General features: G+C 47.1%; 4 protein-coding genes across 9 annotated transcripts in view; 2 read left to right on the plus strand and 2 right to left on the minus strand.

The window, feature by feature from the left end:
* Positions 1–23,693: 23,693 nt before the first annotated feature.
* Positions 23,694–29,161, plus strand: LOC100026196 (retinol dehydrogenase 8-like). Of its 4 annotated transcripts, none has more exons than XM_007489036.3 (7): positions 23,694–23,895; positions 24,919–25,110; positions 25,520–25,681; positions 27,065–27,244; positions 27,341–27,434; positions 28,102–28,285; positions 28,451–29,161. In XM_007489036.3, exons 2-7 carry the CDS (start codon positions 25,014–25,016, stop codon positions 28,691–28,693), a joined length of 960 nt encoding a protein of 319 aa, XP_007489098.1. In that variant the 5' UTR covers positions 23,694–23,895; positions 24,919–25,013; the 3' UTR covers positions 28,694–29,161. The 4 variants fall into 4 exon arrangements, with proteins under 4 accessions (XP_007489098.1, XP_007489095.1, XP_007489097.1 ...); XM_007489033.3 differs by having other exon boundaries at positions 23,757–23,895; positions 24,867–25,110; XM_007489035.3 differs by having other exon boundaries at positions 23,801–24,602.
* A 104-nt stretch (positions 29,162–29,265) lies between these two features.
* On the minus strand, positions 29,266–36,936 carry GPR108 (G protein-coupled receptor 108). Its single transcript, XM_056822572.1, has 18 exons — positions 36,744–36,936; positions 35,059–35,190; positions 34,748–34,798; positions 34,270–34,352; positions 33,977–34,068; positions 33,792–33,847; positions 32,961–33,029; positions 32,617–32,721; positions 32,397–32,530; positions 32,162–32,237; positions 31,836–31,909; positions 31,434–31,551; positions 30,991–31,121; positions 30,412–30,455; positions 30,280–30,329; positions 29,971–30,054; positions 29,759–29,886; positions 29,266–29,638 (listed from the first exon to the last, which is right to left on the minus strand). Exons 1-18 carry the CDS (start codon positions 36,879–36,881, stop codon positions 29,566–29,568), a joined length of 1,638 nt encoding a protein of 545 aa, XP_056678550.1. The 5' UTR covers positions 36,882–36,936; the 3' UTR covers positions 29,266–29,565.
* A 14,752-nt stretch (positions 36,937–51,688) lies between these two features.
* On the plus strand, positions 51,689–63,181 carry TRIP10 (thyroid hormone receptor interactor 10). Of its 2 annotated transcripts, XM_007489039.3 has the most exons (15): positions 51,689–51,793; positions 56,018–56,133; positions 56,323–56,379; positions 56,481–56,628; positions 56,795–56,857; positions 57,209–57,313; positions 57,411–57,539; positions 57,694–57,840; positions 58,169–58,363; positions 60,287–60,451; positions 60,771–60,880; positions 61,292–61,424; positions 61,592–61,722; positions 61,910–62,031; positions 62,666–63,181. In XM_007489039.3, the coding sequence occupies exons 1-15, from the start codon at positions 51,770–51,772 to the stop codon at positions 62,812–62,814; spliced, it is 1,794 nt and encodes a 597-aa protein (XP_007489101.1). In that variant the 5' UTR covers positions 51,689–51,769; the 3' UTR covers positions 62,815–63,181. The 2 variants fall into 2 exon arrangements, with proteins under 2 accessions (XP_007489101.1, XP_001376917.1); XM_001376880.4 differs by lacking the exon at positions 60,287–60,451.
* A 151-nt stretch (positions 63,182–63,332) lies between these two features.
* SH2D3A (SH2 domain containing 3A) overlaps positions 63,333–68,312 on the minus strand; it is a 6,131-nt gene continuing 1,151 nt past the window's right edge. The window contains exons 2-10 of one of the 2 annotated variants that reach the window (XM_056822573.1): positions 68,083–68,182; positions 67,291–67,691; positions 66,445–66,527; positions 65,685–66,316; positions 65,467–65,582; positions 64,735–64,909; positions 64,552–64,663; positions 64,171–64,356; positions 63,333–64,075 (exon numbers count right to left, since the gene is read on the minus strand). In XM_056822573.1, the coding sequence (XP_056678551.1) occupies positions 63,915–64,075; positions 64,171–64,356; positions 64,552–64,663; positions 64,735–64,909; positions 65,467–65,582; positions 65,685–66,316; positions 66,445–66,527; positions 67,291–67,691; positions 68,083–68,163 (1,947 nt within the window). In that variant the 5' untranslated portion in view covers positions 68,164–68,182 and the 3' untranslated portion in view covers positions 63,333–63,914. Of the gene's footprint in view, positions 64,076–64,170; positions 64,357–64,551; positions 64,664–64,734; positions 64,910–65,466; positions 65,583–65,684; positions 66,317–66,444; positions 66,528–67,290; positions 67,692–68,082 lie in introns of both variants that reach the window. The other variant, XM_007489038.3, reaches the window with a different exon arrangement.

The following is a 68,312-nucleotide window of genomic DNA, read 5'->3' on the forward strand; positions in this document are numbered from 1 at the left end:
GGAAAATGAGCTGGAGAAGGAAATGATAAACTGCCTTGCCAAAAAAATCCCAAATGCGGTCATAACTGAACAATAACAAATTGTGAATATGTCCTTAATCAACTTGAAAGGTTTTTAAGGGTTATGAAAGATTGGATGAAAATGGATGAAACCACACAGGAAATATCTTGGAACTGACTTGGAACTGACTGAAAGAATCAAACATGCCTCTGGGTTAATGTACAACTTGTTACGTCAATTTGGAAGTAGCATCAGGTCAGCTGAGTGATGGTTAAGTCTATAAGTGAAGGTCTCCTAAGAGGGAATTCCCAAGTGGGAGGTGATAGATCATTTTCTAACTTTCTCTCCTTTGCCCTCCCCTCCCCACTGACCACATAATGATGGCTTGAACATGCTCTATGGTTCCAATAGCCTCTGGAACACTATCCACCAGAGCTGATAATGGTGTCTTTGGAAAAGCAGTGACTGACAACAGCGTTGATGTACCAGGAGCTGAGAAATAATCCTCAGACAAACTAGACACAGAAGAAAATCTATTTCAGGACCAATATCAATTGTTGGGGCTGTTGGAGAGGGACACCTAAAGTGAACTTCATAAGGATTCTACCAAAGAAGAGCTGAGTTATTACCTTTTTGTCTTGGGCTCTCTAAGCCTCACCCCAATACCCAGGACTCTGTGTGTGATAGGGGAGAATGCATCTCCAGTTTGGGGGGTTGTTTCCATAACAGCTGACTCTACCGTACTAGCTTAATAATTCCTTGGATGGGAGGGAAGGAGAAAATCTTAATCATTAGCTAATTGTCAAAAATTGTTTCCCTATGTAATTGAAAAAAAATAACTAATTCTTTTAAAAGATTAATTGGATTTTCTGGATGATTGTTAATGGGAAGCACATCAGTGTTAGCATAATCATATCCCAGAACCTGAGGTAGTTGCCCCATAGGAACTCAGCATGCAAACTTCTGAGTGCAGAGTTAGTTATAGCCTAGTCAAACTGATCCAGCTCTTTCATGTCGACATGACAGGGGAAGTCCTATCTGGTGGAGAGACTTCCAATCGCTTCAACATCTCCAATGGCGTGAAACAAGGCTGTGTCCTCGCTCCGGTACTATTCAACCTATTTTTCACCCAAGTATTACGACATGCTGTGATGGATCTTGACCTGGGCATCTACATCAAATACCGACTGGATGGCTCACTATTTGACTTTCGCGCCTGACTGCAAAAACAAAAACAACAGAGAGACTCATCCTGGAAGCTCTTTTTGCAGATGACTGTGCTCTCATGGCCCACCAAGAAAATCATCTTTAAACCATTGTGGACAGGTTTTCTACCACAACAAAACTGTTTGGCCTGACTATCAGCCTCAGCAAAACAGAGGTCCTGTTCCAACCTGCACCAGGGAGGCCAACTAACCAGCCGTGCATTACAATCGATGGCACACAGCTTTCTAACGTCAACACTTTCAAGTACCTGGGCAGCACCATCGCCAATGACGGGTCCCTAGACCACGAGATTAATTCCAGGATCCAAAAGGCCAGCCAGGCACTCAGGTGGCTGCGCTCCAAAGTCCTCCAACACAGAGGTGTAAGCACTGCAATGAAGCTCAAAGTGTTTAACTCAGTGGTCCTCAGCTCGTTCCTGTATGGTTACGAGACATGGACACTGTACTGGAAGCACATGAAACAGCTGGAGCAATTCTACCAATGCTCTCTCCAGTCAATCATGAGGATCCAATGGCAGGACTGTATCACCAACCAGGAAGTCCTCGACAGAGCCAACTCCACCAGCATCGAAGTCATGGTCCTCAAAACCCAGCTACGATGGTCTGGACACATCATCCACATGGATCCACAGCGAATATCAAGACAGGTATTCTATGGTGAACTGTAAGCTGGACTCAGGAAACAAGGCCAACCAAAGAAAAGATTCAAGGATCAGCTAAAGTCAAACTTGAAGTGGGCTGGCATGACACCAAAGCAACTAGAACTTGCTGCCTCTGTCAGAAGCAGCTGGTGAACCCACATTAACTATGCCGCCGCCACCTTTGAAGATGAACAACGTCGACGTCTTGCTGCTGCGCGTGAACACCAACACCAGGTCACAACCGTACCTCCTGTAACAACTAGAGTCCCATGCCCCATATGCTACAAACTTTGCACCTCAGTCTTTGGACTTCAAAGCCACATGAGGGTACATCAATAGATGATAATGCACAAAGACAATTGTCATTCTCGGTCACCGAGAGACTACCACTACTAGAGGTGATGCTACACTCTACAACTGGCAAAGTACTTTAAGTGCTTCACTATGACCCTGGCAGGTAGGTTCTATAGGTATTTTTTATCATCCCCATTTTAAAATCTGATGAGAAAATGGAGGGTCAGAGAGGGTGAGTGATATATCCATACCTATCAGCAGGGTTTGATGTAGGTGGGCCAAAATTAAGAAACCAAAGTGAAAGTAATTTTTTAAATTTAAAAACAAGTTAAAATTTTATTAGCATGTTATAGATTTGTGGGGTAGAGACATGGTTTTTATAATCTTTAAGATCTGCTTACAATACACAGCCAATCAGCTTTCTTTGAATTCTTTAAATATTTAAAATCCTGCTTTCCTGGGAGAGAGGGAAATAAGGGAGGTGGTGGGAAGAGGAGTAATATAAGGGAGAGGGAAATGGGGCGACTGACTAAAAGCAAAACACTGTAGGAAAGGGTAAGAGTGAAAGGGGAAAAGTCAGGATTAAAGGAGGAAGTCAAAATGGAGGGGAATACACAGATGGTAATTATAACGGTGAATATAAATGGGATAAACTCACCCATAAAATGGAAGCAGATAGTAGAATGGATTAAAAAGCAGAATCCCACTATATGTTATTTACAAGAAACACACTTGAGGCAGGTAGACACAAAGGGCAAAGGTAAGAAACTGGAGCAGAATCTATTGGGCTTCAAATGAGACAAAAAGGCAGGAGTAGGAATCATGATCTCAGACAAAACTAAAGTAAAAATAGATTTGATTAAAAGAGATAAGGAAGGTAATTACGTTTTGATAAAAGGCAGTATAGATCATGAAGAAATATTAGAACTCAACGTATATGCACCAAATGGCATAACATCCAGATTTTTAAAGGAGAAACTAAAGGAGTTTAAAGAGGAAATAAACAATAAAACTATATTAGTTGGGGACCTTAACCTTCTCCTATTGGAACTAGATACATCTAAGCAAAAAATAAATAACAAAGAAGTAAAGGAAGTGAATGAAATTTTAGAAAAGTTAGATTTAATAGGTATTTGGAGAAAAATGAATAGGGATAAAAAGGAATATACTTTCTTTTCAGCAGCACATGGTACATATACAAAGACTGGACATGTACTAGGGCATAAAAACTTCACAACCAAATGCAGAAAAGTAGAAATAATAAATGAAAGTTTTTCAGATCACAATGTGATATAAATAATAATTTAAAAGGGTTCATAGAGAAGTGAATTAAAAATTAGTTGGAAATGAAATAATTTTTCAGAACTGGTGGGTCAAAGAATAAATCATAGAAACAATTTCTGATTTCATTGAAGAGAATGACAATGAGGAGACAACATATTTATGGGATACAGCCAAAGCAGTACTCAGGGGAAATTTTATATTCCTGGGTGCCTATATCAACAAAATAGAGAAAAAGGAGATCAATGAATTGGGCATACAACTAAAAAAGCTAAGAAAAAAAAATTTAAACCCCCAGATAAAAACTCAATTGGAAATCCTAAAAAACCAAAGGAGAAATTAATAAAATTGAAAATAAAACCATGATTGAACTAATGAATAAGACTAGGAGCTGGTTCTTTGAAAAAATAAATAGGGGGCAGCTGGGTATCTCAGTGGATTGAGTCCACTTATTTTTATTATTGCTTTTCTTTTCTTTTGATTAGAATATTTGATTCCCCCACTTTTTTCTCATTTCTTGTACTAAAGGTACATACAATTAATATTATTCTTTTTCTCTGCAGTAATATAAGTTTAAATAATATATATGTATATACATATATATATACATATATATATACATATATATGTATATATATATACTTGCTACGATATCAATGCATACCTAAAAGCTTTAAACTGTGGGAACCTGCCATCTATTGATAAAATGTTATTGGACTATGATTAACGTTTGTGTCTGATTCTAGGAAATGGGATAAAAAACAAGGAGCACAGATTCATGCACTTCTAAGCCAATACAAAAGGACTTGAACCTAGTGTGAGACTCGAGGTTGCGATGCTTGACATATGTTAAGTCATAGGACTTCCTTGTTTCTACACTCTGTGAAATACTCAGACAATTACCGAAGTTAGGCTATCATCCTGGCTCCCCATATCCCTGAGAATGACAAAAAATCAGACAAGGGAATGACATTTTCCTATCAAAATAAAATTCTAGTTCTTTTTTTTCTTATAGTATGGCAACTTCCTGTAGTCTTAGCTACAAATGGGTAAGTGAAATATTACTGCATTTTGTCCTACAGACTTTTGGGATTAAAAATTATTTTAATTGGACCCTAATACAAGGGCCTGTTAGAAATTTATTAAACCCTATTATGAATTTATTCTTGGTTACTCAACATTTTATATACATAGATTTTGATATTTTGATTCTGATTTTGAATCTTTTTTCTTTCTACCAAAAGTTTAATTTTCTTCTATTTTTTTCTTTATAATTTTGTTGTTTTTTTCTCTTCTTTTGATAATTGACTCATACAACCCTATAACACAACTCTGCATCCTGAGCTGAACTGGATGTTTCTTAACACCCACTTCAGGAAGGGGGTTGTATTTCAATAAAAATCCAAGATTTTGAAATTTTGTTCGAGAAAAGATCCTCAAGGAAAGAAGCATGCTAACTCCTAAATCCAGAGAATGAACTATTACAGAAAGATGCCAGAAAACCTATACTACATCAAGAAGATCCAGAATGAACTTTGGATGTGGTTGATTGAACTGAAGTTTGATTGAACATTTATTTGAATGTATACTCTTATGCCAAAAGGAGACTGCCCCCTAATTGGTTTTTGTCAATGTGCCCAGCAAACATTGGTTTTGCTGTCTTTCTCTCTTCTATTTCCCTCTTCTATCTAACTATTGTAATTTCCTCTTAGAAGGTGAAATTTTGTATGCACCTGCAGTTAGAAGAATTTGGAGGTGCAGGATGATTATGTTTAGTGATCAATTGGGGAGACTAGTCTCCCAATCATCATCAGGGGGGATTGTGAATTTTAGATTTACTCCACCCTGCTCAGTCTAAAAAAAACAGGAATGTCTACACCCCTACTTAAGGATTAGGTACTGAGAAGGATGTCCTGTGATAGACATGTGCTAGCAAATGACAAATGAGAAACAACTGACAGACCCCTGGGCTGTCCTAAGTCAAGCTTAGGCTACCATTGGTACATGTGAGACACAGGAAAGTGATGTAAAAATGGTCTATATATTTGGCATCACTTCCTCTCTCCAGCCTCTTTTTGCGGAGAGGTGGCTCTGGTGGCAGCATACTGAGCATCTTGGCATCTTGGTGTGGTGGAAGCTATTGTCCAAGTTTGGCAGTGAGTGTCCATGATACACTATTGGGGGAAGCTTAGTAACCTAGTTCAGGTGAGATGTCTTCTCTGAGCTCTCTCAGAGTTTAGGCTGATTCCTTTCTCCTTTACCTTACAAAACACTATCCTCTTAGGAAAGCCGCTAATCTTCTGAAAAGACCTCGTGGCAGAGGTCTTTGAACTCCCCCTGGCATAGGCCAGGTGGGAGAAATCCTATACTCTTTCCCTCTCTCTTCTCCTTTAATTCCTTCCCTCTATATTAATTAAATCACCATAAAACTTCCAAACTGACTTGAATATTTTATTTGGGATTTTCCCTGGTGACCAATTAAATTTAGATTGTCACAACCCTAAAGTTTCCCCTTACAGTCAGTAATATGGTCTGAAACTAGGAATGTCCAGCAGTGGGAATAGAGAAAAGAAGATGGGTGGGCACAGCTGTTAATAATGCTACATATTAGTGAAGCAACTTGGAATAATAGCTAATTAGTGATATAGACTATACTTAGATTCAGAAAGACAGGTTAAATTTCAGTTTAAAATCTCATTCCACCCAAAAGTTCATCAAGAAATAGAGCCTGGATCTAGTACACATCCCAGTTCAGGCAAGAGAAATAAGTAAACATAAGATGATAAAGATTTATAACAGAACTAAAGATACCCAAAAATCCAACCTAGAAGGAGAAACTTCCCAACAAGTTTAAGGAGTGTTAAAAGAAGCCCTAAATTTTCCACAAGACCTACAGGATTATCTAGAAGAAATGAAGCAAGAGGTAGGAAAAATATTTAATTAAAAGCTCTGAGGGAAGTAATTAGAAGAAGAATAGTTTAGGCAAAAAATAATGAAATTTACTCAAGTAACAGACTCCCTGAATATTAAAATAGATAAATCAATAACATGATGACACAGCAATATTAAAGCAAAACCAAAAGACTGGAAAAAGAAAAAGGAGATGTAAAGTATCTGCTATCAAGTGATCTGGAAAACAGGTCAAGGAGAGATTATTTAAAATTCATTGTACTTCATAGGGAAGGAAAAAAAAACTCTGAAAACCACATTTCAAGAAATGAAAACTGAACAGGTTCCAATAAACCAAAGCACTAAGGGGGCAACAAGCTCTGGCTCTCAATACACTGAACCATATAGCTGGCTCCCAAATTTAATTTAAAATATTGCAAGTACAATCTGGCTCACTCTCTCCCAGAGCACTATGGTACACTGAAAGGTTTGAGGCTCTTCTCTAATGCCGATGGTTCAAGTCCCTGTAGCTGTGTTATCCCATCATTAACCACCAGTGACTTGCACCCTATTTCCATTTAACCACTTAATGTCAATTAGATTTTTATAAAAGGACATTTACTTTGAATGTATAAGAACAAATATATGAACATTTTATCTCAACACCCTGGTGACAGCAGTTCATTTCCTCCTTAGCATGTCCAGATGTGGCATGATTGCCAAGTAAATCCTGGTTTGGGCTACCACAGGGCTGAGTTCTGTACTGGCATGCTGGGAAATGTTTAAAAACCTGCTTTCTTGGGAGAAAGGGGAATATATGACTGACACACTTTAAAGTTAAACCTACATTATTGCCATTTTATCCATTACCTTCTTAGTCAACAAAATAATCAATCATATCCTAATGTATAGAATATGCTGATTTTCAATGTATAAAAGCTTACACTGAAAAATTAACAACCAGCTCAGCTAACTCCATCACCCCCTGAAGGTCATTTCTCATTAGCAGTGCCGAGTTAACTGGGGTTTGAAACTCATGAAGTCCAATCCTTTCACCTAGCACAGAAAATGACAAGCATAAAGTCCAGGGACTGGGGGCCATGGAACCTTGACAGGAAGAAGGCCCTAAGATTTTGCCTCTTTCGGCATTATTTCTCAATGGAAGAGAGTGAGGCAAGAAGTGTAGCTGGGGTTGACTAAGAACTTTGAATGCCTCCACACCTGGTAGTTAGTGAGTTAATTGAAGCCAGCTACAGAATGTTCCCATATGCTCTAATCTCTCCAAGACACTACCATCTTACTTCCTCATCACTGTTCCTCTGGAAGCAGGTAACTCCCCATGTGGAGACACCATCCAAAGAGGAAAAGAGAAGAGAAGAGAAGAGAAGAGAAGAGAAGAGAAGAGAAGAGAAGAGAAGAGAAGAGAAGAGAAGAGAAGAGAAGAGAAGAGAAGAGAAGAGAAGAGAAGAGAAGAGAAGAGAAGAGAAGAGAAGAGAAGAGAAGAGAAGAGAAGAGAAGAGAAGAGAAGAGAGAAAAAAGGGGGGGGGGGGGGAGCTGGTCTGTTTCTATCTGAAGACAGGGGGTGGGATAGTAGGGGGAACGGAGCTAGAAGTCTTCCGGGTCCAGCCTAGGTGGTTCAGGAGAGCCCCCACCTAGAAGAGTTCGAGTTGAGATTGCCACCTAGTGGCTCGTGCAGAGATTACACCCTGAGCAGCTCTGCCTGCCCACCCAGCTTGTCTCTTTCAGTGCCCATATAAGGCAGATGCTCCAGGGGAGAGAACAATTCTGGCACCTTACATGCGTGATAGAGATCTTTGCTTGGGTCTTATTGCCCTATTAGATCCTGAACGCCCTGAAGGCCCACTGGAGGGGAGGTAGCGGGGTGGGGGTGGACCAGATTAAATGCTGTCTCTCCCAACACTCGCCAGAAGGCTCCCTGCACAAAGTAGATATTTAATGGCTGTTTACTAAGTCCATCACTGGATGCATTTTTTGCCCTGCTACCAATCTTTTTTTTTTCCTTCTCCCCAATGTAATCTTAGAATGTAAAATGCTGGAAATGGAAGGGACCTTAGAGATCATCTTGGTGGATCTTATTTTATAAAAGAGGGAATTAAGGCTCAAGGATGGATGGGAACAGATTCAAAAACAGACCATGACTCACATTCGTGGGAGGGCTGGGACTTAAACACAGGTGCTTTGGTTTCCATTTTAGCATTCTTTCTGAGCTTTCCTTAATGACTTTGGAAAGTCATCCCTGCAAAGCAGAGCTCTGACAGCAAAACTGGCCACATTATTTTATAAAATAATTTTTTGAGGTACTTTTGTATTCTAAAATTTTTTTTCTGTCATTTCCTAGTGTCTTACCTTCTTCCTCCCAACTTCTCCTTCCCCCTCATCCCCTATAGAGCTCTCCTTTGTAATTAACAAGGTGGAGATGGAGAGATGAAAAGCATTTATTAAGCTCCTACTATATGTTAGGTCCTGTGCTAAGTACTTTATAAATATTTGATTTATTTGATCCTCACAACAACCTTGTGAGGTAGGTACTATTAATTCCCTCATTTTATAGTTGAACCCAAGGCAGACAGAAGTTAAGTGACTTGCTTAGGATCACATACATAATAAATATATGAAGAATAGATTTGAACCTAGGTCTCCCTGACTCTGAAAGACTCATCTTCGTGAGTACAAATCTGGCTTCAGACACTGCATTCTTCATAGTGTAAAAATTAAATTAGTCGGGAAAGTACCAAGGACTTCTGGAGATTGAAGTCTGGGGTTCAACTCTCCATTTTTACATTTCCCCTTTGATCATTATTTGGAAAAGTTTCCCCAAAAAGGATCATGAAAACATAATCAACTTAAAGAATACAATAATTTGAGGATAAGAGGAAAAAAGAACAAAACCACAAATTGCTAGACGTATTGACAAAAAACCAGTTAGGGGGCAGTCCCCTTTGGCGTGAAATTATACATACAAAAAAATGTTCAATCAACCACACCCAAAGTTGATCCTTGATCTTCTCATGCAGCTTGTGGTCTGGAGGCATCTTCATGGTGTTTTCTCCAAACAGTTCAGTTTCTGGATTCAGAGAGGTATCATGTTTCTTAACCTAAAATTCTTCTCAAAAGGAATTTAAACTTTGCAATTTAAATAATGATATTTTTTACATTCCCCCATTAAGAGGGTGATTGAAAATTACAGGATCACTTAGGGATGCATGGCTGAGGTATGAAGTATATGAATCAATTGGTAAGAGAAATTAACAAAAACATCAGAAAAATCAAAAAGAAAAGAAAAATTTCTGTATGAAAATATAGACTATCAAAGTCTTATGTGTAAAAATTCCAAGTAAAAGAAAAATAAATCAATAACAGGTCCTTGAATCAAGGCCCAATTAAAATGATATTAGCAAGTAAGCATTTACCCAATCAGTAAGTAGCCAAGACTACAGAAAGTTTGCCACACTATGAAAGACAGAAAAGGGACTAGACTATAGAAGCCAAGTAGGAGCTAAGTTAAGGATACTCACTTGTAAGTATTTTCAGAGTGTGGATACAAGGAAGGCCTACGTCTTAATATATGTTAAGCATCACAACCTTGAGTCTTCACACTAGGTTCAAGTCCTTTGTATTGGCTTAGAAGTGCATCAATCCTTCCTGGATTGGTTTCTTTGTTGACCTGTGTGCTCTTTTGGCACAATTCAGGTTTAGCTTTGTGCTTCTTTGGCCCTGTGAAATGGCTCTTTTTCTATTCTTTGTCTTGGAATCAGACAGAATCATTAAGCAAAGTCCCATAAATTTTGTTTTTTAAACAATTAGTGGCGTCATTTTTATAGTCTCAAGTGTTTGGGGCATGCATTGACATAATAGCAAATTTATTTTAAACATATTGCTAAATCAAAAAGTTAAAGAAAATCTTAATACTGGTGCCATGTGCTTCAAATATAAAAAGAAGAGAAAAAACTGAAATAGTATTTTGTACATGCAAGAAAAATACAATAGAAGTGTTTTAAAAATAAAAATAAAAATATAGCTTACAATCATTGACACACTGTGTCAGCTAAGAAAATATAGAATACAAGGCTTTCTCACCAAAAATGAAATCCATTTCCTCTTCATATCTGGCCATGATGCATTGTGAGTACAAGCAAATGAATTTTACAAAGTAACTGGTTTTGTGTTTTTTTAATAAAGAACAGTAGTACAAATATATAGGTATCAATATCCCCAAAATTCTCAATAGTCCAGTTAATTACAATAATAAACAAACCCACTATCATATTTCACATAAGTTGCTGTATGGCATTTTTAAAAGCCTATGAACTGATGAATATTTTTCACAATTTTTACAAACATAGCAAATCTTTCAACCTTGGTAAACATATTTAAACAAAGTAAAACTTATTTTGGGTCTAGAACATCATCAAGAAATCTGGATATCATTTAAAAAAATGTGGCAGAGGAGTCTAGGAAAAACCTAAACCTCTGTACTGTTGATGTTGGGTAAAGTGAGCTGAAGAGTTATAAATGAGAGATGCTCCTCTTTTGGGAGTACTCCAGGAGTACTATTTGTCGTGGGATTAACTTCCCAGATTCCATTCACATTTTTATAAATGTGGGAGATGGGGATTAAATTTGTGTTTCACTTCAGCTACTAAAATGGACCTTACATCCTGTTAGGGGCAGGCAAAATGACCAGAGTTGTTGTTGAAAAAAATTCTAAAAATCATGTCTAAATAACCCTTAAAATCAATTTGAGATATTTATTTCATTAAATTTTCCAAAGATTGTTATACAATTGTAGCAATGTTCTGATGGAGTCCATCTATCCTCTATGTGACAATTTACAAAGTCAAAAATAGAAAAGCTGTTTTTATATGGGCTTACTCAATAATATTTGTTCAGTATGGTTATAGGGGAAAAGGCAACAGAATATAACAGTAGTTAAAACCCAGTACATTAAAATGATTCAGTGTAACAGAATAGTATTGAATGCAGTAATATATGAACTTAAAACCACAAAATTAAATCTTAAACAAAAAACAATCAGCAAAATGCAATAGAATACAGAGATTTTTATAAAACATTGGAGTCTGAAATGCCTTAAAAATATGACCTCCAGTCTCTTTAAAGTTCCTTGGAGTGTAGTCGAGGCATTGCTGTAAAGGCAAAACCATAAGGGTTAAGCCTCCTCTTCTCTCTGTTTGGGCTGCATAGTCAGGGTCCTGGGTTGAACTGTGTACGACCTGCCCAGCTGTGTGCTCAAGGTTGGAGTAGCATCAGAGGGAGGACTGATAAGGTTTGTGAGAAAGAAACTTTAAGGTTGGAGTAGCCAGCAGAGGACTGATAAGGGTTGTGAGAAATTGTGAGAGTCTGTGGGAAAGTTGCTTCTCTGTCTTTGTTTGGAATCCTCTCGGTTCTTCCTTGTGCCTGGCAGGTAACGTCATGAATTCCTATGAATCTGTCCAATTATTGGTTCCTGCTGTTGCTGGGCGGTAACATCATATCTTCCTGTATGTCTTAACCTATATATTGCTTTGTTTGAACTCAATAAAGGGTCGTTATGCTTTTTCATATAGCGTCCATTCGTCACTCTGTATGTTTGTTACCCCAGGCAAGGTCACGAAAAGGTTGGTCACCTTTCTGATGAATCTTGTAGTTTGATGTCCAGGTCCAGGGACATAAATGCCATTCGTAACCCCAATTCCTTTGCTGGTCAAAGGATGATTCAGAGTGACGGGCTTTGTGGCAATATCTTGGATTGGGTAAGCAAAGCAAATTTGGAACAGAGCCAAGAGAGATCCTTCTTTACGGGCTTCCTCTGTTCTATAATCTTTTCTATCTCCTTTCTTTGTTTTGTAGGTTATTTCTCAGGAGGTATGGGAAACTCAGTTCCTGTCCTTTTACAGGACGGGGTGTGGCAAGTTGAGCACACAGCTGGGCAGGTCATACACAGTTCAACCCACGACCCTGACTATGCAGCCCAAACAGAGAGAAGAGGAGGCTTAACCCTTACGGTTCTGCCTTTACGGCAATGCCTCAACTACATTGGGTTTTTTTTTTTAATTATCCATTCAGATGCCTATTGTCAGAAGTCAGAAAATTGGTAAGGGGTAGACAATGGGGGTTAAATGACCTGCCCAGGGCCACACTGCCAGGAAGTGTCTGAGTCCAGATTAGAACCCAGGACCTCCCATCTGTAGGCCTGGCTCTTAATCCACTGAGCTGCTGAGCTGCCTCCCCATAGTGAGGGTGGGTTTTTGGAATCTCAAATTTTGCCAAAGAATTGCAGGGAGTTGAATTTTTCCCCAGAATCTCAGGTGAGATAAATAAAAGTATCAGTGCACTCAAAAGATATCCTCTTAAAGCAGTCATGCTTATAACTTCCTGTTTGGAAAAGTCTCTTCCTTCTCCTCTTTCCCCCCCCCACCCCCCATGTCCCCTGTCCCTTGCTATGTGGAGGCTAAGGAAAAATCACCCCCATTTTTACCAGCTAGTTTTTGATCCTTAATAAATTGGGTCTGCTATCAGCAGCTTGGGGTGGTCTTTGGTCTGGGTTGGAGGCCAGAGTGGATGTGGCTAGAGATCAGCTGGGCCAGGTGATCAAGAGAGAGGCCAGGAGCAGGAGCCAGAGTCAGAGTTGGGGTGGGCAGCCAGAGCAGGAGCAATCTGAATCAAACAGGTCCGGTTTGCAGGAGCCCAGAGGCAGACAAGCAGGCAACCAGGAGCTGAGCTGATCAAGAGGCTTTTCTGAAAGTCCTTGGAGGAACTTGGATTTAAAAAAATCTAGGCAGTAGCTATTAAAAGTGGAACTTAGTCACAGTAGAGAAAAGATTTAGGAAAGTTAAGAAGATTGAGGGTATTTTGTCACAACCGACGTGGTCAGCCAAATTGTAAAAATTAAATTAGTATCTCTATTAAAAGTATTATATTTTTTAGAGGTTTATTAAGGATTATTAGAAATCAAAGATACAAATCATTAAGCCACATTTCTAGAGCTGGCAAGCCCATACAATTTCACTTACTACATCTTGAGAGACGTGTGTGCTTAGACGCGGAAGCAGAGAGCCAAGTAGGCAGTACAGTCAGTTTAAATAAATTTTTGTTCTTGCCCTCAGATGAGGACTCAGGTGAGATTATAGGGTATTCTGGGAAGTGCCAAGGACTTCTGGGGATTGAAGTCTGGGGTTCGAATTTCCATTTTCACAAGAGTAATTACTTCTTACAGCACAATAATGTTCTATCATATGTGTATATCATGATTTTTTTCAACAATTTAAAAAAATAAACCTTTACTTTCTGTCTTAGAATCAATACTATGTATTGATTCAAGCAGAAATACTATACTATGTATAGGTGGAAGAGTGGTAAGGGCTAGACAATGGGGGTGAAGTGACTTTCCCAGGGTCACACAGCTAGGAAGTGTGAGAACAAATTTGAACTCAGGATCTCCCATCTCTAGGCCTGGCTCTCTCAGTCCACTGAGCCACCTAGCTGCCCCCTCAGCAATTCTTTAATTGATCAGTGACTACTTTGTTTCTAGTTATTTGCTACTTCAAAAAGTACTGCAACAAATATTTTGGTACTTATGGGATCTTTCCCCTGTCTTTTGTGAACTGTAGATTTACTCCACCCTGCTTAGTCTAACAAAACAGGAATGTCTACACCCCTACTTAAGGATTAGGTACTGAGAAGGATGGCCTATGATAGACATGTGCTACCAAATGACAAATGAGAAACAACTGACAGACCCCTGGGCTGTCCTAAGTCAAGTTTAAGCTACCATTGGTACATGTGAGACACAGGAAAGTGATGTAAAAATGGTCTACATATTTGGCATCACTTCCTCTCTCCAACCTCTTTTTGTGGAGAGGTGGCTCTGGTGACAGCTTACTGAGCATCTTGGCATCTTGGTGTGGCGGAAGCTATTGTCCAAGTTTGGCAGTGAGTGTCCATGATACACTACTGGGGGAAGCTTAGTAACCTAGTTCAGGTGAGATGTCTTCTCTGAGCTCTCTCAGAGTTTAGGCTGATTCCTTTCTCCTTTACCTTCCAAAACACTATCCTCTTAGAAAGCCTCTAATCTTCTGAAAAGACCTTGTGGTGGAGGTCTTTGAAACTCCCCCTGGCAAAGGCTAAACCAGAAAAATCCTATACCCTTTCCCTCTCTCTTCTTCTTAATTCCTTCTCTCTATATTAATTAAATCACCACAAAATTTCCAAACTGACTTGGGCATTTTATTTGGGATTTTCCCTGGTGGCCAATTAAATTTAGATTAAGTCACAACCCTAAAATTTCCCCTTACCGTCTGGCTAATTCATGAAAGGTGTGACCAAGACCCTCAAATTTCTGAGAAACCTCTTTCCTTTCTCTCTTTATTACTTCCTCATGTTTTTTTTTCTCTTCTTAATTTGAATTGAACACAGCTGTTTTTTAAAAACCTAAAAGCGGCAGGACTGGGGAAGCTGTTTACCTGCTAATCCCCTTTCCCTTAGGGACCAAACAACCCAATTAGGCAACCCTCACTCTCAATACTGCCTAGATTACTCTTAATTAGCAGTGAGAGAAACCTGGATGAAGTTTTGGCTTTGTCCTTCTCCCCACATGTCTCTAGTTTTAAATTAAGTGAGGAGTTAAACACACACACACACACACACACACACACACACACACACACACACACAAGCCTCTGAGGCCTGCTAGGAAAAGCACAGGCTTTACTCAAAGAGAGAAACTGTTTTACCCTGAAGGTAAAGTAGAGGAGGCTTGTGACCCCTCCCAAATCAAACAAAAACTCAGTCTTAGCCTCAGGCAAAAGGCATTGTTTTCTGTCTCCCTTTGGCCTAGGGGACTTGATTGGATTAAAAGGCTCTTTACAAAAAAGAGGCCACTACATCCAAATCTTTTGTTTTCACTCCCTGATTTTAACCCCTAGCCAGTAGCAACATCTATTGACTAAAATCAAAATTTTAAATAATTACTATATAAATGAATATTACATTCTCTGACATTTGTATGGCAGTTGAAGAACTAGGGACATTAAAGATTACAGAATACCTCCAGTTTCTTATGTTATTAGGTAATTTCATTTTTATACTCCTAGATACTGTGATGAGAATGCTAACTTGAAAAAATTTGAAACTAATGCCCAAAGGGCGATAAAAGACTGTCTGCCCTTTGATCCACCCATAGCACTGCTGGGTTTGTACCCCAAAGAAATAATAAGGAAAAAGACTTGTACAAGAATATTCATAGCTGCACTCTTTGTGGTGGCCAAAAATTGGAAAATGAGGGGATGCCCTTCAATTGGAGAATGGCTGAACAAATTGTGGTATATGTTGGTGATGGAATACTATTGTGCTAAAAGGAATAATAAAGTGGAGGAATTCCATGGAGACTGGAACACCCTCCAAGAAGTGATGCAGAGAGAAAGGAGCAGAACCAGGAAAACATTGTACACAGAGACTGACACACTGTGGTACAATCGAAGGTAATGGACTTCTCCATTGGTGTCAATGCAATGTCCCTGAACAATCTGCAGGGATCTAAAAAACACTATCCACAAGCAGAGGATAAACTGTGGGAGTAAAAACACAGATGAAAAGCAACTGCTTGACTGCAAGGGTGGAGGGGATATGACTGAGGAGAGACTCTAAATGAACACTCTAATGCAGATACCAACAATATGGAAATGGGTTCGAATCAAGAACACATGTGATACCCAGTGGAATCATGCATCGGCTATGGGAGAGGTGGTGGGAGAGAGGGGAGGGAAGAAAAGAAAATGATCTTTGTTTCCAATAAATAATGTTTGGAAATGACCAAATAAAACAATGTTTAAATCTCAAAAAATAAAAAATAAAGAGTTAATTAGCATAAAAAATTTGAAGCTAAAATACTGGAAAACATGCAAAACCAATTGGATAATTTAAAATGCTTCTTACAGGATCAATTGGCAAATATTGACCCTACCAAAAACATGTCTGAACCTGACAAACCTGTTTCTGAACCTCTAAATGAGGAAATTCCCTCCCCCAAATGGAGATGGAAAACACCTCTCCTATAGCTCAGCTAACAGATTGGTTCTCTCATGGTCTGCAAATCTTGGCTGAACTTAATCCCCAAGACCCTTCTCCTGAAACCCAAACTTCTGAAATCCCAGTTTCTCCTGTTCCTTCTCCTACCCAAAAACCAATTCCAGCCCCAAAGAAATCTTGTCCCTCTAAAGAAACTTGTTAAAGTCAAACTGACCCAAAGGTACCAAATTCAACCAGAGGCCTTTTTCCTCTAAGAGAAGTACCTGAAATAGGATGCAATGGGGAAGTAGTGACTCTAAGGCACAATATACTGTTTACTCCCCAAGAAATAAATGAATTGGGTTTTTCTTTTCTTTTCTTTTGATAATTAACTCATAAAGCCCCATAACTCAACCATGCATCCTGAGCTCAACTGGATGTTTCTTAACACCCACTTCAGGAAGGGGGTTGTATTTTAATAAAAATCCAAGATTTTGAAATTTTGTTCGAGAAAAGATCCTCAAGGAAAGAAGCTTGCTAACTCCTAAATCTAGAGAATGAACTATTGCAGAAAGATGCCAGAAAACCTATACTACATCAAGAAGATCCAGAATGAACTTTGGATGTGGTTGATTGAACTGAAGTTTGATTGAACATTTATTTGAATGTATACTCTTATGCCAAAAGGAGACTGCCCCCTAATTGGTTTTTGTCAATGCGCCCAGCAAACATTGGTTTTGCTGTCTTTCTCTCTTCTATTTCCCTCTTCTATCTAACTATTGTAATTTCCTCTTAGAAGGTGAAATTTTGTATGCACCTGCAGTTAGAAGACTTTGGAGGTGCAGGATGATTATGTTTAGTGATCAATTGGGGAGACTAGTCTCCCAATCATCATCAGGGGGGATTGTGAATTTTAGATTTACTCCACTCTGCTCAGTCTAAAAAAACAGGAATGTCTACACCCCTATTTAAGGAGTAAGTATTGAGAAGGATGTCCTGTGATAGACATGTGCTAGCAAATGACAAATGAGAAACAACTGACAGACCCCTGGGCTGTCCTAAGTCAAGCTTAGGCTACCATTGGTACATGTGAGACACAGGAAAGTGATGTAAAAATGGTCTATATATTTGGCATCACTTCCTCTCTCCAGCCTCTTTTCACAGAGAGGTGGCTCTGGTGGCAGCTTACTGAGCATCTTGGCATCTTGGTGTGGCGGAAGCTATTGTCCAAGTTTGGCAGTGAGTGTCCATGATACACTACTGGGGGAAGCTTAGTAACCTAGTTCAGGTGAGATGTCTTTTCTGAGCTCTCTCAGAGTTTAGGCTGATTCCTTTCTCCTTTACCTTCCAAAACACTATCCTCTTAGAAAGCCTCTAATCTTCTGAAAAGACCTTGTGGTGGAGGTCTTTGAAACTCCCCCTGGCAAAGGCTAAACCGGAAAAATCCTATACCCTTTCCCTCTCTCTTCTTCTTAATTCCTTCCCTCTATGTTAATTAAACCACCATAAAATTTCCAAATTGACGTGGGTATTTTATTTGGGATTATCCCTGGCTACCAATTAAATTTAGATTAAGTCATAACCCTAAAATTTCCCCTTACACTTTGACATCTTTGACATCCCCTTACATTTGATAGTCATATTATTGGATCAAAGGGCAGATATGGTTTCTTGGTTTTGTAGCTATCAGTTCAAAAGTATCTTCCATAATAGCTGTATCAGTTCACAACTCCACCAATAATGCATTAGTCTGCCATCTTATAGCCCAACATTTGCCATTTTCAGTTTTTATTATTTTTCCAAAGAACTGAATTTTCCTAATGTACTATTTTCAATAGCTCCTGATATTTACCTTTAAGGATATGGTAAGTGTTTCTTTTAGACTTTGCCTTTTTTCAGACCTTAAGGGGCATCATTTGCATACAGGGAGTCAAGAATTCACAGAGCAGGCATCAGAGACAAAATGTTGTCCCCTGTATAAATTAAAGCCTCTGAACCTCCCCCCCCTCCCAGACCATTTATTTATATAGACTAATGAGAGAAATTCATAACTAAAAACTGGAATAATCTAGGATGTCAAAAATAGCTTGTGATTATTAGTGAAACAGCTGTTGCTTGGCTTATAACCTGGCCTTCAAAGACATAAATTTAGAAAATGTATTTTTCAATCACCACAAGCTAGGATGAAGTCTCTGACCAAAGACAACTAGCCCCACAGCAAGAAAGAATTATGGGAAGGAAATAATGATTATTATGAAAGCTTGTTGGATAATTTTTGTTGTTGTTTCTAAAGGGATTAACCTCTAAGGCTAAGTCACCCTGGCCATTTGCTTTCCTTCTGTGAAAGCCTCTCTACTTGTGACTTCTATATAGTTTTCTCCTCCCTGATGATTTCTATGTTTATCATAGAGTGTATCCCAAGTTTATAAGGGATATGTTATGTTTCTTATCCTGCCACTTCAGTAAATACCTATTCTTTGAATTAATTGTGATCTGTGTTTTCTGTCTGTTGCTAAAGGGACACATATTAGTGGGGGATTGACAGCTTCAGTTTTAGAAGTCTAGACCACAGGACCTTGAACCTGGATTAATTTGTTCCCCTCAAAGGAACACTACTTGTGAGGTGAAAGGGAGAATGTCAAAGGGGGCATTAAGTATAGAATAAAATCCAAATTCCTTAGTTTAGTATTCAAAGCCCTTTACAATTTGGCTCTACCCTCTTCTTTAATATTGAGTAAGGTAGGGGGTAGATGGGTGGCTCATTGGATTGAAAGTCAGGCCTAGAGATGGGAGGTCCTAGGTTCAAATCTGGCCTCAGCCACTTCCTAGCTGTGTGACCCTGGGCAAGTCACTTGACCTCCATTGACTCCAAGATGGAAGATAAGGGTTTATCTAAAAAAAAAAAATATATATATATATATATATATGGCAAGATATAGTAGCCAAAATGGTGCAGAAAAGGACACTGTATTTGAAGTTGGAAGACATGAATTTGAATTCTACCTCTGACATGCTTGATCTCTGTGACCCTGAGCAAGTCATTTAACCTTTCTCAGACTCAGTTTCCTCAGCTGTAAAAATGAGGGAATTAGGCTTGATAATTTCCAGTTTAGATTTAGATCTATGATCTGGTCTTTGGGTCTCTTTTTTCATCTGTGAAATGGAGGGTTTGATCTAGGTGAGATCTCTTCTGTTTTTAAACCCTAGGACCTTAAGATTGTTCCCAGCCTTCTCCTCTCCAAATTTTAAGTGTATTTTTTTCATTCATTATCCTTCTTGACTTCTCAGTAACTTTTGACACTGTTGATCATCCTCTTCAGATACTTTCTTCTCTATAAGCTTTCAGGATACCCCTCTCTCCCAGTTTATTCCTTCTCTGTCTCCCTTGCTAGATATTCCTCCAGATCACTCCCTCTAACTGCAGGGGTCCCTCAGGGTCCTGTCCTGGTCCCTATTCTCTTCTCCCTCTCTACTTCACTTGATTTCATTAGTGCTCATGGATTTAATTACCATCCCAAGCTGGATGATTCTCATATCTATCTCTCCTGTTACAACCTCTCTGCTTCCAATCTCTCATCTCTAAATGCCTTTCAGACATCTTATACTCAATATGTCCAATCTGAACTAATTTTGTACCTCTAAACCCTCCTTCCTTCCTAATTTCCCTTTAAATATAGAAGGCAAAACTATCTTCCCAGTGTCTCAGGCTAGCTGCCTAGATTAAGTTCTCTATCCCTTATTATCTCTCAATCTCCATTTGCAATCTGTTACCAAGGCCTGCCCATTTCACCCTCTCAGCATCTCTGATACTGCTGCAGGACAAGCCCTCACCACCTCAAGCCTGGATTTTGGACAAGCTTGCTAGGGTGGCTCAAGTCTCTCCACTCCAACACAATCTTCCATTCATCCAATAATGTGATTTTCCTAAAGCACCCCTTTACTCAATTAACACCAGTGGCTCTTATCACCCCCAAGATCAAATATAAAACTTTCTGTTCAGAATCCTTTATCACATAGCCCTCTCCTATCTTTCCAGTCTTCTGACACCTTACTGCCTGCCTCTCCTGTATTCTGATCCAAGAATACTGGCTTCCTGGTTGGTTCCCAAACAAGACATTATTTCTCTACTTGAGGCATTTTCTCTGAGCCTGGAATGCTCTCCCTCTTCTTCTCTGCCTCCTGGCTTCCCTAGTTTCCTCTGAATCTCATCTAAAACCTCATCTTCTATAGTAAGCCTTTCCCAACCTCTTAATTCTAATGTCTTGCCTCTACTGATTATTTTTTATTCATCCTGTGTTTATCTTGCTTATGCCTATTTGGTTGCTTGTTATTCCTCTCAGACTGTGAGCTTCTTCAGGGCTATAATATTTATAGGGAAAGATGGGGGGGGGGTGAAAAAACAGGGGATCAGAAAGTTTGTAGCAGGGAATGGAGAAGTTGAAGGGTGAGAGGGAATATGGCTGCCGGTGAGGCAAAGGAGAGAGATGCCCCCTGCAGAGAGGCTATATTTGAGCAAAATGGAGTGTCCAAGAAATGAGTCACTTATGATAGCCTGCTGGGATGTCTTCTCGCTGGATTGCTGCCAAAGTTGCCCCAGAGCAGGTAAATAAGGACCCTCCTGAGGGACAAGCCTTTCCCCAGAATTTGGTCACCCAGCAGGGGTTCGATAAGGACTGTTTGTAGTTGGATGACTGAACTGAGGTTCAGCTCCCTGTATGCCCCAGAAAAGATAGTCCACTTATCTGACTGCAATATTAAAATAAGATAAATTTTAATAACCAGTTAGGATTGGAGAGGTATCAGGGAAAAGGAAAGAGGGATATCCCTAAATAAAGTTGGAGTCTTTCTCAGCTTTGAAGCTGAGGCCAGGCCTCACAGGCTGGTGAAAGGTTTCTCTTATTCCTGTCTACACTATATCTGTGCTAGTTTTCTTAATTTCAAAATCTTAGCAGTAGACAGCAAGCAATAAGAAAAGTTCTTACTTTAAGAGCTGGTTGGGTCTGTCTCTTCCGGTTGAAGAAAATAGAAGCACTTCAATCCAGAGACTCAGAAACCCCAACTCTTCCCACTTCCAACAGCAGAAAGCAAGTGCTCAAGTCACAAGACCAACTGCCACTCCCAGTTGCCCCTTCCCCCACCAACTATCAATCTTGTCACTTTCTTCTCCAATATTCCCACTGTTGCTTGTTCTAGCACAGTGGCAGAAAGTTCAGAACTTGTTCTAGTTTCCTTTCCACAGGGCAGAGACTTTCTTTTGCCCTTCCTCGTACACCCAGAACTTAGCACAGTACCTGATACATAGTAGGTACTTATTAAATGTTAATGGACTGACTAACTCTCTGTTCTCTCTCTCCCCACTCATTCCAGTCTTTTATTTTTGCTCTCCTTGTTCCCCCAACCCCTTTTAAGGACCCTACTCAGCTCTTCACCCTCAATTCAAAATCAAAAGTTCTCCTTGGCTGACTTCCCCAACTCCATAGCCGTCAGCTTCTTCCTCTCCCTTGAGCTCCAACAGCCTAAGAGTCTAAACCACACAGTTGTTTATTCTCCAACTTCTGGTTTTCTTTCTATAAGTCTCCCAGAAATGTGGAACTACCCAGGGCAAGCCCTAGAGGTCTCCTCAGATCTCCCCCAGGATACCAAGCTTTGAATCATTTCCTGTAAAATAAGAGAGGTTGAACTAAATGATTTTGAAGGGTCATCACAGCTTCAAACCCTCTCATTCTCTTGGAACTGCAAGTAGCAATATTTGTGCTTGGGGACAGCACAAACTATGCTAGCAGGAAAATTAATCTGCCAACAAACATTTATATCAAATATTAACAACAAACATAGCTCAGATTTGGGCAGAATCCTACCCCTTTGCCACAACTTCCCTGGGACTGGGCCTCAATAATGGCAGCAACTGGGTCTAGGTGAGTGAAAAACAAGGACTCTTTAGATTACTTTTTCTTCTGGCTCAGATTTATTTACATACTCTAGCAGAGAGGATCTTGAAGCCTAACTCTGTTGTTAGATAGCTATTTGTTCCAGGGCTGATATCTCCTCCTATAAAGGTTTAAAAAAAATGAAAAAAAAATTCAAATCACTTAATCTTGATAAGATGAGAGGATACCACTGCCACTCTGTCCTGGTTTTCTTAGCTGGGTATGTTGGCAATTACCACAGAGCCAACCAGCTCATACCTATGGGGGGAGGGGACCGTTGAGGAGGGGGAGAGAGAGAGAGATGTTATCTATTTCTAACCTGTTTATTTTATTGTTCAGTCATGTCTGACACTTCATGACCCCATTTGGAGTTTTCTTGGCAAAGATGCTGGAGTGGTTTACCATTTCCTTTTCTCACTCATTTTACAGATGAGAAAAATAAGACAAACAGGGCTAAGTGACTTGCCCAGGATCCTACAGCCCAATTTGAACTCAGAAACATGACTCTTCTTGACTCCAGGTCCAGCACTCTATCCACTGTGTTACCTAGCTGCTCTCCAGCCTAGTTGACTCAGTCCTCCCACAAAAGGTGTTTTATCTTTGTGGGAGAATAGTCCCTGAGGTTTATTATGGGTGGGTGGGGAGCCTTTCCTTACCACACTATTTTACTAAATGCCTTCGCTTTAAACTGTCTTCTTGACCTAATAAGAGATTTAGTAAACACCGGGTTAGGATTCAGACTCACTTGAGCCTTGGATGGGGGTGGATACGCCACGAAGGGTGTGTGTGTGCCCCAAGTGCTAACCCCTGTCCCTGGCGGAGCCTGTGAGATAGAGGATGTGTGGAGGGAGTCCCGTTGAGTTTGGATGCTGCAAGCATCGGTGGGGAGGAAGTTTGCTATTCCTTACACTGGAGTTCCTTATCTGAGGACCGGTCCTAGAGCCTGTGGTCACGTGGCTAGATAGCCCACCCTCCTAGGGGGATGGCTACAGCTGAGTGATTCAGATAGATTTCAGCCCTGGGGAACCTCAGACTATCAGTTCCTGGTCTTCTGACTCGCTCCGCAGAGGAAAACCCAAGCGGTCTCCCTAGCCCTCAGGATTCCAGGTTCCGCAACTAATTTAACATAAGACGTTGCGGAAGTTTCTTCTCTTAGCCTCAGTTTCCCCATTAGTAAAATGAGGGGATGGACTAGCCTTTACTGAAAACAAAACAAAACACTGGATTAGGACCGAGGAGGACTAGCTCTTCGAGGAATTAAGTTTAATCTAAAACAGCCCATTGCCTCTGGGCTTCGGTTTACTCGTCTGAAAAAAAAAAAAAGAAATATAGGTCCTTTCCATTTCTGAACTGGCATTCCAATCTCTGAATCCCAGGATTCCAGACATAGAATTTCTAGAATTCTGTGGCATTTCAGACTTGGAGGGCGTCCTGGAGGTGGTGCCGGTTCCGGACTACAAGCCCCAGCCTGCCTCGGGCCGGGAGGGGGCGGGGCTGGGAGCCAAGGGAATTGGAGACGAGCCTGGGCAGTCACCCGTGTGGTGCAGCAGGTACCCGGGCTGCGGCCATCACCATCGCAAGGCAGTGGGACGGACGGACTGGGAAGGCGCCGGGGTGAGCCAGTGCTAGAAGTCTCCGGGATCGCTGCCTGGCCCTTTAAATATCATTGGATTTGGGGAGTGGGGGGAGGCGGGGGCGGGAACTGCTCCCAGCCCCTCCCCCCTAGGCTGGGGACCGCCCCGAATCCCCCAGATCCCGTTGTCCTTCCCCCTTAGCCCTGGGGCTGGGGTCTTGGAAAGGGTTTTCCTTCCATAATCCATCCCTCCTTTCCCCATCCCCCCCCATCCCCAACCTGCCCCTATTAAACCCCTAAATCCAAATCCTAATCCTGCCCGGAATAGCCCTGCGGGAGTTGGCCGGTTCCCAGGCCCAGCGAGAGGCTGGACGGAGGGAAGAGGGGGGAGGCCTTACGGATGCTTCCGACCCACCCCTTCCTTCCTGAATGGACGGCTTGGGGAGAACGTAGCCTCCGCCCAAACCCAAAACCTGACGGACTCTCGTGTCCGGCTCCCGGCCTCTAATCCCGCGGACATCGCCTTCCGTTGCCACTGCTCTGGGAAAGCCGGCGGGGTGCCTCTTACCCGTCAGGCTTCCCAATACACACCTGTCTGACACTGCCCCTTCCCCCAGCGTCTCGGGGCCCCGCCCGGCGAGGGGGCGGGAGTGGTAGGAAGTAAATGCCTGGCGATGTCGGCGGAGCCCTCCGCCAAGGAGACGAGGCTGTGCGGCGTCTTTGGAAGGAAGAGGGGTGGATGGGGACGGTGAGAATAGTCGGAGTTCTGCAAGTGCCTTCCCCTGTCGGGGCCCCAACTTCCTTCCCCGTTTGTCAAATGAAATGCTCGGACTCCCTGTTTGCCCTATTGCAAATCTATTAAGCTCTTGGGGCCTCTGTTTCGTTAGCTGTAGAAGGAGGCTGTGTCCCCAAAGTCTTGGTGCTGGCTTACACTGCGTATCCAGGATCCTGGCTAGGGGTCTACTTGGTGGTGTGGGGATACTTTGTCACCTTTAGATCTCCTGCTTCCCAGCTCTGGCGTTCTGTGCTTTGATGTCCTGCTCCTGCGCTCTCCTCCCTCCCAGCTCCCATGTCCTGGCTTCTAAGGACCCCTCCCGCCGGGATGTTCTGAGTTCTAGGATTTAGCTGCGTGGCACTGCCAGTCTTACCCAAGACAGCGATGGCCTACAAGAATGTGCTGATCACTGGATGCTCTTCCGGCATTGGTCTGGCCCTCGCTGTTCGGCTGGCTAAGGATGAGCTGAAGAGGTTCAAGGGTGAATATGCACCCCACTTTTCCCATTCCTGCATGGGCTGTGGGGGCTGGAAAGACTCCTTTTGGGAGGAGGGCTTAGGAATCTTCCCAAGCCCTGGTCTTCTCAGTGCCACCCCTATCAGAAGCAGAAAGGTACTGGGGACTTTTGGGGGGCGCTAGGTCTGAGGGGAGACTAGTAGGAGATTGCCTCAGTTTCTCTCTCTGTAAAATGAGATGGACCTGCATGGCTTCCAAAGCTCCCCTTCCATTCTGACATTTTGTGTTATTTGAAGAACTTAGCTGTGGAAGGATTGGTTTGTAAGCGATTAGGAGAAACAAGGTTTGGGTTTTAATGTCAGCTATCATGAGCCTTGCAGGTGGCCCCCGATGTGGGCTTTGGTAGGGAATTTCTGTTCCCTTCCTACCCCCAGTGATTGCCACCATGCGGGACATGGCGAAGAAGGGGCCCCTGGAGGAGAAGGCCGGGGAGACGCTGGAGCAGACGCTTCAGATCCGGCCTTTGGATGTCACCTGTGAAGACTCCATTCGTCAGTGTGTGGCGGCCATACCGGACCAAAGGGTGGACGTTTTGGGTGAGTTGGGTCCAGTGGCTGCCCTGGGGCCTCCTAGAATGGGGAATGAGAGGCCAAGGAGGGCCACACTTGGAGCCTAAGCTTGTGTGTGCCGAGGCGGGGAATTGTGGGGTGGGGTGGCAGTTTGCATGCAAGAACCCTGCCTGCAGCTTTGGCTGGCCAGCAGGCGGTTCACCAGAAGGGATGCACTTAATGGGACGGAGCCCTGCTCCCAGCTTTGGCCGGGAGTCTCCAGGGGGAGAGTTGGCATGCAGGAGTCCTTCCTCCAGTTTGGGGTGGGAGTCGGGTCTCAAGGCGTGCAAGAGACATAGAAGACTAGCTTATGAATTCTCAGAGTCGAGAAGGGATTCAGCTATTCTCTTGCTAAGCTGTACCTGACCTAAAACCCCTTCTGCCACGTAGCAAACCAAGCCGGTCATCCAGTCTTTTCTTGCAGATTCCTGGTGAGGGCCAACCTTCCTAACTCCTAAGGCAGCCCCTTCCATTTGGGAATGCTAGGATCAATAGGAAAGAGTTCCAGAAAAGCCTGGTTGTAATGTCCCCCCACTGCTTCTAGTTCTGTCGTCTGGGGCCAAGTAGGATAAATCTAGGCCCTCTTTTCCATTTCCATCCTCCAAATACTTGAAGACAGATGTCAAGTCCCTCCTAAGCCATCTGTTCTCCAGGATCAACATTTCTCATTCCCTCAAGTAATCTTGGAATGACACGAGACAGGAGTTTTTAGCCTAGTCTAGGAACTTAAAAAGAAACAAACCAAAAAACCTTCTATTTCAATAAAATGGATTTCCTTTGTAGTCCTATGTGTTTCATTTTATCCACTTGGAAATCTTATTATTCCAAGAAGGGATCCTTATGCTTCATAAGACTGACTGCCCAAGGGGTTCACGGCTTGAATAAAGTTAAGAACCCCTCTAGGGCCTCTTTCCTATCTTGACCACCTTCTTCAGGATGTTTCCCTGCCTCTTAGTTAAAGGAATGAAACTATAATAACTGTCTTCAAGTATTTAAAGTATTAGAAATAATAAAATATATTAAAACTGTCACGGGGCAGAGGGGTCACACTTATTCTTTCTGGCTCCAGAGGGCTAACTAAGGACAATAGAGGTGTTTTGGGGTAGGGGGCAAGGGGGCAATTTGAGGAAGAAGCAGATTTCAACTGGACATAAAGAAAAAGCTTCCTAAAATACAGTTGGCCAGAAGAAAAATATGCTCCCTTGTGTGGAGGAGGGCCCCCTGCTTCATTGGATGACTTCTGGTCTGAGATGGCATCAATGAGGGGGATTCCTGCTTAGGTACAGCTTTGGACAAGACCTCTCTGTGGTCCTTTCCAGCCCTGAGCCCTCTCTTCCCTTCTTTTCCCTTCTCTTCTCTCCTCACTGGCAGTAAGCAATGCAGGGGTGGGTCTGATCGGCCCTCTGGAGTGTCACAGCATGGCGGCCATGCAGCGGGTACTAGACACCAACTTTTTGGGGCTGGTGCGACTGGTCCGGGAAGTGTTCCCCAGCATGAAGCGCCGCCGCCAGGGGCACATTGTGGTCATGAGCAGCATCCTGGGCCAGCAGGGTGAGCCCTGGGCCCTGAGAAGTGAGGGTGGGAGAGGCAGAGGCCTCAAGGGGGTCAGGTTGGAACCCCTAGCACTCATTGCCTTCTGCCCCCCAGGGCTCCTTTTCAATGATGTGTACTGTGCTTCTAAGTTTGCTGTGGAGGGGTTCTGTGAAAGCCTTGCCCTGCAGGCCCTCAAGTTTGGGATAAAGTGAGTGATGCAGTCTAGGGTATGTATGGGGAAGGTGGGGTACAAAGAGCAATTCAGCAAGCAGCAAGAAACCTGGGCTTAAAATGCCTTGATTTCACTTTCTCAAGTTTGCCAATGGCTTACTCTCACATCAACCCAATGAGGCATGGAGTACATGTATTAAGTACCTTTTTTACAGATGAGGAAACTGAGTCTCAAAGTATAATATTCATGGAAAAGTTGCCACCTCACCTTTATAGGTCACATTGCCTGGACCCCTTGGATAAGTCCAGCCTAAATTTGGGGTTAACACTGCCCACTCTGGATTTAAAGTCAGGATCTGGGTTCAATTCTTTTGCTATTGCATTGTGATTCCTCCAAGTTTCATAAGAAGAATGAGGACAGTAATGCATGCCGTTTCCCACAGTGGTACAAGAGGACAAGATAACCTAATGGGTGGGAAAGTGATTTGTAAACTCTGGTCTAAACTTAGATCACAAGGATATAGGGTCCAATATGCCTCTCACGCCATCCTAGGGTCACAAACATCCCTCCTCCCCTTTCGTGGATCTGTTCCCTAGAGGGTGGAGCTAGGAGTTGGGTGAGGGAACATGGAGTCCCCCCAGGTCCCCTAATTCTCAGCCAAGAGGCAACCAAAGCTTGTGTGGATATTTCTCTCAACTCCAAGCATTAGCCTCTTGGAGCCAGGTCCTGTGGTGACAGAATTTGAGAAGAAACTGTATGAAGAGGTAGCCTCGATGGACTTCTCCAAGGTGGATGATGAAACTCGGGACATCTTCCAGGGTTTCTACATGACCTACTCAAAAGATGTCTTCTCTGCCTTGGGCCAAACCCCTGAGGAGGTGGCAGAGGTAACCTTTCCCCATACACCTGGAGCCTGGCCAGCTCTGGGTAAAAACCCAGGCTCTCCCTCCATTTCTCCTCAGATCCTGGAATTTGTTCCTTGGGGTATGACCTAGGCATTATCTCTCCTCATGGAGAAGCAACCCTAAATGATGCTCTGCTCTCTCTCCCAGCATGCAGTGCAGGTGATCGGGGCATCCAGCCCTCCATTCCGCTGTCAGACCAACAGTGTGTACACACCCCTGACCACTCTGAAGCACGCAGATCCATCGGGCCAGCTGCCCCTCAGTGCTTTCCATCAGCTGGTCTTCCAGCATGACCGGCTTTTCCGGGCCAGCCTCAGCCTCCTTAAGATGCTGCAATGGAGGAAGCGCCGCGACCTGGGCCCTCTGCCTCGACCTCCAGCCCCACCCTGACTTCCAGCCCCTAGCTCTGACACCCCCATCCACCTTCTTTCATCAGCCCCGGGGACCCCGGGCTGGCATTGATTGTGGGGTGTGTGTGTGGTATGAAGAGGTCTTAAGGTCCTAAGACCTACCCACCTTTCACCTCTTTCTGGGTTGCTAGATGTTGTAGGGCCTTGGAAATTTTGAGTGTGCAGGGCAGGTTGGCTGGTCCTACCCCCAATTCCTACTCCAGATGATAGCACATTTTCTTAGTCTCTTTGCCTGTCCCTCCACCCCCAAGTTTCCCCCAAAGGGCCAGGAGCTTGCCTCTAGGCCTGGCCCAGATGGCCCTAGACACCCCGATGTTACCAGTGTGATGGCAAGGGCCTGCCCAGTACCAGCATAAGCACAAGCCTAGGGGTCCAGGGATCCTGGAGAGAGGTTGGCCCAGAAGGAAGTGAATCCTTTTCCCCTTCTAATAAATATGCATGTCTGAAATTGTCTCCTCAATTCTGATGTGCCTTCTAAATCTCTGGCCTGAATCCTATGCAGAAGGATGGAGGGATGGAGCAGTGCAAAGGAAGGAACACTTACACAAACCATTTAGCAAAAAAAAGACTGATTATTATACAGCAGGAGTGTGTGTGTGTGTGTGTGTGTGTGTGTGTGTGTGTGTGTGTGTGTGTGTGTGTGTGTGAGGGGGTGGGGGCTCATCCTAGGCTGCCCCCCACTCACCAGGGGCATGATAATGAGGCATTGCCCTTCAAACCAAGGGGAGGTCCCCCCATTCCTTCCCCCCATCGAGTCCTCCCTTCTCCTTGCTGGGGGCCTGGCCCTGGGAGAGTTGAGAGGCCAGGGAGTGTGGGCATCTGAGGCCCCCTAATACCAGGGGAGGCAGGGTCTCAGAGAGCCTCTCTGCTGGTGGCTGTTTTGTTGACCTTGGACAAGCCTTCCCGGAGCCCAGATTCTGTCATCCTGTTAAGGGAAGAAGATGTGGAGTTCAAGGGCTGAGAAACAGGCTGCTGGGCTGCAGCTGATACCCCCTGGGAGACGCTGGGCCAGGGCTATTCCCTCCCTCCCTCCCAGGCTGCTCACACTTGGTCCATCTGAACATCTTCTTCATCATCCTCCTGGGGCAGCTGCAAGTAAGGATTGTTAGATGCTGGGCGGAATTTGTAGCCGGTGAGGATAAAGAACACCAGGGTAGAGACCTCCACCAGCAGCTGGGATGGAGACAGAGAAAGTTAGTGATCAGCCTCCCAGACCCAGGGTGACCCAGGCTGCCTCTGGCCTCCAGCCCCACTCACCTCATTCAGCCACTGCCACTGAAAGGGGACGCTGACGCGGAGCAGGACGGCCACGATTCGACTGAAGTAGATGTAGCACACCGTCTAGAGGCAGGGACCCAGGGAGAAGGGCAGATAAGTGGCGGACGGGGTAGTTCCTGGGGCATGGACAAATGGGCAGCTGCCGGGGCATGGATGGCAGAGGAGAGGCAGGACCCATTCCCAAAGGGATGACTGAAGGAGATACTGGGCCAGCTCTAGGGAGGGGAGCCCAGGGGGCTCAGTCCCATTCCCCTGCCCCAGGCAGGCCTTGACCCTTTTTGCTCCTACCATGACGTAGTAATGCCGGAACAACTTGAGCTTTGCCAGATTCACTGCCACTGAGAGAGAGGAGAGAGAAAGTGTGTCAGGGCCTGGGAGGGGATGGGGAGAGGGGGTGTAGAGCGCACAGCCGGCACTCACCCTTCCCGTCAGTGCCTGATGCCTCTTGGAGATGTCGGATGGACCTGTCAGAGGGGGAAGGAAGAAGACACATGGTTAGTGCTGACTGTGGGTGGGGATGGGCAGTCCCTGGACCAAAGGGCTTCCAGCCACCCTCCTAGAATCTCAGGATCTCAGAGCAGCTAGTCAGTCCCTGTTGTGGGATGGAGGAAATCTAAAATCCAAAAAGTCACCTGAGTGAAAGCAGTGTCTACACTGTCTCCAGATCTGGCCTCTCCCCAGTCTGCTGTGCCAGTCCTAGCATGCATTCCCCAACACTCTCTCCAGAATGCCCCCTTCCTGACTTTTCTGATCATTCTCCCCTCTACCTGGGCACAGAGACCCAGAGCTGGAAGTGAAATCAGACATCATCCAACCCAACTCCCTCATTCAACAGGTGAGAAAATTGAATAGATGAGGCCTTAAGAGAGGAAGTGACTTGGCCAAAGCCTCGGGGTCATCGCACTAAGGACGCTCCATTTCCAGAGGCCTGATATGAGAGGCCTGGGCCTAGGAAGCTAGGAAGCTAGAAGAGGGAAGAGATGAAGGCCAGGTCCTCACCATACAACAGGGAAGAGGATGGCTCCGCAGCAGATGAGGTCAACCAGGAACAGAATCTCCTTCCACAGGGCATAATCACTGGTCCCTTCCTCAGTGGATTCAATAATGATGTAGGCTACATTGGCCAGGACCTGGGCAGAGTTGGGCAGTGGTGACCCCCTGACCTCCCCTTACTCTCTGGCGTCTCCCGCTACTCCCAGGGTATACCAGTAGAGGATCTGAGAGCAAAGGGGAAAGGTACCTGAGAGACCCCTAATTTTACAAACAGGGAAACTGTGGGAGGAACTTGCTCAGGGTCCTAGAGCTATTAAGTACTAGGGGCAGGCTTTGAACCTTCAGTCTCCAAAGATAAGCCCATGAACTCCTCCTCCTGGGGTAGAAGGGATCTATCCATTTGGGCAAGGCCCTGTCAAAGAGAGCCAGTGTCAGGGTAGGACAGGCACCTGCAAGGGGATGACAACCCCAAAAAGCTTCTTCTCCTTGTCGGACAGAACATATTTGACAAAGGCCCAGCCAGAGCCAATGAGGGCAATGGTGATGAAGAGGAGGGCGCCCTTCAGCCTGCAACAGAGAGAAAAGAGAGAGGAGAGGGCTAGTAGTTAGAGGAGAGAATAACTGGAATATGAGAGCTCCTATGCTCTGGCCCAGAGAATGGGGAAAAGCTCCCCATCTCTTCTCTCCCTTCCCCTTCTGTCTCTTCTCCTTGCTTCCCTTCCCTCCTCTCCTCTCTCTTTCCTTTACTCCCTCCCTGGAGTTTGTGAAAAACCATCTGGAATAGGGGCGATGGAGTAGAATGCCGCCTCCCTCCACCCTGGGACCAGAGAAGGGCTTAGGTCCTCACTCACAGGTGGGTGATGTAGTCAGTGACGGCAAGGCCCTCAATGGGTCGGCCCTGGCTATTGATGAAATAGTAGTTGATCTAGAGAAAGAGGCCCAGGCACGGGCAGACTGGGTCAGGGATGGGGAAGAGGCCAGGTGCCTGTGGCTATGGGGTGACAGTTTTGTGGAGGGTCAGGGTCTGAAGCTCCCAGGATGAACAATGCATGCTGTCACCCCAAAAGGGCCATGAACTCAGACTTCCAAGGGTCTCTGGGAAAGCCTGGAGCACCCCCTTCCAAGGCCTACGTATCCCCTTTGCCTCTTCCCCACCTCAACCCAGCTGGGAGCTCACACTGTGAAAGAGTAGGGATGCGCTCTTGGTGAAGGCCAGAGCCGCCATCAGCCAGTGAATCTTGAAGACGCTGTATCTGGGAGGAGGAGGGCATGCTCAGAAGAAGGGATGGCTGGGGAAACCCCCTGGGATTTGGGAGGAAGTCCCTGGGTCTGGGGAAGGGCCAGGGACTAGGGGCTTCCAGATCTGTGGAGGGGGCTGAGGGCTCCCAGGCTGGGGTAAGCAGGATTGTTACTTGTGTTTGCAGAGAACAGAGACCCATAAGGCTCCAGCTCCCAGGAAACAAGCTGACATGATCAAGTAGAGTTTGTAGAGGGGAATCTCAGTAGCAGACAGGAAGCCCTGGGGATTCTTCTCTTGAATCATTATCTGGATGAAGAAATCAGGGTAAGGACCAGGCCAGGCTTGAGGCCTATGCTTTTGATCCTGTACCATCCCAGGGGAAGGAGCCTCACCGTGATGTCAAAGGGTTTCTCATGCCCAGGGACGGCATTGTAGCAATTGTGAAAGTTGAGGTTGTAAATTCCTTCCTCGGCTGGGGAGCCGATCACCACGTGGAACTGAGAATTGGGAAGAGACAGCCTCTCAGTCCTTCCCCTGAGGGCTCCTGGGAGCCCTTTGGCCTGGGCCTCCCTCCGGCTTCCCCAGAGGCAGAGGGCTGGTTTTCTAGGCAAGCCTTGAGGATGTTGGGGAAATGAAAAGTTCAGGCAGATGGGGATGAAGATTAGATGTTGGTTGTGGCAGAAGAGGATGGGGTTTTGGAGAAGGGAAGGGGCCCTAGGAACAGGAGGGGACTTACACTGAAGCTGTAGGAATCATTGTTGTAACCCAAGCTCAGGACCAGCCCCTTCTCCTTTTGGCTGGACTCCTGTGGAAAAACAAGGCCAGCGTCAGAGCCTCCAACCTAATCATCTTGTAAGTCAAGGTCTTCCATCTATAATGCCACTTGAAGCAGCCCTTCTTGCCTTCACCTCCAGGATCCTTATTTCTACCCTATCTAGTCCAGTCTCTGTATTATCCCTTCTTTCCCAGGATGCCCCCATGCCACCTGTAATAAAAATTCCTTTCAAATAAGAATTGTTTTATTCTTTGCACTTGTTTCCTTGTGCCTGGTACATAGCTGCTTGGAACACCATAGAGTTTAATAAATGCTTGTTGTTCACTGGCTGATCAAGGCCCAGCTCAAATGCTTTTTTTCCAGAAAATCTTTCCTGGTCTCTTCCTGCACCTCAGCATTTTCTACCCTCTCTGAACTCCTATTGCCTGGCCTGTCTTGTGGTAAGAAAGTCCTGGGTTTGACTTTAAGAGCTCCAGTCCCAGCTTTGCCACTTGAGAGCTCTTTTCCCTTCTTAGTTTCAATTTCCCACTCTGTAAAATGGGGGTGATAAGCGTTGTGCTCTCATGCTCTCATGTGGTTGTAGGGAGGAATGAAGTTTATAAATGATAAACTGTGATAGATGGCATTGACCTTTTGGTTGAGCATTCTCCTACCTGATAGGATTCTCATCTCCCCCAACCAGCTTGGGAACTGCCTATAGGTAAGGCCCAGATCCAGTGCTCCAGTGGCATCCCTGTTGTGTGTGGCTCAGGGTGAGTAGTGGCTACCTGATGCTCCCAGAATCCTCCTTACCTGGCTCCCAGAAGACAGTGGTGGCGATGCCCCATCCTTCTTGGCTGCACTAGTCTCTGCAAAGCAAGTACAGGCCTGTCAACCAATGGTGTGCAGAGTGACAGAAGGGGGGGGGGGGGGAGGAAGGGTGTGTGATGGGGACAGATACATGGTGACTGAGAAACAAGGCTCCCACTGGAACTTACCATTGTCTGTACTGGGCAGAGATACACCTCCTTGGAGAAGCCCTGGAGAAATCTGGAGTTTCTTCTGCTCCCCAAACTGACATACATGAACTCTGCAATTAAGAGAGAGGAATTAAGAAACCTAGCTCTCCCCTTTATGCTAGATTATCTGGCTCTGGCATCTCCCCCGTTCTGGGCCCCACTTTCCCAATTTTTTAAGAAGGGCTGACCTAGATAATTTCCAAAGGTCTGTCTATACCTCACACCCCATATCCAGTCTCTCAACCTGTAGTCTCAAGTATGATAAAACTCACTGTTTTTCCTTGAAGTCAATGAGGAAGGTGGCCATCAGGTTGCTCCCATTGTGTTTGAGGGCACAAGTGTGGGGTTCTGGGGCCTGGCAGTGGAGGAGAAGGAAGTTAGGATGAGTAGGGAGCCCAGACTTATGCTTGGGCTCAGCCAGGGGTGCCTCCTCCAACCCATCTCATTCCCCATATAGGAGTGCGCTCTCTCAAACACACACACACACACACACACAAATGGACACAGACACACAGACATATACACGCAACCCTCCCCTTCCTACTTCCCATATCACTAGGAGAGGGCTTTAGGGAGGCAGAAGACATGACAGAGGCAGAAGAAGCAAAAACAAGTCGGTGGAAGAGAGAGAGAAACACTAGCAAAGAGTCCTTTCCCCCCATGATAATAATCAACTCATTTAGATGGCAGGCTCTATGTGAAATGTATGGAATACAGGCAAACAGTGGGATCCCTTGCGCTGGGACTCACCGAATAGGATCGAATGCTGCCAGTGCGAGCTCGGGATAGGCTAAAGCCCACCTAAGGTAAAAAGAAAAGAAAGTCATCTGGGGACCCTAGAGGGGGTTTTCCCCTCTTCCTTCATCTCAGATTTGGTTCTTTCCTTCAAACCCAGCCTCTTATAACAGCCTTTCATTCTGAGGGTTCCACCTCTGGGACCATGTCTTCAACCTCTCTGGGGTCCATATGAAAGAGTTCGATTAGATGATCTCTACAGAGTTCTTTCAACCTCAGGCTACCTTTTCCCCAGCTCCCTCCTGCCCAAATGTCTCTGTCCTCACCATTTGCCACTGTCCTTTCTGGGTTTTTTTCTGGCTCTCCAGATTGAGACGAAGGAGGCTGAGTTCCACTTCCAAAGAGCCATTGGTAAAGAAGCCGAAGCTGTTCAGCTGGATGTCAGCTCGTTTTTCCCCCTAAGAGGAAGACCAACCATCCGTCAAGTCACTAGAGGGAGGGTGAACGGGGCCAAGAGCACCCCAAAGCCTCAAAATATCCCTCTAATACAAACCTTCCTCTCATCTGATGGACCCAATCCCACCTCCACTCCTTAGACCAATACCTAGACCCAGAATCCAATGGGTTATCTTCTCAGGGGCAAAGAGGGGGAGAAGAGCAGATTGGGTAAGAGTACTGGATGTCTGGGTCTCAGACATAGACCAAAGAACCCAATGCAATCAACTCAACAGGAATAGTGAAACGCCCTTGGTCTAGCCTTCCTGGGTCCAAAGGAGAGGTCATCCTGGGGTGAGGATGACCAGAGCAGAAGCTAGATCTCTTTCTTCTTCCCATCCTTCCATCCCTGGGTTCTATCTTCCCTCAACTCAGAACCAACACGAAGAACATAAATGACCCAAGCTTCTCCATCAAGATAGCAGGCAAAGATATCCATCCAAGATAGTCCAGCACCGGAGGCAGGACTAGATCAAGGATTCTTAAACTTTATTGGAGTCACAGATCCCTTGGCCTCTGGATTCCTTCCTAAGATCATGACTTAAAATGAATAAAATAAAATATACAGGATTATAGAGGAAACCAATTTACTGAAATAGTTATCAAAATATTTAGGAAAACAAGTTCATGAACTTAAAAACCTGAGTGGATCAACTCAAGAGTATCAGATTTCTTTCCCATCCCCTTTGGGCCCAACTCCTTTGAGATAACCGCAAAGGAATACCTTTCAATGGTTTTGGTGCAGTGATTTTTCAGCAAAGACTTGGGTTTCAGTCTTGCCTCTTACAAGCACTAATCCGGAGACACGTGGAAAGGATAAAACCCTTTGGTTTACCCTAGGCAATTCTCTAAAATAAGTTTAGGAGGATAGCGGTTATCTGCATCTGTGAATGGAATTTCCTCCAGGGTTTCTTAGAATTAAGATGAAATCTTAAGGGAAAGTCCGGACTTTCCCTCCTCCTCCCTCCCCCAAAAGGCCACAAAGCTGCTTTCTTATTCATTCCGGTCCCGTAGGTCACAGTGCCCATTTTACAGATGAGGAAACCCCAGAGAGGGAAACTGGCTCAAAGTGCCACGCCCGACATGCAAGACTTCTTCACTTAGGGTTCTTGCACCCAAACCCATTAAGAGCTTTGGGGTTCTTGGGTGTTAAAAGTAATTCGCATTTAGATGCTGGGGGTAGGGGAAGGTGAGGATCGTTCACGCTAGGAGCGGAGAAGGGGAAACAACCTCACCCTGGGAAAACCAGGAAATTGGCGGGGAAGATGAGAAAGGGAGTGGAAGAGGAGGAGGACGGACGGTCCCATCTGGTCGAGAAAGGGGTCGACCGCGGAGGGGTTCTGGACAGACGAATCCATTAGGACAAGAGATGGGGAGGAATGTGTGTGGTGGTGGGGCTCTGGACCGCTCCATCGATAGAGAAGAAGGGGGGCTGGAAGAGTCCACCAGAGCCGGGGGAGGATCCAGCAAAACCTTTCCCCCCCACGACCGCGCCCTGCATCACCCGCGACCTCACCGTCAGCACTAGCTGGTGGATCCTACCCGAGCAGCCGTCCAGCAGCAGCAACCCCAACAGCAGCGGTAGCGGCAGCGGCGGCAGCACCCGCTTTGCTCGGGTCCCATCGCCGAGCCCCCTCCTCCGGTCCTCGGCCATCGCTGGAGCCGCCACCGCCTCCGACAACGCCCCCGGCACTCTAGGATCCGCCCCCAACTCAGCCAATCGCAGCGCGTGAGGGCAGACCCTGCCTACTTGGGGTGTCAAAGAGCCAATTCGCAGCCAGGAATTCGACAACTTGGCATCTGACGGACAGCAGCTAAAGCAAATAGAATTATTCAACACTCTCGTCCGACCCTTTAATTGTATCCAATAGGAGATGAGACTCCATCGGGTGTGCCTGACAGAAAAGCGGATGAGCCAATTGTAATGTGCCCGATTCGGTAGAGCAAGAAGAAATCCCCGATCTCCCCTAACTGACAGAAAAAACTAAGACTACAATTCCCAGAATGCAGCAGGCCAGTTGACAGCACCCGAGAAGGGCCTGGGAGGTGGTGAGACTACATTTCCCATAATGCTCAGGGATAACATACCAGGTGTGGTATGTAGCGATGTTTATGTCTTGCTCCTCTGGCAGGGATCCCAGGTCCTGGACCAGACACGCCCAGCCCCGTGGGCCTGAGCTGCCTTCGGCCCTCCCTTTCCCAAAATCCCTTTTCGTTCCCAGCCCTAACCGCCATCTAATCTATTCCGTCATTTTGCAGAGAGATTAAGTGTCGCAGAGGTTTCCAAGGTCTCACGGCATTTTTAAAAGCGCTTTAAAGTTTGCAACGGGCTTGAAAACATTATCTCCTAATATCTTGATGACTCTAAAAAGTTGGTACTATTATTATCCCCATATTACAGATGAGGAAACAGGTAGACAGAAATAAAGTGACTTGTTCAGGGTCACAGAGTAGTGTCTGAGGCAAATTAACCGATTAGCCTTGCACAGAGTAGGCAGTAAATGTTTATTGAACTGATTCCAGGTCCTTCGATATATTCACTATGTCACCTAGCTGCCTATTAATTAAGCAGAAACGGAATCTGAACTCAGGTCTAGCTGAAAACTAGGAGAAAGAGGATATGAATCCAGGCCATCTAATTTCTAAGTGGGCAGTGGATAGAATGCTGGGCCTAGATTCCGGAAGATTCATGTTTGTGAGTTCAAATCCAGGCTCAGATACATACTAGCTGTGTGATCTTAGGCAAGTCACTTAACCCTATCTGCCTCAGTTTCCTCATCTGTAAAATGAACTAGAGAAGGAAATGGCAGACAGCTGAGTTTCTCTACCAGGAAAACCTCAAATGGGGTCAAGAGAGAACCCCAGCATTAGTAAGAAACTTTTTACTGTTCCCAGATGATAGAACATATATTATTATGAAGCATGAAACATGTTTGATATATTAGAAGAAAAGTACTACAAATCTATGCCGCCTATTTAGAAAGTGTAAATATGATAAAACTGTTTTGAGTTTATCAAACACTGCAATTATTTGATTCCTCCTTTATATTGAACATTTAATTAGTTTGATCAATCTCTCAATTTTTTAACCAGTATCAAATTATTTTGTTGATTATTGCTTGAAGTATCTTTTGAGAAAAGGTGCCACTAGACCACTTTCTTACCTGCTATGTTTCTTTTTAAAAATGCTTTTGTTTATATTTTCTGTTTCATGGATCACCATAGTATCCTACATATTTTTCTCCAACCCCTTTCTCAAGAGGCAGATAATATATTTTAGAGAAAAAAAAAAAGTCACCACAACTGAACAATTGATATGTTGGAAAAGTCTGAAATCATGTGAAATGTGTAAAATCTGGGGACCTCCAGTTTTCACAAAGGGTTATCTCATATCTCTTCATTTGAATCCTACTTGAGCTTTATAATTTTGTCATATTTATCTTGGATTTTGGGGGGTTTTATGGCAGTATTGTGGCATAAGGGGGTCCCTCTTGGGAAGACAAGGTTCCCCTTTTGACCCTTGCTTTCTAGGGCTGGGATCAAAGTGCACAAGCACCTACACGAGGTGCAGCTGTCAGAACGGAAAGTCCAAGTTTGAACACTTAGGTTCATGTCCTAGGAAAGGCCCATGAGCCAGCTGTTGCTGTTCCTCTTTCATTTTCTAAGAGGACCAGTGACATCACCAGAGAGTGCAGTTTTCAAGTGAGTTGGATTGAGGGGAAGTAGAATTGTACAAAGTGGTCGGCCTTGCTTTCTCTTCCAGAGTCATAGAATTCAAGGGATATACAAGTCAGATATATACATCTAACTGTAGAATAAAACTCATAAACAAATGGTACTGCCCAATTAAATGGCCCATTCAGGTAGGAAAGCTTGGTCCACCTAGAGAGGAGAGATGTGCTTCCAGGGAAGGGTCGCCCTAAGAAACCTTCTAAGAATAGAATCCTAAAACCCTGATCTTGATGGCTTTGAGAAGCTGACTATTTGTATGTCAAGGTTCAAGGTTCAAAAGGAATATACTGAGGTACACAAGGGGGAGGGGGGAAAGATAAACTGGCAATTGGCAAGTCCTTTAGTTTTAGACACACGACTATATTAACCTTAAAATATTATTTTTGATATTTCCCATAGCTTAATTTCATAGCAATGGATTATAGCAGTCAGAAGTATTCCGTTATATTTCTATACCACAATTTATTTAGCCATTTCCCAACTGATGGTCATCTACTTTGTTCCCAATTCCAGGTTATCATAAAAAAAAAATGCTGTTATAAACATTATGAGGTATGTGGAGACTTTTTTCTTATCAATGGCTTCCTTATGGCATAAACCCAGTAACGGAATCTCTGGTTCAGATGATATCTCTCCACTCTATTTCATTATGTTCCTTAGCATTCTCAATTTTTCATTCCTCCAGATGAATTTTTTAAATTATTTTTTCTAGTTCTATCAAGTAATCTTTTGGTGGTTTAATTGGCACAGCACTAAGTAAATCCATTTAAATAGTATGGTCATTTTAATTATATTGGCCTGGATTACCCATGAACAATGAATTTTCCTTAAATTATTTAGGTCTATATTTCCATAAAGAGTGTTTTTGGGGAAGCCAAGTAGTACAGTGATTAGAGCACCAAACCTGGAGATGGGAGATATTTTAGTATTGATTCTAAGACAGAATATAAGGGCTAAAAAAAAATGTTTTGTAGTTAGATAGTTCCTTGGGTATGTACTGATAAATGAAAACTCCCAAATTTGTAAATCCTACAACTATTTTGAATTTATTTTCTCTTTCTACCTCTTCCACTGAACTTAACTGATAATATATAGGAATGCTAATGATTTGTGTGGATTTATTATCTGCTAAAATTTTGCTGAAATTAGCATTTCAGTTAAATTTAATTGGCTTTTTAGAATTCTCAAGACAGATTATATCATCTACAAAAGTGATAGTTTTGTTTCCTCTATGCCTATTTTTACTCTCTTGGTTTATTTTTTATCTTACTGTTATATCTAGCATTTCTAGCTCTTTGTTAGATAGTAATGTTGTACATACCTTCATATTCACCAAGGGTATACTAATTACCTCATAGAGCCAATGATTAAATTTTTAGTATGAAAATGTATACATTGGAAATTGACCAATGTCTCAAATCAGGATTAGCTAGATTTAAGAAAGTGATGGGGAAAATATTAGTAATGCAGATTAAATTTGAAAGTATGTCATGAATACACTCTGCCCCCTATGTTATCGGAAAGAACTGTAGTTTTTCTCTGTAACTGCATATGTTGATAAATGACAATTTTTGTGTCCATTATTATTATCATGTCTCTTGTTCTCTATTTCCTAAATTGCTTTGGTGCTTATGTGTATTTGTTTATATGTTGATGTTAATTCACATATGGCTTCTACATAGCAGACAAACTCTAAATTCTGCATTTTAAGCCAAAATCTCTCAGAGACAATTTATTAATATGTAAGTATTTCTACTTGGAAAGATGTTCATGCAGGCAGATTTCTCTCTACTAATCAGAATTCTTCCTCAAGGAACTTCTAGCATTTTGAGAAAAAGAAGACAATTTTCTGGCAAAAATCAAACCTAAGATACATAGTTTAAGTTTAAGGTTTATGATTTGCCAAACAGAACAATAGTATTGTTAATGCCTGGGGCTCTCTTGGGGAAAATATCTTCCTGTAACCAACTCCTCCCTCTTTAACTACTCCTAATTATTTCCCCTCTCTTTCTGTTCAAAGGTGAACAAAGAAAGATCTCTCTTAATTGGATTAAACAATGTGTCCATTCTTAGTTTGTTCCTAGAAAAAAAAAAGAGAGAGTGACAAACTCACTACCCAGCTTTCTCTGGGCCCCCAATCACAGTCAGGCTGTTAGATCTCCCCTCTGGGTTAGAGAAGTGGGGTTGAGGATCTCTTTCTCTAATTTAGTCAACATAAGCTCTCATTCTGAGTGTGTTCCTTTCACTGGTAGCCACCAGTGACTAGCACCCTGTACTACTTAACCAACTAATATCAATTAACTTAAAAAAAAATAACAAACCACAATCCTTATCTTCTGTCTTAGAATGAATACTATAGGAGCAGCTGGGTAGCTCAGTGGATAGAGAACCAGGCCTCAAATGTGGCCTCAGACACTTCCTGGCTATGTGAGCCCCATTGCCTAACCCTTTTCGTTCTTCTGCCTTGGAACCAATCCACAGTATTAATTCTAAGATGGAAGATATGGATTAAAAAAAAAAAAAGAATCAATACTATGGGCTGGTTCCCAGGAAGAATAGTTTAAGGGCCAAATTATTGGGGTTAAGTGACTTGCCCAGGCTCACACAGTTAGGAAGAAGTATCTAAGGTCAGTTTTGAACCCAGGACCTTCTGTCTCTGGTCCTGACTCTCAATCCACTGAGCCAGAATGTCAATTAACTCTTATAAAGGAATATTTACTTTAGAAATATTTCTCCCCAACTTCTCCTAGACATACTAGCTCAGGATCTGGGGTGTTTGGGCCTAGACGTCACAATTTCTACCTAGCATTGGTTTCATCCAGTGGATTGAGTCCTTACCTCAGATACCTCTAGACTGAAAACACAAAGGGCCAACCTCAATTCTGAGGGCATCATGGTTGGACTAGCTGTAAAACCCAGCATGGCCTCAGCTCCCAGAGTCTTGGGTCTTGGGTGGCTCACTCTCCTGACCTTTCAAACTCTCCAGCTTCATGTTCCAAAAATGAAGAGCAGGCAGGAGAAGAACTGAAGTGTATTATGTTCGCAGAGCCTCTTGTTGGCCTTCGAAGAAGGGGCAAACTTCTCCTCTCTCAGCGTTGTCTCTCATAGGACATCATTCCTGAAGGAGAAAAACCATGAGCAGTGAGTCCAATCAACAGAGAAGAAAAGGGAAAGGCCAATTAAGCTTTTTGAAGATCCCCTTCTTTCCAGTTCTGAACCAGAAGGCAACCAAAGAGACTTCTCCTAAGTCTGGAGTGAATGGACCAGAACCAGTCACAAATGTCCCAGCATGCTCTAGAGTCTCTCCCAGGCATCTCCATTACATATCACCAGAATTCCCTTGGAAGCAGGCTCCCCCAGCCCTTCCCAGTGAGAAAGTTCATCAGGCTTATTGGCCAGCACCATGTTAAACTCAATTCTAAATTTCTAAATTCTAAATTCTAAACAATTCTAATTTTAGAGAATTCAGTCCTCCTTGAAATTAAATCTTTTTTTTTAAAGGAAGATTGAGTAGATCTTTGATTCAAATGATGCCAAAGACTTCAGACCAGAATACTGTCATAATTTGATTTATTTTTACAACACAACTTGGTTTTCAGACATCTTATCAGTTACTGTCTACCATAGGCTTGTACACTTTGCTCCATCCTCCCCACTTTCCAATTATAGATCCACAATCATATCAACTCTGCAGTTTTACCTGGAAACAGTATACCAATCTACACCCCTATGGTTTCACTCACTGTACCTATAACAGCCCTTCCTGATCACCACTCTTCTACCTGTATTGTCTCCTATTAGAACTTAAGTTCTAAATGGTATGTATGTTTGTGGGTGGGTATGTCCCAAGCCTATGGGGGAAATGTCTCATTGCTGTATTCATTCTTTAAATGAATGCCTCCCCTCCCAGCTAATTGTATATTCTAGCTTAGTAAATTAGCAATCTAGATGAGTAACATTTAGGTTAGTAAATGGAATGTACTAAATTAAACTAAAATCTAGATCAGTAAAAATAAGCACATCAATGAGGATTTGTGAACTATAGTTCTGATTAGTATCTAAATATCTTGTACCTTTTCTTAATGGACCCATTTGCAAGTTGGTGAATGTCCCAGGAAATATAATAATAAACGTTATGCAGAATCACATTTATACATCACTTAAAAGTTTACAAAGCATTTGGGTTTTTGTTGTTGTCCAGGCAGCTAGTTGTGTCTGATTCTTCATGACCCCATTTGGGGTTTTCTTGGCAAAGTTGCTGAAGTAGTTTGCCATTTCCTTCTCCAGCTCATTTTACAAATGGAGAAACTGAAGCAAATAGGTGGAAATCATTTGCCCAGGGTCATACTGCTAGTAAATGTCTGAGATAGTATTTTAACTCAGGGAAACCTTAGACATACACTATTTAAAAGGAAACAAAATAAAACAAAACAAAAAACACTTTATCTTCTGTCTTAGTATCAATTCTAAGAAGAGTGACAGTCAGGGTTAAGTGACTAGCCCAAGGTTGCACAGCTTAGAAGTATGTGAGGCCAGATTTGGATCCACCTCCTTCTCTCTCCAGGCTCTTAGTGATATCTAGCTGTCCCAGCCATGCACAGTTTAATTTTACTGGAAGGGACCTTAGAGGGCTGATCATCTAGTCCAAACCCCTTACCCTGGGGATGAGAAATCTAAAGAGGAGTCAGGTGAACTTGCATTTAGCTGCCTTACACCCATTAGCTACTTTCCTATCCCCTCCAGTCCCTCAGTCCTCATTCCATTAGTACTTCACATTTAATACTTTAGGGGCTCAAAGGAGATAGAGCAATGTGGTTCAGAGCTTCTGAGTCAGAGCCTCTAATGCTTGTTTCTTGTGCACCTTTAGGTGAGTCGCTTAATTTTCCTAGACCTCAATTTCCTTGTATGTAAATCAAGGGTGTTGGACTAGATGGTATCTGAAATCCCATGTGGCTATAGATCAATAATCCCCACCTGTCCCCATTTTTGTCCCTAAATTTGAAGCCTTTTTCTCAGCTCTTATTCTTTTTGATCTCTCTGTAAGTGGCATACTGTTAGCTACCCTCCTCCCCCAGTAGTTTCTGCTCTCTTGATTTTCTTTTTTTCTTTTTTTTAAACCCTTACCTTCTGTCTTGGAGTCAATACTGTGTATTGGCTCCAAGGCAGAAGAGTGGTAAGGGCTAGGCAATGGGGGTCAAGTGACTTGCCCAGGGTCACACAGCTGGGAAGTGTCTGAGGCCAGATTTGAACCTAGGACCTTGGCTCTCAATCCACTGAGCTACCCAGCTGCCCCCTCTGCTCTCTTGATTTTCAAGACATAGTTCTTTCCTGATTTTCTTTTCCCTTTCCTTTGTCCAATCATTATCTCTGTCCTTATCCCAAAGTATAGGGGTTCCCCCAAATCTCTGTCCTGAGCCCTCTTCTGTTAACTTCATTAGCTCCTATAGATTAAATAGTGTAAGGAATTAAATTTAGGGGTTTGACTAAATATGTGAGAATTCTAAAATAATATAGTGGTCACAAATTTAAAATATTATAGCTCAAGTCAAAATGACTTTTAATAGCTTTTATTTATAAAGAGGTAGAAAGAGTGAAAGTAGAGAAATAAAGAAAGAGGGTAGAGAAGATGTCTAGTTTATCATACTAAATATTGCTCTGGTGCTCAGCTCAGCCTGGCAGGGCTTGTTAACCCTCAAAGGACCTGGTGTTCCATCCACATGGCCTCCTCCAAGAGTAGAAAGCCTCTCCAGAACTAATCTCTCCAGAATCCAGGAAAGGAAGGCCAGCTACTCACTCACCCAAGAACCAGTCAAAAAACCAAGATCCCAAGTTGAAGCCAACGTTGAAGTCCAAAGTCACCTCCAAGTGGAAAACTCAAGCCAAAATCCTAACTGGAAGCCCTCAAGCCAAAGACATTCAGGACTTTTTATAGTCCTTTTTTTTACATCACTTCTTGTCCCTTTCCCTCTTTACAAGGGCCAATCTCAGCTTCCAAATTGCCTAGCACTACCCAGGGGAGCATTGTCTATGGGATCCACCTCTCATCCTCTGAGGTTGTAAACTCTTATCAAAGGATTCCAAGTTTCTGATTGATTGGGCTAAAAGGGTGGAGCTCTCCAAGTAAGTGACTTGTGAATTCTCTTACTTGATGACTAATAAAGTGTTAAGTAGGGGTTAAGTAGGGGTTTCTTGACTGATTAACTCAAAATAGACAAAGAGAATAAAGAATTCCCATCCACAGTGGCCATCTCCATGCTGCTGACTTAGGAGCTGTCTCCCAGTCAACTAGGACCTATTGGTTCTTTCAGGCGCCACAGACTCCTCAGTACCTCCTACCCTTTGGAATCCTCAGGCATTTCACTCTGACTTCATTTCTTTCAACACCCCCATCCCCATCTTTCACAAATCTAATGTCCCTTCTACCCATTCAGTATATAAAGTTAGTAGCTCTGGACTTCCTCCCCAATGTCCTTCCTCTCTTGGCTCTATCAACTCAGCCTATCCTCTAGTCCTGGAGTCCCCTCATCTTTCTTAGCCTCTTTAATTCAGTTCTATTCAGCAAACATTTATTAGGTATCTACTTTGTGTGGCACTCTATACTATATGCTGGGTCTATGAAGATGACATAGGGTAAAGGAATTTGCACAGGGTCATACTGCTAATAAATATCTGAGAAAGGACTTGAACTCAGGTTCTTCTGATGCCTTGAAGGACCTTGTGACCCACAGAGAAGATAGTGTGGATACAGGAGAAATAAATATGTAGTAGTGGTAGGCATACCCATCAGAGGTAAGGGGTTCAGACTGTGGTTCTAGACAGCTCTACTGTACTAATTCACTCACCCCTTGTGCTGGCCTAGGACCAGAAAAGATAAGTAGGTCCCAAAGTCTATGTCCTCTTCAGGAAATTGTCTGGATTTCTGCCACTTAGTGCTTTGACCCAGATTGTCAACATTTCAGCCAGATTTAGGCTTTAAATATAAAATCCTTATTATCTTAGAATATTTCATAAATTTATCAGAATTAGCTCATCTCCCCCTTCCCCCGCCCCCCCCCCCACTCTCCTGTTAAGATTCTTACCTGCTTTCCAACTTCTTGGGACCTAAAAGGAAAACTCATTCCCATTATAACTCAGAATATATTATTAACTGCATGAAATTGGAATGAAACTCTTCCTGTCTTTTGCTAGGTATTCCCCAAATACTTCAATGATCCCTTAGGGAAATCTATTCTTGTGCTCTACTTTCAAAGCCAGTGGTGAAATAGGGAGAAGTCACCTTACCAGCAGGACTACTAGGTGACCCAGAGGATAAAGCACTCCTCTTCCTGAGTTCAAATCTGGCCTCAGATACTTAATAGCTGTTTGACCCTGGGCAAGTCACTTAACCCTGTTTGCCTCAGTTTTCTCATCTGTACAAGTGAGCTGTAAAAGGAGATGACAGACCACTAAAGTATCATTGCTAAGAAATGGGCTCAAATGGGCTCATAAAGAGTCAGATTTGACTGAAAAATAACCCAATGACAACAAATCTTCTCAGCTTCTCTGTTTCACTCTTGGTGGCTCCATATGTTGGTCATCAGAGGAATCAAGGTTCAAAACCATCTCAACCTTTTCTCAAGGACAGCTCCTTGCTGTAATCCCTCTAGTCCCATCCTGCCCTGCCACCTTTGTCTTTTTCCTTGACTGACTCCAGCAGATCTAGCTGGTGTCTGCATTATCTAGGCTGCCATGGATTCAGATCCCAAGACACCCAAAGGTCTAGTCAGCAATCTCTTACTCCTATGTCAGAGGTAGGTTAAACCCCACCTCAGATCTCCACAAAAGAGTCATTTGTAGGTCACTGTTACATGGTTCACTTCTTCAGCCCAGATACCTAGTGTGATGCTCTGGGGCCAGTCTACTCTTGAATGGTGGCAAAACAAAACCCCCAATAATCTCTTGTTTTTAAATACCTTGCTTGATTGGACAATTGGTGTTCTTTCCTCATTGTTCATCCTTTTTCCACCCCAACTCCACACTTCCATTCCCATGGCACTTTTTTTTTATTGAAGGGGAAAGCGCTTAGAAAAATAGGATTTACATGTAAAATGATAGAGAGTACGTTCAGGAGGTAGAATACTAAATAATGAAGTAATTTGTCCTGGTTCAATGTACTCTGTGAATCTGAACTCTTACAGCTATAGTTCATGATGTGTTTATCTTTCAAAAGTCAGCCAGAGGATACAATTACTATAGGTCACAGCAAAGGGAAATGAAGAGTTAAGAAAGGCAGCAATACATCTGCTCTATAAACTTGGGGTGTACTCTGCCACAAATACACCCAGCAGTATCAGGAAGAATATATATTCAGAATATTCCCAAGTGTGGCAACAAATTTGGAAGGAATTACAGTCACAAGGTACCCTGCCCACCACTTGTCTTCCTGCAATATCCTTGTGATGCCCCTTACAGAGATTCTATCTCTACTAGGCCTCTCAAGACTGCTGTGGGCCTGGGTTCATGGCAAAGCCAAAGTCTCTAATGTCTTTAGCTTTGGTCTTCATTAATGTCTAGGCCTAGGGTATTCTTAGAGAGAACTGGAGCCCACAGTTTAAGGCCAGCATGAGTCTTGACTCAGGAGCCCAGGATCCCAGCTTTAGTTCCTCTCAAATAACTCAAAAACTCCAATCATCTCCAGAGCCGTACCCTGCTATGTGTGTCTGCTGCAAGGGACCACTGCCAATGAGAGATGGGGAAGGATGAGAAAGAAATTCTATCTCCCCATTTGTTGCAGGAAGGGGAGAAAGAAAGATGAAAGGAAGGACATAAAAAGAAGGACTGAAAGAAGAAGGAAAGAAAGGAAGGAAGGAAGAAAAAAGGAAAGGACTGAGAGAGAGAAGGAAGGAAAGAGGAAGGGACTGAAGGAAACAAGGATTTATTAAGTGCCTACTCTTTACCAGGCACTGTTCAAAGCTCCACAAATATTGTCTCATTTGATCCTTGAAACAACCCTGGGAGGTAGGTGCTTTTATCATCTCCATTTTACAGTTGAGGCAAACAGAAGTTAAGTGACTTACCCAGAGTCATATAGGTAGTGTTTGAGGCCACATTTGAATTCAGATCTTTCTGACTCCAGACCTAGTGCTTACATCCTGTGAGTTTGTCATGTGGATCAGTGAACCAAAATTGATCAGGATTACCATAATTGGCTCCCCTTCCTCATGCATTTTAAGGATATTGGTTTTGCAAAAAATGGGAAAGGACCTGTTTGTACAAAAATATTTATAGCTGCTTTTTTTGTGATGGAAAAGAATTGGAAACTAAAGGGATGTCCCTCAATTGGGGAATGGCTAATCAAATTGGTATATGATGGTGATGGAATACTATTTCACTCTAAGGAATGATGAACCAGATGATTTCAGAAAGAGCTGGAAAGACCTGCATGAACTGATACAGAGAGAAGAAAGCAGAACCAGGAAAACATTGTACAAATTGTACAGCAATATTGTGGAATGATCAAATGTGATAGACTTTGCTACTGATGGCATGATCCAGGACAATCCTAAGGGACTTATGAAAAAGAATGCCATCCACTCTGGAAAAAGAATTGTTGGAATATAAATACAGGTGATAACATATGACTTATCACTTGCTTATTTAGGTATAGAATTTGGGATTTTGTTTTATAAGATTATTCACTTACAAGATGAATAATATAGAAACAGGTTTTGCATGATAATATATGTATAAGCCAGATTGAATTGCTTGTCAACTCTGGTAGAGGGGAGAGAAGAAGGGAGGGAGACAATGTGAGTCATATAACTTATGTGGAAATTTGTTATTAAAATAAAATAATGATAAAACATTGAATATTAATTAATTTTTAAAAAAAGATATCAGTTTTACAATTATTGGCACAGTGGACTAGAAATCATTGAGACTAAGGAGAGAGACCAATTAGAAGGCAATAATCCACTAGAGAGGAAATGAGGGCCTTGATTAAGGCAGAAGTGAATTGAATGGAGATATGGAGACAGATGCAAAGGAGTCATGGAGACAGGATTTCTTTTTTAAAATTTACTTATTTATAATTTATCTGTTTTATTTCCAGTTTTGAATTCTTTTCCCTTCTCCATTAAGAAAATAAAAAATAAAACCCGTTACATACACACATGTGTGGTTAAGCAAAACAAATTCCCAAATTAGGCACAATAGAGCAAGAATCTTGACAGAACCACAGCTTCCCTACTTCCCTGGACCAGAAACCATGCCCTGGAAGACTTAATCCTTTCAACTCAGGCCCCTGAGCTCCTGATTGGTGAGGTCCTCACTGTGGTTCACTAAATCAGGCCAGCTCCACTCCCCCACCATTTTCTCACCAGCTACTTCAAACCTTCAGCATAGCCCTCCCCCTCTGGCTCTGGGACTATAATCAGATCAACACTGCTTTTGGAAAGAATGAGTCAATCTACCTCCCTGGGATGATGAGGGCTAGAATTAGAGAAGTTGAGTGAGTAGAGATATGTGAACAGAGATGTGGAAGTAGACTTTCAAAAAGACTTCAACTTCTCTTCCCTGAACCATTCCTGTAGCTTTCCATCCCCTGCCCTAGTCTCTCCTTTGTATGTTGTCTCTCCTGTTACAATGTAAGCTCCTTGAGAGTAGGGACTATCTTCCCTTTTGGTTCTGTAGCCTCAAAACTTGGCACAAATAATAAGTGTGAAATAAATGTTTACCTTACGCAAAGATGCTTTTGTTTTTAAATGCCTAAGAAATACTTCTTGATTGGTTGATTTTTTTATTCATTCATTTTCTAGAAGTGCTTGGTAAGTGCTTAGCACAGAGTAGGGCATGACAAATGTTTATTGGATCTTGGCATGGTGGACAGCCTCGCACGAGAATGATTTGAGTTCAAATTTCTACTCTTTCATATTGAGACTGTTATCCTGGACAAGTCCTTATTCTTTTTCTGCTCTGTGCAACTGTCGGTAACTCTAAATGGTAGAGAAGGTGCTGGCAGAGAAACATTTCCACACTTTTGTAGATCTCTGTACCAAAAAAAACACCATAGGTCCAGTCCCTATTCCCTATAATTGCCTTGGAGGGGGAAACTGAGGAAAACAGATAAATGAGAGATGAGAGGGAGGAAGAGTAGAGTTCTGTTTCTGTCTCTTCAGAAGCAGGATTTGCTGCACTCTAGGGGTACGTATGCTAGGTGATAGGTACAGCCTACAGAAGCAGAATATCCATTAAACTACTTTAGCTTTTAGATGAGGACTCCATGACAATTTAGGGGAGGATTTGACCATTTAGGCATGGTGCAAGTTTCCTGTGTCTGCAACGGCCAGTAGGTGGGGCACGTGTCCCAGCAGTGACTGAACCTCAAAGTTCCCAGATCTGCCCTAGCAGCTTTGGGGTGTGGGTTCCCCCACAGTGTGGACACCCCTCAACCTAGATCCTTGTCTCCCCTCCCCCATGCGTGGGAGGATCTGCAAGCACTTAACTCCTTTAAAGGAACAACTCACTGAGACTTAAGGGTAGTCTGGGGGAAGGAATCTTTTGGCTCTAGCTGGGACCCCAAAGTGGCTGGGAACCAGGGAGACCTGGACCCCCGCCCAGGCAGCTCTAAAGGCTACAGACAAAGAATAAAACCAGTCCAGGCAATAGGCTAAGGGAGAAAGAAGAAGAGGGCAGGTTGGGACCTTTCGCCCCTAGTCTTCCTTCTCTTTTCATCCCAGAACCTCAAAGAGTTTTACAAGGTGGGAACTGACTTTTATGGGCCTCTAAGGTAGAGGTCTCCAGGCCTGGGATGGAGGTGAGAATAACTTCCCAGTCCCTCAGGGCAGAGAGTGTCTGCGGTGGTGACGTGGGAGGAGAGGACTGGGGCTGACCTAGGTGGAAGTGAATCAAGGGGTAATTAGGCCTTTCTGAGTCCCGGAGGGTCCACCCAGGAAATGGGAAGGTGTGAAAGCAAGCCGGGTAAGGGGAATGAGAGAGCTGCTAAGGCTCTGGGGCTGGGGACGGCTCTAGGAGCCAAGGTCGGTCTCTCCCTGCATTTCCCATGCAGAGGAGCTGGGGGCCTTGGGCTTGGGGCAAACCCGGCCAGGAAGCGGCGGGTTGGGGGGAAGGGGGAGGCTCTAATGGAGCTGACCGCAAGGTGGCCTTGGAAGAGAGGTCAGCCTGGGGCAGGATCGAAGCGGCTCCATTCCCCCCTTCCTTCATCTCAGCCCCCCCTCCCACCGCACACCCTCTGTCCTTGTGGCCGGAGACCATTAGTGGCGACAAGGTAGCTGTCTGGAAACTGGCCCTGTACTCAAAATAACTGAGTGACCTCAGCCTGCTGTCTCTTCTTCTGTGTGGTCTGGTCTTGGGAGCAGGGGAGGGGATTCTGGCCATGTCTTTTTAAGGGGAGAAGGAATTTGGCCAAGGCTTGCCTTCTTGGGAAAGCAGAAATAGTGTCTAGTCCCTTTAAGAGATTGGGGGGGAGGAAGAGAGCGGGAGTGGGGGGTGGGAGGTCCCTGGAAATTGGTAGGAGAAGGATAATGAATGGGTTAAGTGGATGGAGATAGCTCCGGGGCCTTAGAATGAGTCCTAGGTCTTTAAAAGGAGGCGGGGCGAATGCCTCTCCACTCCCACTGGTGGCCCCACCTCTTTCCAACTTTCCATTCCCGGGTTCGGTGGCACTGGGAAGGCGGGAGGCGTGACCAAATATTGGAGGCGGAGCCAGGGCGGACCGGGGTGGGGCCTGGAGGCGAAGGGCGGGGTTGCCGGGCGGGCCGGGCCGGCCGCGCGGGGCTGGGGCAGTGTCTCGGGGCAGGCGGTGGGAGCAGCATGGATTGGGGCACGGAGCTGTGGGTGAGTCTAGCCCTGGCCCCCCTTTCCTTCCATCAGCCCCTCCCACCCGTCTCCTCTCTCCCAGTACCCCCTCTCCTAGCTTTCTCCCTTTGCCCCTGCCTCAGTTCACTTCTCGCCCCCTCCTCTCCTAGGCCCCCTCCGGATTAGTTCTCTTCCAGGCCCCCTCCCAATTCTCTTCCACTTCTTCCCTCTTCCTCACCAAGTCTTCCTCCAGTTCTCCCTCAATTCTCTCCTACTTCTCCCCTCTGTCTTTCCCCACCCATCTATTCTAGTAGCACCGCCACTAAGTTCATTTTCAATCTCTTTTCCCCTAACTCTCCATGTAGTTTTCTCCCGCTTTGATTTCAGTTTCTCTTTTCTCGAGGCTTCCTTCACTCCTCTCTCTGCGAGGGACTTCTCTCCTGCCCGTCTTCCAGGCCTCCTCAGCTCTCCAGTTTGCTCCTTGTTCCCCATCTACTGCTCTTCCATTCTCCCCATGTCCTTTGCCTAGACCCTTCCACTGGTCTCTGCTGTTCCCTCTCCCAGGCTTTTCCATCCTTCCAACCCCTCAATTTTCTCATACAGTTGCCTCCTCTCACATTCCCTGTCCCATTTGCCCCCTTTCCTCAGTTTTCCCCATCCCAGTACCCTCCTCTTGTCCCCATTTCCATCCCATCTCTAATTTCCTCCCCACTGTGCTTGGAGTCCTGCCTTTTGTCACTGGCCTCTCTTCTCCGTCCCCTTTTGAACTATAGGGTCGAAGTGTGGCTGAGAGAGCTGGGAGAATGGGGCAAGGAGCTCCCTTTCCCCCGTGCTGACCTAGCTGACCTCAACAGAAGTTATTTATGCTGCCTTTCCAAAGGGCCTTTTGCCAGTCGGACCCTGCTCCTCTTGCCCCACCCACACAGCAGCCTGAGATCTGAGAGGTCATATACCTCTGAGTCTGAGCCTAGAGGCCAGATTCTTGGAAGTCCTGTAGGGAACCCTCTCCTTCCGATCCATATACCCGCTCTCCAGAGCCCTGGAATCAGACCTGGCCAGACCTGATGGAGAGGGCAGACCCGGGCATAGAGAACCAAAGTGTTTCCTAGTGGTCAGGGTAGGGCACTCTGCAGCTGATCCTTGATATTCAGTGGGGGGGGGAGGTTGTCACTAGTGACCCCTCCCTTGGCTTGGGCTACTGTGTTTACATCCCTTGCTCTCCTCCCCCCCCAACAGGAAGTGGATTTCCTTCCCACCCAGCCTAATGCCTGGGCCAGGGATCCTAGCCCTCCCCCCACTCCCCCCAAAAGGCCCAGTCCTTAGACTGCCTGGGTCCCCTCCCCTGGCTGGGCCTCAGGCCCTCCTCTCCCTGTTTTGTTTTTCTTTACCCCTGGCCCTCTGGCCCTCTGTCTCTTTCCCTCTCCCTCTCCCTGGCAAACCAGTTTGTCCTCGATGGATGTCTCATAGTTTGGCTCTGTTCAGCATGGACCTCTGGGAGGGCTTGTAATCTAGGGCTGGAAGAAAGATTCCTCCTCCCACCCCCAAATGCCTAGCTCTGGTTCTGGCTCATCCCCTGCCCTTCGTGACCCTCTGACTTTGGGAGCTCCTGGAATAGTGTGCCTGTGGGGTGGGGAGAACACACTGACTTCATGGACTCGGCCTCTGGGCTCAGCCAGGGGGGCTGGCAAGCAGCAAGTGTGTCTGAGTTGCTGAGGCCTTCTTTTGGACAAAGACTTGATTTCTGGTGGGTCTGGACCTTTCCTGGTCTCAGTTTCTCAACCTACATTTTTGGGCCAGGAATAGATTGAGCTGAGGCCTAGGGTGCAGTGGGGGCCCTGGAACGGGGGTCATTCCCTGGGAATGGAGTTTGTCTTGCCAGAAGAGGGAGGTGGGTGTGGAAAGCTGGAATAGGTCACCTATTTTGAGCTCCCTGACCAGGTCAGGTCCCTTCTTATCTTACTGGGTCTCTGGGTCTCTGCCCGGGGGCAGCTGGTTCAGTACGAGCCAGGGGGTGGGGTGGAATGGTAAGCAGACATCTACCAGGTGGTTGTAGGACTCAGGATTTCCCCTAGGCTCCAGTCTGGTTCCCCAACTCCTTCAGCCATATTGTCCTGAGAAAGCACTGACACTTCTTCCAGTGCCTAGGAGATCATTCCCTCCCTGTTCTCTTTTAGGGGATGGGGGCCTCCTCCCTCATCCTGGCTGGGCTTAATCCATTTATTGGGCTCTAAAGGAGCTGAGACTGATAAAATCCCTAGGAGGGAGGAGACATGGAAGATTGTTTGACTGGATACTGTTGGGGGTCATCGTGGTGGTGCCCTGCCTTCTTTTAGACTCCAGGTCTTCTTCTGTGAAGGGGGAGGGGGCAGAGAGGCTGAGGACTTTGGGGAAGGAGCACAATTGGCCCCAGAAGTCTTAACCTCTCTTAATGGTCTCAGAAGTTTAACCTCTCTTTATCCCCTTTCTCCTTTCTTGGCTGCTGGGAGTTCCCACCCCCAGGGGCCTGGAAAACCCAGGTCCCTCTAGAAATCCCCAGGAATCACAGGGTAAAGGAGCTAAAAGGGTCAAGCCAGTCACCAAAGACAGGGGCTGGGAAGTGGGAAGGGAACCATGAGAGAGGAGGGGACATTCTCCCTGGGAGGAGAGACCCCAGGAAGAAATGGCTACACCAATTTCTTGTCATTTTCCGAAGCCTGACTCAGCTGAGGAAGGGCAGGGAGACAGGTGAAGAAGGGAGTATTAAAATGTGGGAACTGGGTGAGATCTTAGGCACCCTCAAGTCTAACCTCATCTTACAGATGAGGAAACCGAGGTCCTGAGGAAGCCAGGAGCTTCACCAAAGTCACAGAGCTGGGAGATGGCAGAGCAGGGAACAGCAGAACCCAGACAGCTCTTTTAACTTCAAATACTATGTGGGGCTGCCCAATGGATCCTTTCAGTGCTGTTGGGGGATGGGGTAAGGAATCTGTGAGGATGAGCCGAAGGTACTTTGATGTTGTATATGGGGGCTGGGAGAGGGAGAGAAAGGAGGGTTCAGAAATACTTGGGACTTTAGGGAGAATATTCTGTGACTCAGGGGGAAACTGAGTCAGTGAGTTGGGCTTAAGATAGGACCTCTGCTGAAAACCTTGAGGGGGTCGCCTGGATCGAAGGAGGGAGGGGAAGAGAGACAGAGACAGAGAAAAGGGGAGAGAGAGACAGGGAGAGAGAGAGAATATTTTCCTTGTGTGGGGAGAGGGCAGTCGTGAGTTTTCTTCCTTTTGACTTCCTTAGGATTCCCCCCCCCCCCAGGTAATTAGGGAAGGGTAAGAGTTCATAAGTTTTAGAGTAGCCCTTTTATGGGAGACAGAGACCCCAAAAAATTAGGTGACAGGCCCAAGGTCAGACAAGGAATTAGGAGAACCAGGATTGTAGACCATCCTCTGATTCCTGCTGGCCCACATGGGCCCAAAGCTGTAGCATTCCTGGGTCCCTCATGGACCAAACTAAGGCCTATTTAAACTGCACAATTCCGGGTGCCTTCTGAGAAGGGAATTCAGGAACCCCTGATCCCAGGCCCTGGGGGCTGGGGGGTTAAGTACTATTGGCCCATGGGGCAGCGCCCGCCCCTTGCCTGCCAGTAACACTGCCCCCCTCTCTCCGTCTTTCTGTAGTGCCTGACTCACCCACTCCTGCCCGCCCAGCCGGATTTTCCGGAATGGGGGGGATTAGGGGTGTGTGTGGGGTAACCTGGCTGGAGCTGGGGCCTTAGGAGTAAGGGCCAGGGAGCAGCCAGGCTCCCCACTAATTTTGTCCCTGGGGAGAGGAGCAAAGATTCCTCGAGGCTGCGGTGGCTCCTTCTCTTCCAGACGTGCCCTGACAAACCCTCAGGATCTAGATGCTGCATGGGCACTCCCCCCACTCTTCCGGCTCAGGGACCCTGCTGGGGGGCCACAGCCCGGCTGCCCGGGGCTTCTCTTTTCTGAGGCCCCTCCTCCAGAAGGGTTAGGACTGTTTTCCCGGCCACTCCCAGTCCAGTCTGTCCGGGGTGGGGCTTTTGACAGCTACACCCATGGAGGGGGGTGGCGCTGGAGAGAGGATTGGAGCAGGGAGCCTGGTCTCCCCGAGCCTCTCTGAGGTCATAGGATTGGAGAAGGCTGGAGCTGGAAGGGACACTCGATTCCTCCTTTTCCAGAGAAGGGAGGGGAGCCCCGAGAAGGGAAGAAGCTGGTCTCCAGCCCCCTCCCTCCCCTTTCTCTCCCCACATTTCCTGCTCTCCTTCAGGACCAGTTTGAGGTGATTGAACGCCATACACAATGGGGCCTGGACCTGTTAGACAAGTATGTGAAGTTTGTGAAGGAACGGACAGAAGTGGAGCAGAGCTACGCCAAGCAGCTCAGGTGGGCTCCCCTCTGGGGGGGGCTGTCAGGCTCAGGAGGGCGGCGATGGGAGGCTCACTCTGGGGGGCTGTCAGGCCTCGGATGCTGGGAGGGACTTTGGGACCGGCCTTCTTGGGGTCCTTGTTTGGGGGGACGAGCGGAGCTTCAGGGTTCTTCTCTTCCTTTCTCTCCTTCCTGCCTCCCTGATAGGAGCCTGGTGAAAAAATACCTTCCCAAGAGATCGACAAAGGATGACCCTGAATCCAAGTGAGAAGGGGGAGTACGGCTGGGATGCAGGAGTCGGTGTGCTTCTGCTCTCTTGCTAAGTGTGACCCCCCAACCCTGTCCCTGTCCCCCCCCCCCCCCAGGTTCAGCCAGCAGCAGTCCTTCATGCAGGTTTTACAGGAGCTCAATGACTTTGCGGGCCAGCGGGAGCTGGTGGCCGAGAACCTGACGGTGCAAGTGTGTCTGGAGCTGGCCAAGTATTCACAAGACATAAAGCAGGAGCGGAAGATGGTGAGGACTCCCCCAAACCGGGGTCTTCCTGCTGCTTCCCCCACCCCCCATCCCAGCAGGGCCCCATTTCTCTTGGCCAAGACAGCGAATCAGCTGGTGCCCTAGCTGTTCCTGCCTCAGTTTCTCCCGGACCCTCATTTCTAAGCACTCCCCCCCCATCCCGCAGCATTTCCAGGAGGGCCGGCGTGCACAGCAGCAGCTAGAGAATGGCCTCAAGCAGCTGGAGAATGTGAGTACCAAGAAGGACCGAGAGTGGAGGGTTGAATTGAGCTGCAAAGCTGCTAGTTTGGGGGCTTAGACCACTTTTTCACCGCCATGTAAATCCCGGCAGTATTAAGTTAGAAAAGCCAGGGCTTGGCAGGGTTTCTTGCCCCAGCTCTCTTACTCAGCTCTCTTTTTGATCATGAGTCCTTTCACTTCACAGGGACTCAGTTTCCCCCTCTGTAAAATGGGAAAAGAAAGGCTCTGCCCCGCTCCCTTTCTTCTCTCTGGCCCTGGGGAATGGTGGCGCTGCAGCCAGGGGATGGGAGGCTGAGAGTCAGCCCATGGGCGGCTTCATTATCTTCGTCACCTTCCTCAGAGCAAACGGAAGTTTGAACGAGACTGTCGGGAGGCCGAGAAGGCAGCTCAGACGGCCGAGCGGCTGGACCAGGATATCAATGCCACCAAGGCGGACGTGGAGAAGGTGGGAGGAATGTGGAAACAGCCCGGTGGGAATCTGGGAGTGCAGGTGGGCCCTGAGGAGCCCAGGCCTGGGCCGTGACCCACCTGACCTTCCCCAGGCGAAGCAGCAGGCCCACGTGCGCAGCCACATGGCCGAGGAGAGCAAGAACGAATATGCAGCCCAGCTCCAGCGCTTCAACCGAGACCAGGCCCACTTCTACTTTACTGAGATGCCCCAGATCTTTGATGTGAGCAGCCCGCGTCCCTTTGGGCTCATCCCCGGAGCCTACCCAGACTCCTCTGTTTCCCCAGATTCCCCAAGTCCCTCCTCCTCCAAGCCCCGAGCATCTCTGGTCTTCTCAGCTCTCAGCCCCTTCCCCTTCCATTCCCTGTGCCCCCCAGAAGCTACAGGACATGGATGAGAGGCGGACGGCCCGGCTCGGTGCCAGCTATGGGCTTCTGTCAGAGACGGAGCTCCAGGTCATGCCTATCATTGGTAAATGCCTGGAGGGCATGAAGGTGGCTGCTGCTGCTGTGGACCCCAAGAATGTGGGTGCTGGGCCCCAGGGGTGCTGGGAGTGGGCAGAAAGGCAGCTCGGGGAGGCGGTTCCAGCGAGGGAGGGCAGGGCGAGAGCTCCTGACCCACTGCGGGACCTTGGGCCGGCTCCCTCTTCACTCTGGGCTTCAGTTTCCCCGTTTCTAAAATAGACTGATGGGCTTACTTGATCCCTGAGGTCACCTCCAGCTCAAACCCGCTCAGCCCCAAGGGCCCTTTCTGTGGTAATCTGTGAGGAGAAACTGACTGGAGCTCGTAGCCAGATCAGGGGGGTCTGGATGGCCCCGTCTTCCCTCAACGCCCCCCTCTGCCTGCCTCCAGGACTCCCAGGTGCTCATCGGCCTGCACAAATCTGGCTTCACACGCCCCGGCGATGTAGAGTTTGAGGACTTCAGCCAGCCCATGACCCGGGCCCCATCAGACAGCAGCCTTGGGGTGCCTCCCGATGGGCGCCCTGACCCACGAGGTCCAGTCAGAAACCGCCCCAAGCGCTGGCCCTTTGGAAAGAAGAATAAGGTAGGCGTTGGGCAGGCCTGGGTTGTTTGCGAGTGGGCATGATCCCTTCTGGCCCCTTCTGGATGGGGGTGGGGGGTACCACTGGCCAGCAAGCTGGAGAAATGAATGAGGGTGGGGCCTGTTGAGTCAGCCCCCCGACACCCCCTCAACCCTGAAGCCCCAGGGAGCCACCGGCCGGAACGCAGCGTCCTGGGCTGGAATCTTCCTCTTGGCTCTCATCCCAGCTGGGATTGAGAACCCCATCCCCTGGGACCTGGAGCTTCAGGGCGGGGGCAGGGGCTGACGAGGGTTCTCCGTGTGAAGTTAATGTGGGTCTTCTTGCTGTGCATGCAGCTGGCTCTTACTGAGGTTGGAGAGCGAGAGAATTTGTGAGAGAGAGAGGGAGGAGAGTTTGTGGGGGAGAGAATTTGTATGTATGAGAGAGAATTTGTGTATAGGGGAAGAGAGGGAGAGGGAGAAAAAGAGAGGGGGAGAGAGAATTTGTGTGTATGAGAGAGAATTTGTGTATAGGGGAAGAGAGGGAGAGGGAGAAAAAGAGAGGGGGAGAGAGAATTTGTGTGTATGAGAGAGAATTTGTGTATAGGGGAAGAGAGGGAGAGGGAGAAAAAGAGAGGGGGAGAGAGAATTTGTGTGTGAGAGTTTGTTAGAGAGAGAAGGAGAAGGAGGGAGGGAGAAAGAATCTGTGGGAGAGAATTTGTGTGGGAGAATTTGTGAGAGAGAAAGGGAGGAGAGTTTATGTGTGTGAGAAAGAGAGAGTTTGTTAGGGAGAGGGAGAGGGAGGGAGAAAGAATTTGTGGGAGAAAGAATTTGGGGGGGAGAGAGGGAGAGGGAGAAGGAGAGGCAAAGAGAGAGGGAGAGAGAATTTGTGTGTGTGAGAGTTTGTTAGAGAGGGAGAAAGAATTTGTGGAAAAGAGAGTTTGTTAGTGAGAAGAGTATGTGAGGGGGAGGGAGGGAGGAAGAATTTGTGGGAGAGAGAATTTGTGTGTGTGTGTGTGACAGAATTTGTGTGTGAGAGAGGGAGAATTTGTGAGAGAGAAAGGGAGGAGTTTGTGTGTGTGAGAGAGTTTGTTAGTGAGAGAGAGGGAGGGAGGGAGAAATAATTTATTGGAGAGAGAATTTATGTGGGGGGGAAGAGAGAGAGAAGAAGAGAGGGGAAGAGAGAGACAGAGGGAGAGAGCATTTGTGTGTTTGTGTGTGTGTGTGTGAGAGAGAGAGAGAGAGAGAGAGAGAGAGAGAGAGAGAGAGAGAGAGAGAGAGAGAGAGAGAGAGAGAGAGTGAGTTGTGGGCAGAAGTGGCTGGCAGGGGAAGCCGCTATTCCTCTCTTCCATCTCTTGGATCCTGGGGATATGGCTTCATCTGGGAGGTCTGGGGCCAAACTCTCTTTCCATGCTGACCTGGCTTCCAGGCCTTCCCCTGTTGCTCAGGCCAGGCCCCCCAATGCTACCTCTCTGGTTTTCCTGCCTCTGTGACCTTAGCCCTAGGCCACTGAGGGTGACCTTTGACCCCATAGGCTTTCCTCTTTGACCTGCCACCTTTTGCCTGTCCTGGATTTGCTTCTCCTGCATGTTGATGAGGGAAGACAAGGCCTGAGATGTGGGGGCTGGACTAGGGGAGAGCAGGGTCTTTGGTGCTTGACCCAGGCTGATGGTGCGTCGAGGCTTAGTAACCAGCGGAGGGTGTTCTGGCCCTCCTGGGAGTTCACAGCCTTGTCTTCCTCCCCCACCCCCACCCCCCTTCGCTTCATATTTTATGTTGCTGTCTGGAACGTGCATGCTTTGTGTCCCTGTGTGTGTGTGTGTCCCAGTTTTCTTACCGTTTTTTTCTCCATTTGTGTTTCCTTTTTTTCCTTTTTTGTGTGTCTGTTCATCCATCCCTGCTCTTGACCAACCCACCCTATCCCCCATCCCCTGCCCCTGCCTGTAGCTGCCCCCCCCACCCCTGTCCCCCCTGGGGGGCCCCCCTCCCTCGGCGTACGCCAATGGACCCCCATCCCCTCGCTTCGGCCGGGACCCCCTGGCCTTACTGAGTGAGATCAGTAAGTCAGTCAAGCCCCGGATAGCCTCCTTCCGCAGCCTCCGAAGTCGAGGGGTAAGTGGGCCCTTGCCCCTGGGGAGGGGCCTCGAGGTGCTGAGGCAGTGACCCCCTACTGGCAAGGGGAGGAGTGGGTCAAGACTGATTGGGTGCCAGGCAGTTCCACCCCGATCACCTTCCTCCTCTCCCTTTCACCCCCCTCTTCCCACTTAGGGTCTCACTAGGAGGGGTTGGGGCTGGGGGGCAGGTACTCCCCCACCTGCCACCTGGCCTTGCTCCTTGGGCTGAGGCCTGGGTCAGGGAAGGCTGGGGAGGGGGAGAGCTCGGCCTTCCTGAGGCCGGGGGAAGGCTGAAGCTCCCTCGTCTGTCTTCTTAGACAGTGGCCACAGAGGATTTCAGCCACCTGCCCCCTGAGCAGCGAAGAAAAAAGTTGAAGCAGCAATTGGAAGAGCGAGGACGGGAGTTACAGAAAGAGATTGATCAGAGGTGAACAGTGGGGCAAGTCTGGGGGGCTTGGAAGGGCTGGCTGAGGCCACGGAGGCCCAACTTGCCATTTCCCAGAGGCTCCGGGAAGGGGGGCCCAGGGCGGCTGCGTTCAGTGACCTGACCGAGGTTGGGCCAGTGGCCGGCCCCGGTGCTTCCCCTTCCCCCTGCCCATGGCCCGGTCTGAGTGGCCGTCCTGGGAGGGCTCAGACATGCTCTGCTTGGCCTCAATAAGAACTTGGATCGGCGGGAGGGAAGATACAGCCAGGTGGCTGATGTCCTGTGCGCTTGGGCTGGAGGACGCAGCCCCGGTTTGGGCTGGACCGGGGGGCCTCTGAGGACCCTGGTGGGATTGTGGGACTGCCGGAGGGGGGAGAGCCGGCAGACCAGGAACCTCCTTCCCCCGCGCTCCAGGGAGGCCCTAAAGAAGATGAAGGATGTTTACGAGAAGACGCCGCAGATGGGTGACCCTGCCAGCCTGGAGCCCCGCATCTCTGAGACGCTGGGCAACATCGAGCGGCTCAAGCTGGAGGTGCAGAAGTACGAGGTGAGCTCCGTCCCTTGGCCCGGCTGAGCCACCGGGGAGGGGGGTGGCGCCATCATGGCCTAGGCGAGCAGTGACCTTCGGAAACCTCCCTGCCTGCTTTGGGGGGATGAGGCAGGAGGGGTCCCTGGCCAGCCAGACCCTCCCAACCACTGCTCTCCTGCTCCTAGATGTGGCTGGCCGAGGCGGAGAACAGAGTTCTGGGGAACCGAGGTGACAGCCTGGGGCGGCATGGGCGTCCCCCCGAGCCCCCCACAGTGGCTCCCCCAGACACAAACAACTGTGCTTCTGACAAGGAGAGGTGAGGGGCAGGATGGGGGCAACTAGGAAAGGGTGGGGGGGATGGAGAAGACCCTGGGGAAAAGGGGAGAGGGACAGACAGAAGCCCTGGGCAGATGGGTTGGGAGGCAAGAGTGGGGGCAGAGGGAAGGCTGTGGTGGAGCTGGCCCGGTGGAGGGAATGTTCACTTCTGACTGGCCTGTCCCCAGCCCAGAGGCTCCCCCCTCGGATGAGGGGACGGACACTTCCATCTACACAGAGTTTGAGGAGGACTTTGAGGAGGAGCCAGCCTTCCCCATTGGTCACTGTGTCGCTGTCTACCAGTTTGAAGGTGAGAAGGAAGTAGGGAAACGGGCAGGAAGCTCTAGGCAGGCTTGCAATCTGGCCTCTTTACTTGGTGGAGGGCCCTGGGCCTCCTCGGCAGACCAGCCTCGTGCATTTTCATTAAGACTCACACTGCATGCCCACTGGCATGGAGGGAGCCCTGGCTTTGGACTCTTGTACCTGGGTTTAGACTCTGGACTGCCATTTGGTACCGGTGACCCTGAGCGAGTACTTTCTAGGCTTCATCTATTTTTTTAAACCCTTACCTTCCGTCTTGGAGTCAATACTGTGTATTGGCTCCAAGGCAGAAGAGTGGTAAGGGCTAGGCAATGGGGGTCAAGTGACTTGCCCAGGGTCACACAGCTGGGAAGTGTCTGAGGCCAGATTTGAACCTAGGACCTCCCGTCTCTAGGCCTGGCTCTCCATCCACTGAGCTATTTAGCTGCCCTGACTCATTTAAAACAAACAAGCAAAACAACTCTTCAGATCCCTTTCAGCTCCAAATTCTGTGACCCTCTGGCCTGTGTGAGTCAGTACTAGCACAGGGTGCATCTGAGAATGTCTGCAGGTGGGTGGGGTGGGGTGGGGGATCCTGGCCCCCCTCCTCAGTCTCCCTCATGTGTCCCTATTACCCACATCAGGGTCCAGCGAGGGCACCATCTCCATGGAGGAAGGCGAGGATTTGTGCCTAATGGAGGAGGATAAAGGAGACGGGTGGACGAGGGTCCGGCGGAAACAGGGAGGCGAGGGCTACGTGCCCACCTCCTACCTCCGAGTCACCCCCAGCTGAGCCCCCCTGCCATCCCCTGGGGCAGGGGATCCCTGAATGGAGAGTCTGCCCTGCCCCCTCCTTTCCTCCTCGGGCCTGGCTATTGCTGCTTTAGGACCCTGCCCAGGGGGCCAGGAGTGGGGCTGGGCCTGGCTGCCCCTCACTCCACACCATATATGCACTTTATTTCTGGGGTGGCCTGGGCTCCCGCTCCCCACACGCTCCTCAGCCCAGAGTTCTGGCTGGGGCCTGGGTAACCTCTGCTGCCGGGCCCAGCCCCACTGTGCCTCCTACACTCGATGTAAATACTTGTGCTCTGGCAAGTGCAGTTTTTTTTTTAAAACAACAAAACAAAAACTTGTATAAATGGACTGTGTGCGGCCCCTGACTCGGAGCTTTATTTAGGGCTTGGGGGGCGGCCTGTGTCCCTGGACCCTTCCCGAGCCCGCTGTGCTCTTGCCCAGGGACCTCACCCACCTGTTGGGGGGTGAGGGAGGTCCTGCCCCGGCCCCGGGAGGAACCCTGGAGGAGGAGGAGGAGGTGGGCATCACAAAGGCCTCCTCTGTCCCTTCCAGCTCCCCATGCAGCTGGCCCCAGAAGGCAGCTTCGGGCTGCTCCATGGAAGCCTGGGCCTTTTGGCCACTCCTTTTTTGGGGACTGAAGCAGACTCGGGGGGAAGCCGGCCAGTTTCTCCACCGATCCGATGGGTGACTTGTGGGAAGGGCTCTTCACCTCCTGAATAAGAGAGCTTATCCCAGGGGGCGGCAGGAGGGAGGTAGACTTCCTAGCAATATCCGGTTCTGAGGGAAGAGCTGGGAGGGCTGGGAAGATGCTGCAAGAGCAGCGGATCTCAGCTCCGCAGGAGGAACAATGTCTGTGAGGTAGCGAGAGGCCGACGTCACGGCCTGGTCCCAGCAAAGGAGAGGAGGCAGACCTGGGCAGGAGGGCTCAGAGGTGCCTGCTCCCACAGCCCTGCTTCTCTAGGGGGGCAGCGGGGCAAGGTCAGAACTCTCCTGGCCCAGCCTGGGGACGAGGGGCAGACACACCTCCCTGGGCCTTCCCTCCGACCGAGGAGGCTCGTGGCCGGACAGGGGGCAGTTCTGGCCAGCTAAGATGAATGGTCAGCTCTCAGGCTCCAGCCTCCAGGAGAGCGCATTGAGGATGAGGTGGAACTTCTTGTGACGTTCTGCCTGTGTAGCTCCAGCTCCTCGGCTGCCCCAGAGGAGTCTCAGGGCAAACTCAGTCTGGAAGGCTTCGCAAAGTTCTGGGGTGGGCTGGAAACCTGGGTGGGGGGAAGGGAAAAGAGCCCAGGGTGAGGTCAAGAGATGGGGCCGGGAGGGGGGATCCTTTTGGGGGCAGGGGCGGGGCAGAGCTCACCCTTCAGTCGGGCCCTGGCAGCCTCTCGGTAGTGGGAGGCGTGGCTGGCCATGGTCCGGGCTCCCTGCAGCGTCCGAAGCAGCCGCTCACAGCTCTCCTCATGGGACCCCCACAGCTGGGCCCCCTCCAGCAGCTGGGTCACGGGCATTATGTGAGGCACGGCCACCTCCCCCGGCAGCCCGATTTCTGCGATGAGAGGAAGGGCTCTGCCGGAGCCTCCTGGGTTTAAATCCCAGCTCCAGCATCGCCTGACCCCAGGCCCTTGGGCAAGTCACCCGCTTGCCGCATCTGTACACTGAGGGATGAGAGGTTCCCTGCTTCCAGGTCTAAAATGCCACCCTCCCATCACTGCTGCCAGGCAGAGGCCAGCCTCCCACTTACCGGCCCCTTCATCCAGGGCTCGGACAAAGGGCTTGAGCTCCTTCTCGAAAGCCAGCGCGGCCTCTGTGTGGTTCTGCCGGAGGAGGCGCCACGTCCTTTCCAGCCGGGTGATCTGGGGAGAGCCGGCACGCTTAGCCCCCGAACAGACGGGAGCCCGGATCCCTTCCCCGTTCTTCACCTTACCTGAGGCAGTTGCAGGGCAGTCATCACCGATGACAGAGCAAACAGGTCTGCACCCCCGGGGGCTCGAAGGGCCAGTGCCAGCTGGATAAGGCCGAGCAAGGTGGCCACTCGTTCTGCCACGGGCCCTGAGCATCCCACCACAGCTGTGGCGGCAGCCAGGGCCAAGGCCTCATGCCTGGGGGAGTTTTGGGGGTCAGTGAGAAGATAAGGGGGTCAGAGATACGGAGGAAGGGTGTGGAAGGCCTAGGAATGGGGCGTGGGGGGTCTGAGAAGCAGTGAGGTTAAAGGTGTAAGGGGGACTAGGTGGGGGGGAAGACAGGCGGGGAGCTGAAAGGGACTTTGGGGAGGTGCCAAGGTTTTGAAGGCAGAACCATAAATTAGCAGCAGGTCCAGTGGGGTACCCCAATGTATGTGTAAGGTCACGATTATAAAATAAAACCCATGTGTTATGGATGGCTTGTTTTTGCACAGAGCTCCTATTTTACCTACGTCTTGCCACGAGCCCTTCCACACTCTTCAATTTTTTCCCCTGTGTTGAAAGGCTAGTGCTGTTAGCACCCCCTTCAAATGTTAGCATTCTGGGGCAAAAGCCTCATTGTCTCAGCCTTCTGTCCCTAGCACAGGCTTGGAGGGAAGCACTGAGTTTCGAGGCTTGTGAGGGTGGCACGGCCACCCTGTGATGTTCCCCTGGGGGAGACAGGGGCAGGGTTAGGGCTGGAACATGGGGTTCACCTCTCCAACAGGTTAAGCCGAAGTTGATGACCATGAGGCAGAGTGAGGAGCTCCAGACCCGAATGGACGCCCATTGCCTGGCGCTGAGTCCGTGTCACCCCCAGAACCTGGGCCGCCTGGGAGGAGAGGGGTGGTGAGCCCAGGGGAAGCTGCCTTTGGACCACCCAGCTCCCTGGGGTATCTCGGCCGTGATGCTGCCAGGTTCTGGGCCTGCTGACCTGGCAATCGGTCAGGAGCAGGTGTTGGGCCACAGTGCCCACATCATGCTGCAGGAACAGGGCACGAAGGGTCCTCAGGGCGCTGGGCTCCAAGGGCCGGTTCTCAGGGCCCAGCAAGCAGGAAGAGAAGGCTTGGGGCTGAAGGGCAGGGGTAGCTCCTCCTTGGGGCCTCACGAAATCTTCAGCCTCTTCTTGCTCCCACTCCTCCCACCAAGGGGCCTCCTGTGGACCTTCTTTGTTGCTGAGCTGTCCATTCTGCCCCTCTCTGGGCATAGTTTCTTCCCCAGGCCAGGCCTCTGTCTTGTGCTCAGTCTCCTGTCTGTCCCTGGGTCCGTGTCTGGCTGCCTCCCTGGTCCCAGGTTTCCCGTCATCACCTCCCTTCCTCTGGAAATGGAGGATCTCTTGGGGCAACAACTCACAGGAGGTGGGAGTCCCAGGACACTCGGGCAATAGTACAGAGGGTGCACGTGGAGGTTTCAGTGGCCCCTTGGGATGCAGCTGCCCATCTGAGCCCCATTGGGGGGTACCTATGCTCAGTTCCTGGGCCCTGCGCAGTACAGGGTCACTGCCAGTACGGAAAAGGGGGGAAGCAGGAGGCACCATTTTGGCCATGTGAGGGTCATCTGGTGAACCTGAGAGACAGAGAGATAACAAGGGGACAGACTTAGGGGTTGGAGACAAGGCAGAGATGGGGAAGGAGCAAGAAGGGCCCAGAAAGAAGAAAGACCACAGTCCAGATCCTCCAAGTTCCCCAACTTACCTGGTCCTTTGCTCCCCTTAGGAGGGCCTCCCCTGTGTCTCAAGGTGTCTAGGCTGGGTTGGCTTCCACTGAGCTCCTTGGTCCTAGTGGACAATTCAATTCAAGAAACATTGACATAGGTCATTTTGCCCAAGGCATTGTGCTAAGTAGAGGCAGGGGGACCAGTCCTTGCCCTCAAAGAACTTCGATTCTATTGAAGGGTGGGGGTGCACAGATAAGTAAATGCCAAAGACATACAAAGTAATTTGGGGTTGGGGGAGACTTCCATGAAAGCTGGGAGATCAGGAAAGGCCTCTCCTACTTGAGTTGTATGTTCCCTAGCCACAGGTGGGAAGGTTCAAGACTGGGGAGAGCTGGATACGGCAAGGACCTGGAAGTGGGAGATGGGAGCATGAGGCAGGGTTTTCCTTCTCTCTGTCTCTGCCTCTGGAGGCAGGGAGCCCCCAGGCCCATTTGCCCCCCCCTTGGGGTCTGTCCATATGAATGTTAGCAGCTCATGTTCCTGGGGTTCATTAAGACTTCCCCACGATTCCATGGGCAGACAGTACAAAACAGCAATCTCTTGACTCAGTCCAGGGCACTTTCTACCTTACCCGGCTGCCCTGGATCTCTTCCTCCCATTCTGTTCCCCCTCTCCTTCCCTGCTGGGTAGAGGGAATACTGATCCCTGAGCTTCTGCCTCCTTCAGAGCCACCAAGCCCTACATCAAGAATGGAGATCCCTCTTCTTTTCCAAGGGCTCTTCAAGCAATGGCCAACAGGAAGGGAAGGGGACGAATGCCATGACTAGGCTCTTCCAGCCTTCTTCCCCATCCCTCGGCCCCAGTATCACTGTATCTTCCCATACCTGAGCAGCCCCTTATGGACTTGGCGAGTACCATCGCTGCAGCCATCCCCACTCAGGCTCCGCCGGTGGCGGGGCTTGCCAAAGGTCGTAGGACGTGGAGGTCCATGGCGGGCCACAGGGCGAGAAGCCACGGCCCCTGAGGCCTGGGATAACGGGCGCTGTGTAGCCACATAACACTTTACCAGGGCAGGCAGGCTGGGGAAGCGCTCATCCTCCAGCTGGAAGAGGGCACGAGAGGGCCTTCCGGGCCGTGGGCGCAGCTGGATGCGCACCACGTCAAAGTGGAGGGGTTGACCACCCCAGCAGCAGGACAGCACCAGGGGGCTTGAGTCCAAGACTAAGGTGGAAGGGGAGGCCCATACCAGGAAGTCCCCATCCTTCAGCAGCAGGGCTTCTGCCTCCTAGGGATGGGAAAGGCAAGATTGGCAGGGGGCCGAAGCTCAGAACTTACAGCATCCTAGGCGGTCAGGCTCGGTGGTGGCTGGGTGGCTCAGTGATGGGGGTGGGGGGAAAGAAGGCAAGGATGGCAATGACTGGAAGTCCTGAGAGTCTGGAGTGAATGGGCTGGGGGTTCCTTCTTTTAAAAAGGGGGAGCAGGGTAGGGGGATGGGGCACTGGAACATCAGCTTTCTGAAATCCAGGAGGGAGAGGAGACCTCAAATTGGAGGCCAGATGTCTGGTGAATCCCTTCTAGGCCAAATCTGGCTTTCCTAAGGGACACTGGGAGGCTAAGCTTGGGTGTTGGGTACCAAGAATAGGAGGTGTCTCCACCAGGGGGTGCTCTGGGGTTACCTTTTGGGACAGCCTTCCATGGTACCAGGTCTGGTCAACCAACTCTTTATCAGGGTCCAGAGACTCCCCGACCTTTTCCATTGGCAGCTCCAGGCCCCTACTTGGAAAACACAGAGTAGGGGATGGGGAATCGTTGAGGGGGATATCATCTGGACTGGGAGCCAAGAGACCTGGATTCTACTGATGGCTCTGCCCCTGACTTGGCTGCATCACCTTGGACAAGTCCCTTC

This window comes from Monodelphis domestica, chromosome 3 (assembly GCF_027887165.1).
Source record: "Monodelphis domestica isolate mMonDom1 chromosome 3, mMonDom1.pri, whole genome shotgun sequence".
In the NCBI taxonomy this organism is placed as follows: domain Eukaryota; kingdom Metazoa; phylum Chordata; class Mammalia; order Didelphimorphia; family Didelphidae; genus Monodelphis; species Monodelphis domestica.

Excerpts from the sequence above, each read along its gene's own strand:
- LOC100026196 (XM_007489036.3), top strand. The coding sequence starts at position 25,014 with ATGGCCTACAAGAATGTGCTGATCACTGGATGCTCTTCCGGCATTGGT. Across the intron at positions 25,682-27,064 it reads CCAAAGGGTGGACGTTTTGG|TAAGCAATGCAGGGGTGGGT; the intron begins GTGAGTTGGGTC and ends CCTCACTGGCAG. Across the intron at positions 27,435-28,101 it reads GCCCTCAAGTTTGGGATAAA|CATTAGCCTCTTGGAGCCAG; the intron begins GTGAGTGATGCA and ends CTCAACTCCAAG.
- GPR108 (XM_056822572.1), bottom strand. The coding sequence starts at position 36,881 with ATGGCCGAGGACCGGAGGAGGGGGCTCGGCGATGGGACCCGAGCAAAG. Across the intron at positions 32,531-32,616 it reads AGAAACCCTTTGACATCACG|ATAATGATTCAAGAGAAGAA; the intron begins GTGAGGCTCCTT and ends TTCTTCATCCAG. Across the intron at positions 32,238-32,396 it reads TCTGTTCTCTGCAAACACAA|ATACAGCGTCTTCAAGATTC; the intron begins GTAACAATCCTG and ends TCCTCCTCCCAG.
- TRIP10 (XM_007489039.3), top strand. The coding sequence starts at position 51,770 with ATGGATTGGGGCACGGAGCTGTGG. Across the intron at positions 56,134-56,322 it reads AGCTACGCCAAGCAGCTCAG|GAGCCTGGTGAAAAAATACC; the intron begins GTGGGCTCCCCT and ends CCTCCCTGATAG. Across the intron at positions 56,629-56,794 it reads TAAAGCAGGAGCGGAAGATG|CATTTCCAGGAGGGCCGGCG; the intron begins GTGAGGACTCCC and ends CCCATCCCGCAG.